This window comes from Netta rufina (genome assembly GCF_964035555.1).
Source record: "Netta rufina genome assembly, chromosome: 2".
Taxonomy (NCBI): domain Eukaryota; kingdom Metazoa; phylum Chordata; class Aves; order Anseriformes; family Anatidae; genus Netta; species Netta rufina.
Window position 1 is genome coordinate 64,600,598 of NC_140124.1, and position 72,089 is coordinate 64,672,686.

At 40.7% G+C, this 72,089-nt stretch overlaps 2 protein-coding genes across 26 annotated transcripts; both read right to left on the reverse strand.

The window, feature by feature from the left end:
- Nucleotides 1-1,109: 1,109 nt before the first annotated feature.
- LOC311206660 (transmembrane protein 170B-like) lies at nucleotides 1,110-45,008 on the reverse strand. Of its 25 annotated transcripts, none has more exons than XR_014618212.1 (7): nucleotides 44,627-45,008; nucleotides 38,671-38,771; nucleotides 37,237-37,403; nucleotides 35,191-36,050; nucleotides 34,000-34,023; nucleotides 33,780-33,890; nucleotides 10,492-10,619 (listed from the first exon to the last, which is right to left on the reverse strand). XR_014618212.1 is itself a non-coding variant. In XM_084282191.1 (5 exons), exons 2-5 carry the CDS (start codon nucleotides 40,841-40,843, stop codon nucleotides 36,048-36,050), a joined length of 300 nt encoding a protein of 99 aa, XP_084138317.1. In that variant the 5' UTR covers nucleotides 40,844-40,972; nucleotides 44,627-45,008; the 3' UTR covers nucleotides 33,186-36,047. The 25 variants fall into 25 exon arrangements, 3 of the variants coding, with proteins under 3 accessions (XP_084138316.1, XP_084138317.1, XP_084138315.1); XR_014618213.1 differs by having other exon boundaries at nucleotides 34,000-34,113; XR_014618208.1 differs by lacking the exons at nucleotides 10,492-10,619; nucleotides 34,000-34,023 and adding an exon at nucleotides 5,902-6,029.
- A 6,504-nt stretch (nucleotides 45,009-51,512) lies between these two features.
- Nucleotides 51,513-54,928, reverse strand: CCK (cholecystokinin; the record flags this gene model as incomplete). Its single annotated transcript, XM_084306629.1, has 2 exons — nucleotides 51,513-51,649; nucleotides 54,673-54,928. 2 exons carry the CDS (start codon nucleotides 54,926-54,928, stop codon nucleotides 51,513-51,515), a joined length of 393 nt encoding a protein of 130 aa, XP_084162755.1.
- Between the last annotated feature and the right edge of the window lie 17,161 nt (nucleotides 54,929-72,089).

The following is a 72,089-nucleotide window of genomic DNA, read 5'->3' on the forward strand; positions in this document are numbered from 1 at the left end:
CGTCGAACACGTGGCCCAGGATCACTGCCAGCAGTGTCCAAATCCCGTTCAGACTGGTCCCTGTTCAGGCGCCAATTTGTTGTCGACGGAAGGAAGACACAGACGCTCAGTATGAGTGAACAGTGAACTTCAACTTTAATGGATAGCTCAGTCGCCTTTTATCTAGTTCGAACATAATCAACTCATACATATTGCAAAAACTAAGCTCAGGATTGGCTAACATTTCCCGCTCTTTTCAGGTAGTTCCTCCTTCTTTTAGCCACCGTCCCGCCTTAGGGACTTTCCCCATCGCTCAAGGGCATCGTGTCCTTGAGCCTGATTGGCTCTCAGCCAGCTGCGTACGTGCCAGACTCATGTGAGTTGAGTACGGTACTTTACTAGCCCATTGCCTCTTAACTGCCCAACATCCACGTGTCTTATTTCACTTAACCATTCCTCCACAAAAGACTTGTTATTTTTAGCTCTGATAGCTTCAACACTATATGTTATAATGATGGATAATCTGGAAACAGATTATACAACAGTGATATTAAGTAACTTAATTAAATTTAAAAAGTTAGATTTCAAATTAAAAGAAATGTCATTTTTAAAGTGATCAACCATTTCCCTTCTTCACTTTGCCTTAACACTTTCTTTCCAATTCACAAGAGAAGAAACACAAACAGACATATTATACATTCCTTTTAACCACTGGTATTCATGAAGTAACTTCTTAAAGTCTTCCTTAGCTACAAGATGAACAACAAGAAGCATGGTAAAAAAGTATGCTCCTGAAGAAAACACTTCTCTACATCATTTACTGGACTTCAGAGTAAAACTGTACATCACTGCAGACTTGAGACATCTTGGTCATTACATTTAAACTTAATGAACAAACTTTTCAAGTATAACTCCAGGCACAAATCAGAGGAAACAGCTTGCTATCAGCACACAATCTTTCCTACTTTCAAGTATCAAATAATATGCACTCAGATTAAAGTCTACCTTCTATGATAACCTTTTTTTTAAAACAAACAAACAAACAAAAAAACAAAGTACATGCAGTTAAGTACACAGTGTCACCTAACCGAAGACTTCATTGCTATAACAGAGTACAATACTTCTCACTGAACTTATAGGCTACAAAAATTTACTTTTAATCCACTACATTTTTTCAGCTTCATTAAATTCATCCGTACACAAAGAACACTACCTTTCTGAAGCAACAGCTGAGGATTTAAACAGCCATTTCCATTCTGGGCTGCTCCCCAGTCTAGACATTTAAAAAGGAATTATTCAAGAGGTATTCCACCAATATGTATTTATGCATATATGTTCTGGTGACAATTCAAATAAAGTTATGTTCTAGTCTTGTGTGTGTGATTTTTCAAGAATTGTTGATTTGAATTTCAAATTTGAATTTTTCCAATTGCTGATCTTGGCAGCATACCTCATAATATGGTATATATGCTAGTAAAGTCAGCAATTTTTGATAAATATTGCTGGCACAAACAGCTTACACCCTGTCCTCTACCTATAACTGTTTATTTTGGCAACATGAACTTTTAAGTTAGGAGATTTAAAAGCATGATCTAAAAATGACTCAGCTGACTCTCGTGCAGACATCAGAATTTGATAGACCAACTTTAAAACATACAGCTAAGCCATGACCAGTAAAGAAAACAGATTTTCATAAATCTGGATTGTTGAGTTGATTTACTTAATCTGAAATGAAGAATATCTTCATAAGCCAATTATACTTAAGAATGTTTATTTCTTCTAGGTAACGCAATCAGTTATGAGAAAGGAGTTATGAGAATGAGCCAAGATTTACTTCACCTACTTAAGTGCCTCATCATTAATTTCATCTGCCAAGCTATGAGTCACACAAATAAAAGACTTCATAGCAGTAGCTGGCAAGCTGATATGAAAATTTCTATCATGCTGGCTTTATGGAAGAACTGAGACTGTTTCATGTCAGCTGTTACTTTTAGATATATCAGACTCCAACCTCTTGTGAAAGCTGGTGGAACATGCTATTTCTTTTCAACTACTAACATACTAAGAGACGTTAAAACTAAGAGACGTTAAAACACTGAAGGAACAGACAAAGTGAGCACCTTTTGCATGTTTTGGCTATTTATGTCCACCAGCTACAGTAGTTCTTATTTTTCAAAAGGCCATGTACAAAACCATGTGGCTCAATATGACAATGAAAGAAAAGCATTATTAGCATCTGCTTAGTAAATGAAATACATAAAACAAAACAATGAAAACCATTCTTACAGGTATTAGAGCTTTGACTCCACCTTCCTCTCCAATGGCATTACATATCTCTCTCCCCCAACACAATTCAAATACATATAAACTGTAATGAAAATAAATATCGGTATTCCTTCTTCAGTATTATTTCCTTCAGAATAGTAAAAACATTGTACTTTAAAAAGAGAAAGCTCCAAGTAAAATAATCAGGAGTACTGTCTTTGGTCCATATTGATTATTCAAAACTGGTTAAATTATTGGTTTCTTTAAGAAACTGAAGAGCAAACCTCAAATTACACCATTAGTCGCGGTAGAGATTATTTTCATAAACTTGTAACAACCCATAAATAAAAGAATAACTATTTGGAAGATTTTCTGAAAATAAGAATTTTTATTATATCAGTAAGTCAGAATTGTGTGGAATGTATAAGTCTTTAACAATAGCAGCTTCTAACAAAGCAACAGAGCATCTTTACATTGAACAGTATATCCAGTATTCGAATGCCTCCTCCAAAGAGGAAGTTGTCAATGTATTTGTTCTCTACTATAAATTAATAATTTACAATGCACAGAATGTGCTTAGTGATACCATGCAGAAACATGCAGAGCTATTTAAAGATAGCTCTAAAAGATTTTGGGTAGACATCTGCACAATGCTTTATTGTCCAAAGCAAAGCAGAGTACCATCCGTGCCATTCACGCACAAGGTATTTCTGTAGCTTAGTAATGATGAAAAAATCCTAGGTTATCCTAATATTTTTTTTTTCTTGGGTAAGTTATTTCAGCTGCTACTTTCTGTAAAATACAGAATACACCTCCAAAACATAATTAATACACATATTTATATAAATAGCGTATACATGTATACACACACCATGCTTTGAGTAGAGCACCTTTTACAAGTTTAACACGGCTGTTCCTAAGGACGTGGAATGAAGCCTCCAAGTTTCAGAGATGTAAGGCCACTTGTATGTTTCCTCTACTGGAATTACTATTCATTAAGTTCATGCCATGATCAAGGAACATTTCATAGATGAACTAGACATCCTCATTTATCCCTCACAAGAAGCATTTAAAAACTTCATCTGTTACACCAGGTAGGCACTACATTTACTGCCTGTTCATTGTTGCTAGACAACATCATATAAAGCAGAGACAAATAAGCACCTAACCACTTTAAATGCAATTACAGTGATCTGTACAATAAAAATTATTTGGAGGAAGGTTATTCAACATCTGCAAAGATACCTCCTTGTCAAAGGAAGAAGGTTAGAGTGACAAAAAATTCATTGGCACTACAATGAAAATGACGAATGAAGTTTTATTAGTTACATAAATTTCCTAAGTTAGCAGTGGTCTCATAAGAGTTTAAGTTAGTGAAACAAAGCAAGCCTTTGAACAGTGATAGCATAAAAAAAACCCATATAATAAGAATTGAGATGTTCAAGGTAATTTGGAGACAGGAAACAAGATTCAGGGCGAAGTAAAGACACGAGACATTTAAAATTGCTGAATGCAATGCTTTGTGAGAGGGTTGTTTTTGATTCAGACAAGCATTTCTAAGTTGTCAAACACAAACACTTTAAAGTCTGTCGGATGAGACATATCAAATAACCAAGCTTATTTATAATACCTAAAAAAGAACAATGAAGAGAGCAACTTTTAAAAATCTTCTCCCCTAAAAATATACATTACAAGGCACATTAGGAGAAATATCATTGATTTTATTATTCCATTTGAATTAAATACCTGAAACCAGTTCTCATATCATAAGACAATGGGGAGAAGTTTAAAATGCATTTTGACAGATGCACTAACTTTAATAGACAAAGTGCTATGACTTATGCCAAAAAGGATCAGCATAAAGTAAAAAAAAATAAAATAATAAAAATAACCAAGCCATGAAAAATAAGTTTTGAAATCAAAGTAAGGAAAATATAGGTATTACACAGCATTTTAAAGTGACTCAAAGCTAAAAGTATAACACTGAGAAGGTTTATAAACCTACATTTTACATTGTTCCCTTCATAGCCTGCAACTTTGTATATTTCCAAAAAAAAAAAAAGACTTCCAAAGAAAAAATATTAGCATCCTTAGTGCTTTAAAAAAAAAAAAAAGGAACGGTTTATAATGAAAGAAAATAACAGAAAGCAGGTTAATTCATTATACTGTTTTGAAGCACTAAGCAATAAACCTGGATTGTACGTTGTATTTTAACCCTATTCTTTTCTTTTAGCTGTACAGCAGATGCCAGTGATTTCAACAACTCTGCAAGTCTTTTTGACATCTTAACAGCAAAACCTTTGGGCAATTAATTATTCTTATCATTACTAACAGTCAACTGCTAAAAAGCATTCAGTTGAGTATGTAAAAGATGTCTTATTCCTCATACAGAACTTTGTGCCCTTTAAATTTTGCACTTCATAAATAACATTAAAATTTCTATTCACTCCAAATGATTCACACTTAAGACATCTCACATGCATAACAGTAGTGTTCCCTTTAAACTAGAAAAGCACAAACTCTACTGAAAGATATGTATTTGAAAGTTCCAGGTGTCTTAACCTTTCCAAGGATATAAAATGTTCAGAAACAAAGTTGTAAATACACCAGTGCCGCCCCACTTCCAAACTTCCAAAGTAAGGTAACTTTTATTTAGCAAGCTTAACATTTTTGTTGCATTGAAGACTTGTGTTGTTTTTTTTTTTTGTTTGTTTTGTTTTTAAACACTTTCCACTGGTATATTCTCAAAGTCTGTATTACATTTGTCTATTCTTTAAAGAGTATGTGTAGGGTTAATAGTACTATCAATACTTAAAAAGAGGGAGCTTACTTGCAGCAAGTAGCTTTTCTAAGGCTTTTAGAAGGGGTGGTAACCATTTCAGACAAAATAATTTAAAGGAACGCATTAGTTTAAGATTAATATGTACATCCACAACAGATTATACTTCTTTCTCACACAGTCTCCTTAAACTAAGGATGCCTAAAGAACCAAAATCATGAAAAAATGATGTGCTGATCTTCAGTAAACTGACACAATTCATTCCAAGATTGTGCTAATTACATCAGGATTGGTAAAGTTGTAGTTCTTCAATCCCACCAATATTTGTCTACCACTGAAATTGGACCTGTTGTTTTTAATGCTGAATAAGAGTAAAAAAAAAAAAAAAAAAGTCATCGTACTATTCCCCCTGAAGTTCAACAGTGTATATCCACAGCTTTCTTCTATATCTACCATTTCAAAAAAAGCTCACCCAACCAACTGTTAAGAACTAAACTCCAAGTTTGGCACATACAGCAACTTTCAGGAGCGCGCATTTATTTTTATTAAAACACTGATAAGAACAATGATCCTATCACCAAGCATTAGCCTGACTGGCAGCTACTCAAGGTGCTTTATCTCAGCTTTGCACACAGGGATTGCACTTTGCCTATGATTGAAGCACATAAGGCACAACGCAGAAGTACAAGAGTTCAGACACTAGAGGACAGTCTGTTCATTCGACTGAACCTCCAGATTTGTAGTGCACGTTCCACATCGCTTCCTTTCTCTTGCACTAGCATTCAAGTTCATAAGCTGTTGAATCCACTTCCAGGAAGCTTCTCTTCAGATCAGAGATTTCTTTAGGCTAGTTGAAATTCTTTTTTACATAAGCCTCAGAGCGTTGCAAGAATCCTTGAAAATGAGATAATTAATGTCAGTACTGTCTGTCCAACACCAAAGACAAGAGCTTCTAAGGGAGCCATATTCTTTCCTGCTACTCTGTAAATTCCAGCTACTGCAGCACCTAAGAATCACAGGAAAAACAAACAGCCATCAAATTACAGATGTAAACCCAAGGCTGAAATATATAACAAATAATTTACTGTGCTTATGCATCACCTATTTCTAGAATATTACCAAACACTGTATTACTTCACGGTATTATGCAATAATTTAGCCTTGCTTGACTTTTTCTAGTTTTATGAAGAGCCTTCAGGGATGATTTTCCCAATTGAATCAGATTAACTTTCACAACACAAGCTTGATTTGAAAAAAAAGTGAATCTTGCCATTTCTCTTTAGGTGCATTCAAATTTAATCTTTTTTTTTTTCCTTCATATTTGCCTTCTGCTAATTTGAAAAAATAGCAAAAACAACATTAAAGTTTGGTTTAATTGTGCTTGCATAAATAGGGAGAAGACAACAATAAGACTTCTGGAGTCTACAAAACAATTGAAAATTTCTATGAACTTCATTTAATATTTCAGTTAAATAACCAAGTCATACTGTGTCAGTTTAACTTCGATTTAAACTACTAATTTAACAATTGTCCAGCAAATCAAGCAGAAACATGAAAAATAATCCAGAAGTCTTACACTGTCAACCATGAAAGTGTATGGGAGGAAATCTCTACAGATATCATTAGATTTTGAGTTATATCAAATTAAGACATCACTTTGCTTGTAGATGTGTGCAATTCCCATTTGTATAACATTACATGATCAAGATAAGTCAGCAATAAAATACTGCATTGTAAACAAAGCCAGTTGCTCCTAACTCCCTCCCCTCCCATTGTCTTTTACATGCTGAATTTATCACATGCATTTAAAGAGCAAAAGTCACACAGCAAAGGAATAGTTGTGTTGACTTGAAACAAGTGCCTGAGAAACATATTCTTTGCTACCAATCAAAATACCTGGCTAATGACGAAGAACATTTTCTTCTCAAATGACGTCTGAACATAGACACCAAAATGTTCATCCAAAAAAACCATCTTGTATATGTGGGAATAGAAATGTTGTTTTTGCAGAGTTACATTGTTTAGAAGGAGGGAATGTGGTACTGAGATATGCTTACAGTGATAAGAAAGTTTAGCAGGCGACCTTGTAAAATGCAATCAGATTCCTTAGGACAATTAGGTGAAAATCATGGTGTCAAGTCAAGTCAGATAAGTGAAGAAATATTACCACTTCAAGCAGTAAAAATGTCAAAAGAAATCTGAAGTTTAACAGGCCGGCGACTGAAGGCCATGCATTGTTTGTGAAGCATCAGATAGATTGTGAACCTGGATTACCCACTCAGTGGGGAAACAGAGGAGGGTCCTGCCATCAAAAGGTATATAAACTGTGTTTTGGAACTAGTAGATGCGCTCTCTCCTGCTTGTGGGGCACCCGCCATTGCAATCGCGAATAAATTACTACTTCACTGTGATCCTCGCCTGAGCCTAAGTTATTGGCTACGGAATGTTTCTCACAGTATACATCTGTCTGTGGATAAAAATTTTACTCAATCCATACCTCAGAAGTTCACTTAGAATAAAGCTTTCTTAAAAAAAATACTTTTTTCTGAGCTAATATTTGTTGTAGAGTGCTTGTTTCCCTTACCTAAAAGGAACACTGAATTTTCTGTCCTTTGAGGTTTTGGCCTTCAGGAAAAAAAATCTTAATTGTGAAATAGTTATAGAACTTTTCGTATATAATGTCTGAGAAGCCAATTAACTACTATTAAATGATTCTAGAGAATACAAAGATGCTTCTGCAAGCTCTAAGAAAACTGAAAAGCTACCACAGTTTTTGAAATAAATACCAAGAGTTTTTTTAAAAAAAAAAAAAAAAAAACAAACACAATGGAATTTCCTCATTTTTACTCAGTCATTAATATGAATAGTTTGCTGAAGTGATCAAAAATCCATTAGTCAGTACCAACAGATTTTCTAGAAGTACAATCCATATCTGAGTATCACCTGATATCTTAAAAAAATTTATTTATCAAACATTATAGGAAAAGAATTCACTAATAATTGTTTCTTTACAAAAAAAATGTGAAGTATGTTTTGTCAGAAACCTCACAAGGCTAGCCTTATATTATTTCACTCAGCCACCTTGCATAAGCTTTTCCATTTGTTCCTCTACTATTGACCTGTCAAAAACTGAAAGAGATCCTTGAGACTGAGCCCAGTACTGACATTAAAAATATTCAGGCAATTGAACTCTCAAACTGAATTCAAATTGCTAAGGTTTATTAATTAGTAGCATCAAATTATGGTATACCAATAATAGAACTGTTTTGCTTCTTAAGAAAACATTGAGATATTTTGGAAAACATCACTAATGAAAACATTTAAAATGTTATAGCTTGATAATTATGCGTTTATATTTGTTGAATAACTGTGTGCAATACAACCTGTAATGCATAACCCAACACAATTGGTACAGAGCCAGAGTATACTACAATAAGTTGCCATTGAGGAAAGGACAACATCACCAAAAGAGTGTGTATTGAGGGAGGAGGAAGAACAGACCCTTTGGGATAAAATGCAGCTGAAATCCTTACTTCAAACTGCCTAACATATCTCTTTCTGGGGTTATTTTTGACAGTATTCACCACTATTCACTCAGTTTATTGCCTTTTGTTTGTTTGTTTGTTTTTGTTTGTTTTTTGTTTTTTTTTTTTAAACTAACCATGTTTTTACAAAGCCTAGGAATTGAGGGGTTCGCTCATGGAAATCGGTTTGGTACTTGAATTTCTTACGTACTGGATTTCGCCTATCCAAGAAACTAAATCCTTAACTTCCATTCCAGCTTGCAGCATAATAGCTATTGAAAATACTCTTTAATATTGTATTACTATAATAGCTATTGAAAATACTCTTTAATATTGTATTACTATAATTGGCCTTCAGGAGCTCCTCGCAGCATTTCTTTCAGGATGAAACAACCCATTGTCATCCAGAAACAAAAACGTTTTTAGCTAACCCAGTGACAATATTCTGTGTAAAACCACTGGGAACAACATAATAAAAGTCCACAGTGCAAGCTTGGAGAAATTCTCAGGTGAAATGCATTATTTACACATAAACAGTGCTGTTTATTTGTTAAATGTTTTGACATGTAAAACTGGATGTCCCAAAACTCAACTGTGTTACTCCTCTTCTCATGCATAAAGACGAAGAAATTTCATTTCACAAACACTGATCATTCCCCACTGCAGAATACTACTGAAAAAAATCTCGGCTTGGATACCCAGCAACACATTTCCTGTCTTTTATTCTTCAGAAACAGTCAGGCACAGTCGACCTAACAGGGCCACTGCCATTTTACACATAGGACAATTCAATGTCAGCATAACTCACAATGTGAGGTTCTCAACAGGTTCCATATATGCCTTACCTTAGGAGACAAAATAAAGTAGAATTATACTGAACTGCTGTTAAACACTGAAAATTCTAGGCTAGGAAATATACAGCAATTAAAACATTACTTTGAGTAAAACCTTAAGGAAGTATTTCTTCAGAAGCTTGTATTTTTATTTAATCTTGAAAGCTAGCAGGCAAGAATGACTTTCAGTATGAGAAACTTGAAGAAATAATCTCCTACAAAACACTCATGAGTGAAGCTTAAATGTTACCGCTACTCTGATAATCTGTACAATTCAAAGACAGAATGAAAGACAACACTGCTCACCTACAGTTTAAGGCTATATGACAGTCTCTAAATTTTCAGTTCCATACCCTCTAAGACTTTATAACTAACATCATTCCTTCCTACACCAAATAAATTGGAAATTATTATAACCACACAAGACTGGGAAGGTCTTTCAAATCTGTAAGCCAAACTGTTTGGTCTGTTCTCTGAGTGGTATGCATAGTTCAGATTGTTATACAGTCACTAAAAAAAAAAAAAAAAAAGTAAAGTTTGTTTGCTGCAAGTCAGTACCTACACGGCACCTTTCCTTCCTTTAAGAGAGCAACATCCTATCCAAATGTAATTTAAAAACCTCCAGCAGGCTTAAGGAAATGAGCAAGAAGTCAGTCCTGTAATTAATGGGATCAGAGCTTCATTTCCAAACAAAATGGCTGTCTTTTAGAGTATTGACAGGTGATCTTGATCAAAAACTTTTGGCAAAAGGTCTGCACAAGTATGATAAGACAGGACTACACTTTCTGTTCTCAAAAAGGTATTACCTATCAAGCATACATATTTGAACAGCTTGATACCTAAACTTTACAAGATGAAAGACTAGGACAACCGTCCGATGACAATTCTGGAATCATTTTTTATCTTTACTACAACAGGAAGAGAAACTCAGCTGTCATTTTCATTAGAATTGCTACATGACTGAAGCAAAATCCTTAATAAACAATCACCAAACCACTAAGAGAAGCTTTATTTGTTTTAATATTGATTTAAATTTAGCGTAAATAAAAACACAAAAGACAGACTTACTGGTTATCATTGCTCCTGTTACAGAACCCAGAAATCCAATGCTGACCACAGTGACAGAGATTAGTCTCCCCTGCCTATGCCTCTGCAGCATCACAAACATTAACACTCCCACAGCACCATGGACAAAGAGAGAGGAAAAGAGAGCCCAGAGGAAAACCCAGTACCACATCTCTGAAAGAAAGCAGTCAAAAGATTAATATTTTTCAGGCAATAAATTTAAGAGATTTAGAAACATTGCATATAATCAATAGTAAAAGAAAAGCAATACCCATTTCAGTCTTAAAAGGAGTCAATGTGAAAACACTGGCATATGCTCAAGACACTATCCCCTTTTAGCAGTTTATCAAAGAAGTAACTACTATGATCAAAAAATTGTAAAAAGAAATCTAGTACAGTTTTTTGTGATAATACACCTGATTAAAAGACCACCATATTTTCTTCAAAGGGTTCTTTAAAAATACAATAATTTTAACTTCTTACTAGGATTTTGCAAATACAGCTGCAGAACAAAAAGTTATCTGAAACCAAGTGAACCAGAAAAAAGTCAAGAACTGTCTTTTATAATAAGAGACCACATCAAGCTAACATCAAACACAAAAGACGAGATTAAAGACTTCAGTATATCTACCCAGGAGCTGTAAGTGTTCTATTGAATTAGCTTCAAAAGGAAAAAAGAGAAATAAAAAAAATATTAAACTGTAGTAATACATCCAGCTGCTTTATTCTAATTGCTTAGCACACACTTTTATAGGTACAGGTAGTCACTATTATTTGAGTCACTGAGCAAGGACAGGAGATTTTGAGAATGTGCAGAGTACAATCATTTCTAAGAATGCCAGGCATGATCATTACTTTCAAATACAAGAGCAGAGAGCATCAATAAAGCTACATAAAAATCAAAGAAACTTCCTTACTTGATGGCTATCTTCTAAAAGCATTTACTATAATTCAAAAGCGTAAGAAAAACTAAAAAAGGAAAGAAGTAAAACTCTAAATATATCCACTTTTTTTTTTTTAAAAGGTCAACTACAGTGACGATCTTGTGTGTCTCTATCATCATAAAATTCCGCAAACTGGTAGACGTTTTCCCAGCTGTCACAATCCCAAACTTAGTTTTTCCCACAGTTCACCCTAAAAAAAAATATACAGCTTCCATACAACAGTAGGACAATGTTTATCAGGCAAGCCTGTACTACTGTAGCTTGACATTCAAGCAGAAATATGACCCAATTAGCTAACTTAAAAATATATGCAAACACAGCAGATTAAGCAAAAAATACTGTAAAAGGATGCTCAGGAAGAATTGTTGCCACACAGTAACTGCAGTCCTTTGAGTCCAAGTCTGTAGAGCATACGTAACACAGAACAAAAAAAAAAAGTTCAAACTTTTTCATTTAGCAGTACATGGAGCGTAGTGTCAACCCTTCCCCTTTCACACAGGCATAAAAGGTAAATCCATGTCATAGGACTTAGAACTCCTATAAATCAGGAGAATCAAAAGACCCACTTAGGAGGGCAACAAGGAAGATAGGTGGTAAATATACACACAGTTAATACTAACCGCTGTAGTTCAAGACACAACCTCTCTGAGTGTTTGGATACACACACATATTGGGGGTAGCTCTAAGCAAGTCCATAGAAGTCCACGTGCTTTATATTTAGGGCAGAAGACAGTAGAACAGAACCATCCTCAAATGTGAGATAAAATGGAGTTCTTCACACACACTTTTCCCCTCCTGCTCCTTAAAGTGACATGCGTACTGAGTGCATTCAAAAGGCAATTAGAGAACATCCAAAAATATTTCTTGTTCTACATAAATGCAGCTGCAGTGTTTAAAGAACCCAGCTACAAACCATGACTTCACAAAGCCTTAGGTTTTCAGCTCAATAGCATCACAGTCAGCAATGCAAGAAATGAAGGTAGCATTACATGCAACTGCAATAACCCAGTACCATCTCATAATATATCATTTATACCTCTGTTTTTGCCAGACTGACTGTAGATGCTAAAATCTGCAGGTATTTACTTCAGAGCAGTTGGAGGGGAGGTGGGCAGAGGGAAGAACCCCTCATATCTTCATGATGGTAGGAACCAAACATTTGTTTAGATGTGAAAAGGGCTAAGACATATGCCTGCAACGCTCCTAGATGCAAGTCAGGCAGCCGGATGGGGGACACAGCAAGCAGTTGTGAACTGGTTAACTGTCTTTCATCCTGCAAGTAGGCAAATTGACAGAACACCAATTTGGAGTTTGTATTTGTATACCTCCAAGTACACGTTGCAGATTATCCACTCTCCAACTTGTGTGCAAATTTGTTGAATAGCTGATTAGGAAGTTACTAGACAGAGTTATGAGCAGAGAGACTAAATGTTTTTTCCCCTTACACACATTCTTGCTAGATAGCAATTCGCGTCACTTTTATCCCAACAGGTTGAAAACAGAACTTTATCCACAGTTTTTTTTTTTCCTGTGTAAGAGTTTGAGGTTCTCTACAATTCATCATTATCCAACTCCATAATTATGATGAAAGATGGCCCTTGAAAAAATACTGTGCTAGAGCTACACTGAAGGAAGCAAAGAATGGGTTGGGGATAACACAGAGACACCATGAGGGACTGGAGAAAGAGAATGCGACCTTCTGAACGCAAAGGGTCAAGGCTTTGCTTGACCAAAAAATAACCCAGTAGTTGGAAGATTTTTAATATCTATAAATGAGGCAGAAATGAGACTGCGGTGTTTTAAGAGTATGCTGATACAACAGACACTTATGCACTATATATGAGATTCATACTCTAAGGGGTATAAACACACCTTATCAATTGCTACTACCTTGACAAACAAAGCATGCTGTCAAAGAAGTTCATTATTTGTGTAACTACACTAATTAACTTGCTCTTCTGATGATATGAGCTACACAATTGGAATACTTTGCTGGTATGATAATAATGATTTTGTTTTAACTAGCGGAAAGCTCCAAACACAAACCTAGCCTCAGTTATTTAGTCACATCCACATAGAGCTACCTGAAAGAGCCCTGAACAAAATGACAAAATGAAACTACAATACAAAAACAAAAAACCATGCACTGGAAAAGATCCAGTACTTAGTGGCTTACAAACCACAACATCCAATCCATCGCACAGATCATCCTGGCTTTACGCAGGTGGAATTTTCCTCCCACCCCCCAGAAGAGCTACAGGGCTCAAGCACTTGCAATCCATGCTCTTTCTCTCCAGATTTAGGGTACTGCTCTGTTAATTTAGGTATTTATAGCTATTATATATAAATTATACATATAACACACAAATCACATTATGCTTATCTATTATACATGTACTTTGAAGATATCACTGTAGGCATATACAACCTCAAAGATTAGACTTCTATGATTAGAAAAGAAGTCTTAAAGGATGCTAAAGTTTAAAATGACATCTGTATTGACTTATCAAATTTGAAGTTGCATTCCATTAACAGCTTTATCTCGGGCAAATAAAAAATGTAAAGTCAAAGTATGTAAATGCTAACACTTTTGAACATGATTTATATACATGAACATGTTGTCCCACTGTCACTCAGCTTCAGTAAACAGGTAGTGAATACATCATTAGTCCTTCATCTTGAAGATTTTTCTTTCCCTCTAGTTCTTAGTTTATCTTGCCAGATGAATAGCGATTGCCTATAACATTTCATAAACCAAGACTGATTGCTGCAAAACCAAGCATCTGTCTTGAGACTCTGATCTATGTACCCAGTAACTATCTACCACTTACTGCAGAATTAAGTCTCTGTGCAGAATTCAAGTGTCTGCACCCCGAACACAAAGATACAAATTTCAGTCAACAAGATAGCACATGCTGAAGTTTGAATTAAGAAACTAAATAGTTATATCCTTGCAGATTTATGACCTCAACACACTCAGATTAAGAAATGCTTGTTTATTATACATGCAAACTTAACTTGGCTCTTTATACATTATGGTATTTTCTTCATTACTAGGTCCTTTCTTTAGTTACTGTATGAACTGGTACACTGGAAGTTATCAGGTCTATACAGTCAAATTGTTGTTTGTAGATGCTAACATTTTTGCTGTATTAACTGGAAGAGAAGAACTTGCTGAAGAGCACTGAAATCATTAGAGACTAGACCCCCTGAAGTTGCAGAATAGGGGACAACAACATAGTCCAGAAAATCAGGGGACAAATAATTGCAGAATGAAGCTTAGGGAGAAAAAAAATAGAAGAAGGCATCAGTCTTTGGAACACGCAATTAATGAGACAAACAAAACACCTACTTTGCTTACAGGAAGGACAGAAATATTGCAAAGTTCCCTAAACTTGAGGTAGCATATAACATGAATATTTACTACAACTGACACTCATGCAGGGACATTTTTCAGTTCAGAATCAGTCATTAGCCAAGTCATTCCATTAAAGCGTGATCTACCACTTAGCACATAACTGGTACATGCCAAGGGGCCATTTGGATTTGTTGGAGGAGCTAAAATAGGGTGAGGCAGGAGCCCCCTCTCCTCTCCCATAGGTCACAGAGCCTTATCCTCACCATTTACAGTAACATGCCCAAGCGAAGGCAGGAAGCTATGAAGCAAAAGTCAGTGGGCCTGGGTTCAGCTACAGCAAACAGCGCTTGCTATCATGGAGCGCGATGGGCACATGGCAGGAATTCAGTTGTCTGCAGTCTCCTGTGGTACTTTGTACTATATTACCCTACATAAAAGGCTGGATTTCCCTTTGTATTGAACTTGAACCAGACTTACAGTATAAAAAAATATTGGTTCAACTTCTCATTAAAACACCAAAAAACAACAACAAAACCAATCACACATCAATTAAACCACTGAGTTTTCAAACACTTCCTGGTTTAGGCTGGAGCTCGTATTTTATTTCAAAACATTGAACAAAGTTGATACATTTTTTTTTAAATAAAGAACATAACTTTGCTGATAAAATTGTATAACTTTTTCAAACATAATCAGAATTGTTAATTTAAAGACAAATTCTTGCTTGAACAACTTAACTCCCAAATCCAAACCACAACTTTAAGTCCAAAAATAAACACAAAGCAGTCTTGAGGAATATTCATGGAACACTATATATTTATTATCTTTTCAGTACTCTGAAGAAGTTTCTTCTTCACTTTCTCCTTTCTTTTCAGCACAGAAAATCAGAACATCTTTTTTGAACAATAATTACTTCTACAGTCAGTAAATATTTTAGAAAGATTTTATGCAAGTTTAACAACAGTTACTGATTAATATCAGTTACTACACTTAAAAAAAAAATCACCTTACATATAATCAGGAACACAAACTTATATAAACAACTAAATCCACTTAAAGCTATTCATTTTTGACATTCCATGAGAGCATGCCACATACCCAATCATGGCTATTAGGACAACTTGTATTTAAAACACCAATTCAGAAACTACAGTGCATCTACAACTGACAATAATACACTCTCCTACAGCATTATCACAGATGATTAACTATTTTTTTCATGTTCTTTAAATTAAAAATAATCATTTGGCATTAAAAATACCTTTTGCAACTTCTTGTTATATTGCAAAAGCACCAAGAAACATTTTTTCTTACCTAACACTCAGCATTGAATTTCACAGAAACGCCTGCATTGCATCATGTTCTAATAAGAAAAACTTTGGAGGACATCTAATACAAAGAAAAGTTACATCCATTGTTAGCTCCTTCCTTTAACGGTACAACTAGTATTTCCACAGAAAGAATGCAAGAATAACTACTCAGGAAGTGAGCTATATTCGTGTGGGGACACACTAATACCTCTAAGATTTAATCACCAGACACAGTGATACAAAGTGTATGCACTTTAAAAAGTTTAATAAAGTATAACCTATTAAAAGTTACTTTTAACTGGAAGTTAACAAGAAAGATCATAAAGCCTAAGACTCCACCTCTGTGCTACACATATGTATCTTTCACACAGATGGGAGGGAAAAGATGATATAATACTTTTTCATAAATATTAGAAACATACACCCTTTACTCAAGATCCTTCCAGGGAATTTACTCAGTAACATCCCTACTATCAACACAAAGCCTCTTCTAGTCCGGAGGTAGAAACTCACCATTCCCTTTATGCCTGGACAGGACAAGTAGCACACAAACACACTTCCCTGCTCTATACCTTCTAAGATAGGGTACGAAGGACTGCTCTAGAACTTTTTTTCCTGCCAAAGCTCCCCTCTCCTAGCAGGCTGCAACGACCTGTCTTGAGACCCCCTTCCACAGCTTGGCTTCACCTTTCCAGAGCAGAACCCCTGAAGCTTACAGTTAGGTTTACGTGCTAGCCCCGTTAACCTGTCACCCCGTTAACTCCCTCACTGCGTAGGGTGAAAAAAACAACAGAACAGTAAAAGTCTCTGCTTCTAGCACTCATTTTTCGTTTAAACAGCTTTCCCTCAGATGCCACCCATAAAAAATAAACCCGCTGACAGCGTCGCAGGAGCCCTCGCGGCCACCCCGCTCCGAGCATCCCCACAAGGAGCACCCCAATCCCAGTCCCAGTCCTAACCGGGACCCAACCGCCCCAACGCCGACCGCCCCAACGCGCCCCCGGTTACCGGTGAGGCTGCGCAGGACGGTGCCATGCGCCCAGAGGCTCAGCACCTGCTGCACCGACAGGTTGATCGCGGACAGGTCCCCCGCCTCCACCTTCATGCTGCCGGCCCGGGGGGGCCGCCCAACGGCCGTGCGTGTCCGCGTGTCCCCCCGGCCCCTCACCGGCAGGGCAGGGTCCCCCTCACCTCCCCAGCGCCAACGGTCGCCACCGCCCCGGCCGCCGCCCCGGCCACCGCCATCACCTGCGGGGGGCGGGGCGAGGCGACGAGGCCCCGCCCACGCGCGGCCCCGCCCACTCGGCCGTGACCGTCGGGCTGCGCGCCGCCTGATTGGTCCTCGCCGCGAGGGGCGGGCGTGCGGCAGCAGCCGTTGCAGCGGTTGGGGCCGTTGTCCCGGCGCAGCTGGGGCGCTGGCTCCCCACAGCGTGCCGTGGGGGTGCTCGGCGGCGGCGCGCGAAGATGTCGCTCGGGCACGGGGCAGGGCAAGCCCTCAAAAGTTAAAAAAGATGACAAACTTTGAGTCAGTCCTAATCCTGTAACTACGCTTAAGCCCCTAGTTCCTTTCCTTACATAATAAAAGAAATACAACCATTAAGTTGAATGCTGCCTCTTTGGAAGTGCAGGATGTGTGGTGATTACTGATTTAATAGCAATTTTTTTCCCCACTCTTAAATATGACGTCCTAAGTTATATTTACTGCACATTTCCCATCTTTAATAAATGGCACTTGCTACAGTACTTCGTAAGCATCATTTTCTGTCAGCACCCTTTGATGTATGGGGTTGGGGCGGTAAAGCAATTTGCACTTTATTTATTTTTTAAAGCCATGACAGATAAATCAGTTAATATCCTGCTTGATTTTTTTCAGATATACTATTGTGTGGTGTTTAGTTCAGAGGACTTTTGTTTGCAGCCAACAGTGCTTGGCATTTCTGCAAATAGGTATCAAGCCAGGCAATGAAAACACACAATGAATGACTCCTTAGATGGCTCCGGGTTTGGCTGATTGAGCACAGCATCACTGCAGCAGAGAAAGAACCCAACTGCCAGGACAGATCTGTTCCAGGATGGAGGGAATGTCCTCCCTCTCCCTGCAATCTCACCAGCAGCAACCTACCCCTGTGTGATTCAGGCAGGGTACCCACAGATACCAGCCTACTTCACTGCACACGGGCACAGTGGGAAAATAGTGTATCTTCTATGCTTAAACATAAAAAGGAGCGTCCAGAAAAAAACTTATGTTGGTTTATTCTTTTTAACTTCTGGACGCTCAACTTTCAGAAAGCAAACACTTCTCAACGAGCTTAAGAAAACCCAACCCAAAATCTGTATTTTAGACCACTGTCTCAACACCAAGTGTGCTCCACTTCATGATGGAGGTACAGAGAGATGTTGCACAGATCATTCTTTCTCTGGAGACACAAACATTGGAAACCTGTTGGGCTTAATGGTAGTGCCAGGTGCTGCTTTTCAGCTCATGCAGCACCCCTTGTCCTGTGCTTTCCATAGGTCTTTCTCCAGTTGTTCTCCAGGTAACTCAGCAAATCTCTCTTTCTGATTTTATTTATGTTAACTCTGTTCAGCTTCCAAAATGTTCTCCCTGGATTCTCTCTGTTGTGTCCTGCTCTTTCATTACCCACTGAGCAGGTGATCTGGATACAAATCTGTAATGCACTTTTTGTCATCTGAAAATTGGGCCGACTGGATCATTGAGGAAAAGATTGTCAGAACTACTGACACAAGTGCCTTGAATGCAGCAGCAGAAAGCATCAAAATTCCCTCTGTAGGAGCCATAACTTGATACAAGCAGGGACTTGTGGCCAGCATTTTGTCCTCATAAGGCACCTTCACCTGGGAGACATTGCCAAGGAGGACTTGAGAGTATTAGTTTCCTGTGCTGCCGTAGGGGTTATCGTAAACTCTGTAGATGTAAATAAAGCAGGAAGGAAAAAAAAAAAAAAAAGATAGGAACATGATCTTAGTGTTTAATCAGGTAAGGTAGTTCCTTTAAGTCTTAGAGATTACAAAAGAGAAATAGCCTGTCTGTAAGGGCCTGGTGAGCCCTCCTCTGACATGCTTCATGGTACTGTGGCACCTCATATTGAAGGAAAGGAGTCAGTCAGGGCAGGCCCAGAAGACAACACTGAAAAAGATCAGAGGAGGTCGTTGTGTGAGAGAGGGCCAAGGGAGCTGGCTGATGGGCTTAGCTTAGCTGGGCAGAAAGAAGACTGCCAAGCTGTGTGTCTAACTTGAACCTGTCAACACCCTGTAGGAGTAACCACCAGCAAAGGGAGATGATTTATAGTGTGGAGTTGGGGCAGGGGCTGAACGAGTATAAATGGCCCATTAATACAATTAGGCTAGGAATTAGGAGAAGGTTTATAACTGGAGGAAAGAGTCCTGGCCACAGTTTTCCCTAGGAAAACAACAGTGAGGGAGTCGGGAGGGAAACAACTCCCAGGATATACATTGAAATACCTGTTTGTTGAGCTCAGAAGCTGCCTGCTTTCCTGCATCTTGAGAAGAGATGCAACACCTGCAATTTATTAATGAACACTGGAGATACCTGACTCTGTGCACTTGGTGGAGCTCAAGAGAGTTGGCCATGTTTTGCATGCAGCGCTAACATTGCTGGCTTGTGATCATTAGGTCTTTGAGGCTCAGGTCTGCCTTTACATGTGTGAAGCCTTTACAAGTGTGAACACACCGAAGAAAAACTCCGCAAGGAACTCCTGAAAACCTACACATGGACTAATCTTTATTCCAGAAGACCTCACTTTCCTCCCAGTGTAACTTTAGTTCCCCCATCCTCCTTCTGCAGCTGGAAGATGTAGACGATTCCTTGAGCTGCATGAATGTGAAGCATGGCAAAAAGCTGATTGTAAAGCATGGCTTTGGGTGAAGAAGGTTAGTTTTACAGGTGGAAAAGTAGGGTCAATGTAGTTTCTCTGCCCTTTAAAAGATTAGACTACATCTACATACAATGTTTAGATACTTTTTCTGTTATTACTTTCAGAAGCTGAAGAAATAATGATAAATTTGGAAAGCCCTTGGCTGAATCATTTTCCATTTGAAACGGTAATGCTGTTCAAAATGAAACAATTTCATAAGTCATGTCTCTGTAGGGAAATGAACAACACTGAGCATCCTGTATTGTCATGCTTTGAAACAAATGCTTTTTGCATCATGAAATCAGCTTTCTGTAATAGTAAGAAGTCAAAATCCAAATGGCGTATTTTGGTTACATTGAAGAAAAAAATCCCCCTGGAGATCTTCTAGCTAGTTAGCCATGCAGATCCACAGGCACTGCAGTTAAAGATCTGTTTGAGACAACCTGCTTTTACTGGATGTATGACCTCAGCACAGTTTGGATATCCGGACTTTTTTTTCCACTTCAAAGGTTTTTTTTTAGCTTATGATTCAAACTGCTGACAAGACATGACCAAGTGCAGGTAGCAAATGACGTTAACCTCCAACATTAGCAACAGATTTTTGCATGCTTGCCCCCCTTAAGCCCACAGCTTCACACACAACAGTTACTGCTCAGCCAGAAAAGCTGGCAGCTACAGTTAGTTATGGTTTGAGCACTGGGTCACTCGGAGATACTTGGCCTTGTCACCCCAGCTCTTCAAAGGCTGAAAGGTGAGCTCAGCCCCCACACCCAAAGATGGATTAAAGTGCCTCAATGGCAATGGAGGAGAGGAAGGAAGGTGATATCACAGACTAACCACTGCAACTCTTCCCAGCACAAAAAACAGCCTCACAAGTTGATCTAAGCCACCAAAACTCATTCAGTGCTGGCTTGCAGGGCCCCAGAAAGTGTTGGTGGCAAGGGGAGGAGGTGGCGCCCAGGAGAATTCTCCCTCACGCCAGTAGATGGAGCCCAGTGTCCCCGAAGAGCTCGGCATGGCTGGCAGGCCACCGCGGGGTGAGGCCTCAGCCATAGCGAGGAGCTGCCGTGACCCTGTAATGCCACTCTTCAGGTTTTGTAGAGAAGCTCAGGTGTTATTTTGCACCACAACCTGTGGGTAGCTAAAATATCGGCAGCCAGAATGTCGTTTTTCAATTAAAGCTTTGAAAAACTAAGTCTGCTTAGTAGCATCAGAATATCCTTCTGTAAAAGCCACTGGTAGCTTATACGTATCAGGTCGTAAAGTCTTAAAGATTGGCCACATTGTAAAATACATATTAAAATCCTAATGACTACTCCAATATGACTTGTGAAGTGTTGTTGTAAATAATCCTCTGCCTACACTTGGGATCTGAAATGTTTTTTTTTAGCATTTATGTCTGCACTGCTTTAAATAGTGAGTGATGTGCTTGTTTTAAACAAGATTACCACTCAGAAAAATGTTGCTTTCTCCTACTGTTACTGGACACACACAAGTATGCACTCATACACGTTAACAGCACAGTTTTATGTCAGGCCTGCTATTAGTATCAACTACGCTGCTTCTTATAAAAGGCTTATACTCTGTGTTTACACATCTAAAGTACTCTTTTCTTGTGATTAAGAACATTACAAGGGTTCACGCTGAAGACTAAGTTAACCTTTGTATTTCCCTTTTTCAAGATCATTGAAAAAAAGGCAATTACATATAAAAATTGTCTTCAGAAAACATTTGGAATAGGCTAGAGGAAACAACCATCTTTCAAAACATGAATGAAATTAATTCCACCATTCCCTCAGGATTTAAGAATAAATACATGAGGAACAACCCTTGCTCCTTTGTTCTCTTCTGTGCCATGTTCAAAAATGTGTGTCTAAAATGCAAAAACCTTAAATCCTGCAAGATGCGTTTCTCCTGGAATAGTTCCCTCTTGTCCCACATCTCCCCCCTCCCCCTTTTTTAAAAAAAAATAATATACCAAACTCAAGAGATTCATGTCAACAAATGGTAGTCACATTGAGTTTCTTATGTGCTTAGGTCATTAGCTAGCAGGACACTGTCAAGCAATTAGTTTTGAAATATCGTCTTTTTAAATTCTTAGTTTTGAAGTTGATGGAAGTTTGGCAGAAAAATCTGTTCCTTCATTAAACTAGTTTTTAATTTAACCCTCACGTAAGTATGTTACTCTCCAGAAAGAGTAGAGGATTTTCTGCATAGTTTGTTTATACAATCCTAAGTACTGAGGCAACAGATTTGTAAAACATATTTATAATTATTTTCTGATTCAGAATTCAAGAAAACTCAGCTTCAAATACATACATTTTGTTGAAATATCTGGAACGTGAAACTGCACAATTATGCAATATTTGTGTGTGTATACACACATACACACTTATGATCTGTAGCACCCTTACACTGAACTCTGTCTCTCACCTTGTTTGCTCCTCGCTCAGTGCACTTTTGAGCAGACAGGAGCAGGCACATCAGCATCACAAACTAAGACATCCTCAAAACTCCTACTTTTCCTCCAAGGCAGCTGTGCTATGCACAAATCAAGAATAACATAATATATGCTGGGCAGCTGAGTCACAGTAGTAGTGTTTGTTTTCTGCAGAACACACCTAAATTGGGTCTTTTCTTTCATTTATGGGACTAATAAATGTTATGTAAAAGCATCATCAACTTTAAATGTAACCAGATATGGAATGCAAAAAGGTCTGCTTCAGGGAGGCATACTTGGAGAGCGTAGTCATATTCAGACTCAGTTTTCACCTGGTTGTTGCAACATGAAGTATGATAATATAAACCCAAAGGGTGAAATTCAGTGCCATCATGACTAGTCCAAAACGATACTATTCTGACAGCAGTTCCAAATAAGTCAAAGAGTTAGAGCTTAAATTGTACATAAACATTGACCAGGTTTTAGTCAGATTCTCCATATAAGGCTGAAATGTCACCCTCCATGAAAACAGAACCAAGGAAAAGCACATTTCTGAAATTGCTCTATTTATCATGTTAATTCCATGTCTTTCTGTTGCAGAGCCTACTACTGGGTTTTACATCAGTCTCGGTTTCAATAAGCTTAGGATCATGCAGATCTCTGTGGTGAGTTACAAAATTACCTACGAAAGGATGCCAGATGTGCATCAAGTATGAGTAACAAGCTCTTTGCAGAATTAACATCACAATTATTATCACTCAGATCTTCCATAGTCCGAAACATACTTCATATTATTAACAATAATTCTACAGGCCTAACAAAAGTCTGCTTTCCAATCAGTTCCTATAACCTGTAACTTTTGAAATTTAAATGCCAATTTTCAGAATTTACTCTGAATTCTTTTCTATTTCTATAGCACTGGGCACAACTATTCACTCCCTTTATTCCAGCCTCCATATCATCCAGCTGCAACTCATTTTGACTTCTCTGCTGACTCAACCACATGCCACAACTGGAAATAAAGGTCAAATTCAAGGCATGCTATATGCATCTTGAGTTGGAGGTACACAGTCAGTCCAGAAACATGTGTGGTCTGCCTTATGCATCCTATATAACTAGTCAGAAAGAGGAATGCTACATATGTAAGTGTAGACTATGGCTTAAAGACAGTTTTATTTTGCTTTTTGATGTAAGTTAGTAAAGACAGCAAGGGCATTGTGTTCAGGAGAATCTCTGAGTAAAGAAACTAAACTTTGATAGAAATGTAGTAGATAGAAATTCTGCATTGACTTTCTGGCTGGCAAAGCAAATGATACCGGAGAATTACTGCTTCATTGCCTAAGAGTCTACTAATACATGCAGCTGTAATTAACAAGCACATCCTGAAATACCTAACAATAATGATGATGGAGACATAACATGCATTTAGAGTGTGTGCAAAGTATTATTTCAGCTAGGAACATTACTAATGAGTTCCTTGGGAGCCAGCAATTCAACCTGATTTCACAGACAAGTAACACTAGATCCTAGAAACATTTGATCTACTGGATATTGCTGGCGTTGTTTACTGTTGCCTTGTCTGAACACAGACTTCTGTAATGTACCCTTCCTTAGGGCACAAATAGCTCTCTCTCTTACTCAGGAGTAGATTGTTATTCTAACTAAAACGTAAGTGTATCTCTCACTATTTCAGCAGTTATCAAAGACTCTGCATATCCTTTAAAAGTTCCCTAAGGTATGATCTGAAACTATCACCCTCCCCCAAAGATTTATACTTCAAAACAATTAGAATATTAGTAAACAACTGTCTTTTAATCAACATGGTAAGTATGAAAAGCTCATTGAAATTTTAAAGGACTACTCTTCATGTAGAAGCTAGGAATTAAGGACAGTCAGGCAGGTTTTCTTCCTGCAGGACAACTGAAATTTGTTGAATATTGCCTATATGTACGAACTTCTCTATAGAACTCAGTGCAACACAATTTCAACCTCTTGAAAAGGGGAAGAGAAGGGGCAAGCATAATTCATAGGGGATCTTATTGGGAAGGCAGGAAAAGGAGAAATGGGATACCCCAATGACTGTTTTGCACTTCTGAAAACGTGGTAGGCAAGACCAGAATAGTCTCTTGGAATGTGTTTTGGGAAGTAAAATGATCATTGTGAAATGCATAATCCAGCTATAAGCAGAAATCAGAGCTCGGTGCCCTCCTTAACACTTATTTTGGAGGCCACCTTCAAGGTGCTTTCAGTTTTTTTGAATATACTGTTATTGCCTATTTTGCATGATTGCATCCAGAAAAACCTCTCAAGCTCTTCAGCATAGCATGTGGCTGGCGCACACAGAGGTGCTCAGTGGCCTTCCATGTCCTTTGGCAGGGGAAAGCATTCAGCTTGCCTCACCACAGATGGTTGCATGGACAGAGCTTACACGTCAGCATATGGCAGCAGTAACAGGAGCAAGGGGTCAGCAGTATCTTTAGACCATTCTTGCCAATAAACAACATACTTCAGATAAACACAAGAAAGCCAAACAAGGCAGTTATAAAGAAGGGGATTACAGTTGTACATACCAAAAGAAACTTCACTGATGAAGAGAGAGAAGGGTCAGCTAACATTAAGTACAAAATGTCATTTTCTGCATATGCATTTTGTAGGAATTTCCTACCTAAGAAGTAGGAAAAAATTTTTAGGGTTACTTCATTAACAGGCTTATTCTGCTGTACCAGGATAATTTCCGGATGATGCAGAAGCTATTGGGCATTTCAGCACACATCTCTCCTATACTACAGTTGTCACAAATTGCCATACTCCTAGCAAACAATTATGCTATATTTTTTCACTGCTTTAATTCAGATGAATTTAAAGTGGTTTTGAAAAGTGGAGGGGACTTCATTATGTGCTTAGAAGAGACAGACTTTGACAGTTTACTGCCTTGTATTCCAATCCCCCTTCCTCCCCTTCAACATTTTGACTATGTCACTCTTACTGCTGAAATACCAACAAGATGCACATTAACACAGGTACTCCAGATGCAGATGACCTTGCTTCTGTCATACACATTTGTTCCAAGCAGTTTCTTACTATGTCGTTAACTGACAATGTTGGCATAACTGCACTGCAGCTACTTTCAAAACAGGATTTAGGAGGAACCCGTAATATCTGCTCCAGAGGAATTGAAGTACATCTAAAACATCCAGCCAAAACATAAGTTTATTTGAGGATAAAGAATAAAAGCATCACATTACCATTTTTAGTTTTTCTGTGCTTAGTTTCTGGTTAATGGATATTATTAACTGCAGTTTTCAACTACTTTTAGGTTGATGCAAAAGGGAATGCACTTTGCTAATCTAAGAAATAGCTAGAAGAACTAAGTCATGTTTAAAACTACATCACACTGTTATTCTAGGCCATCAGCACCTGCCACCCATTACATTAAAAGAGGCAAAACAGCCTGACCTAAAGTTACCATAAACCATGGGTGGAGGCAGGAGGGAGGGGGTGTTAAACCAAACTCCATCTGCAATTTCCATCATGGAAAGCATGACTCAACACTTAAAGGGAATAGAGGGAAGGAGGTAACAAGGCCACCATGAAGCGGTTCATGAAGGCCACCTTAGAAGTAGTTCAGAATGCAGCAGACTGTCTTCCCTAACGCTCTTCGTTCCCTGTTCTTACTCCTACAACCAAAGTAGAATTGCACAGTGAAAAACATTCACTTAAGAGGATACTGGTGGGAGAGATGGGGCACTATAAAATAGCGCAAGCAAATACAAAGCCCATTTGATAGTAGAGGTGGCACATCGCACATATACTTTTCTGGAGAAGGAAAAATGAAGGAGAACCTATCATCTTTGCTTCTGTATACCTAACCCTTCCTAACCCTCCCTCAGGTGTTTACCTTGAAAGTGTCCTTTGCAGTCACCTATGGTCTTACAAGTCCTGTGTAGATCATTTGGATGGCAAAAGCCAGCCTAGTAAACATAAGCTTTCGCCACTTTCTTAGAGCAGTCTAAAATCGCTTCTGCTGCCCTGTCCTCAACTCCTTAATACCAAGAGAATTAGTCATCATTCTTACCATGCCAAGCGCTAAGTAATACCTGTTCTTGGCTATCTAATACCCCTTCTGTTTTGCTTGTTTGATGATTGGAATGCATTGTGTTCTTTTAAATTAGCTCTGTTAGGAGGATTTTAAACATAGAACTAAGCATTTTCTTCACTATAACCAGACTGTACAGAGTAAGTAAGATCATGGTGCATGGCACAATGGACTCAAGTCAAAACGTAAAACAAGCTGCTGAGTAACTACAGAGAGGGGAAGCAGGTTAACTTAGCTCTGCTTCTTTACTATTCTGCTGCCTGTGTACTCCTTGATCATGAGCTAGCCCCACTGGTAGCAGATGTTAGCAGAGACCCGCTCACCAAGAACTGGTAAAAGAGATTACTTCTCAAAAGCATATCGTGAGAACTAATTAAGTCTAGTTTGCAGATGTCAATGTATTACTTGAGATCTTCTCTTGCATCACTTAAGCAATAAGGATGGGGGCATGTGGGGGAGTTATGCTAGCTCTGAAAAACTGGGAAAAAAAAATCTTTTTTTAAATGACATTCTAATTATGAGAAGTTCAAATCTAGCCAGAAGGCTTTGTTCAAACAGTGACAGTTGCGCGTGATGCTATGCATGTAGGTGTCACAGTTCACACCAACAGAGCATAACGCTACTAGGAACGTGACTTCAGAAGATTATAGCTTTGAAATGCAAATCCCTAACCAAGGTCGCTTCTGCAAACATAACCTTTAAGAACTGGCAGAAAGCATTTTTCTTCTTTATAAGTAGTGACTGTTATTACACACTGTGCTATTTAAAATCTTCTATGAAAAATAAAATCAAACAGGTTCTGAATTTTGTAACTTTACTGCCTTATAATTACATAAGAGATGCTGATATAGGGTAACATTGTAATCCATCTTTCCCGTTTTTTTTTAAAGTACTTGGAAACATGTAGAGAAGCTTACGACGTTTTTCAGATTGTCCCAACATAGCGAAGAAATTCACTGCTTCTAGCATAGCTTTTCTAGCTTTGAAAGAAGTCTGCTTTGAGTGGCAGTTTCTCAGACTCCTTTTGACACTCTTAGTAATTGATATTCCCGCTACTTTTTTTTGTTCCCCACAATCCCAATTGCTGAAAACAAAACATTGTTAAAACCACTACAGGAATACCTATTCCTGACTGTACACCTTTAAAAATATGCTGGACCTGGATAGATTTAACGAGTTAAACTTCCACCTGGCAGGTACAGCATTTTCATGGTTAAGTGCCCCTATTTTAGTTTAATAGGACTACCATGGAGAAGTCTTCCATGGTAGTGTTTTGCAAATGGAAGGCTTCCCTTCCTCAAGGGAGGATCAACACAGGAGAGCTAACCCAGTTAAAAAAAAAATAAAAAAAAATTAACATGAGCATCTCATAGAGCACAGCTGCCCAAAGTTCTGCCACTTCATGATTCTTTTTTTTTCTTTCCATACTGAACTAGAGATACAGTCTCTATCAAGTGTACTGGGATTTCTACTATAGGCTTTGGCGCCTTCTGCAGCATCTAACACTGGATATGCAGGGGCATTACCAGAAGTAAAACAATTAACTCATCAGTGCCTCAGTATACAGAGTGACAAGAGTAACTTGCCACTTCACTTTATTGTCTGTGTTCAATACCTAACCACTAGGAGCCAGACAGAATTGCTTTGCAAACAAGAATTTCCATGAACCCCCCGTTCCCCCAACCTACAAAAACCCTGTCAGTTGTAGCAGCTCATGAACTTTGCTGGAAAGGAAGCTGCAGGCTGTCCCTCAAAGATGTTCTGTAGGTGCCCTTAGGGCGTCACCAATGTTATGTTTCCAAGAGAAAACAGACTAGGCATTGGGCAGCTCTAACAGAACACCTATAGCACAAAAGGATACAAATCCAAATGTTGTCATTTCCCCAGGGCCAAACAGGGGGTGCACATTTCCCCTGTCTCCTAGTCAGGGTAGCTGGTTGCTTACCTACAGGACTCTCCCTCACCACCTGTGGCACGGCACAATCTGACTTGAAGCCAAGTACCCCCTCCTAAGAGAAGGTAGCACCACAATGCTGGGATTGTAACCTGCTTCCCCTACAAAGCTATGAAGCCTTTCTTCTGTTCAGCTGCAGTGGAGTCATTCAACTGATTTGATCTGGAAAGCCTTCAGGCTTACCATAGCCTCAGAGGGCCTCCTGTTTCCAGTAGAGTTCACACTGGCCAAGCACATGAAAAGCAAACTTGATGGTGGGTGACTTTAAGCTGTGCAGTGTGACACCAACCTCCACCTTCCTCTGGCACTCACACCTGCTCCATATAATTCACATCATGCTCCTAAAACGAGTTCTGAAAGTCCTTTGATACAAGTTCATCAAGGTCTTACTCAGCGAGAGGCATATCATTTACTCACAATGAACCTGCCAAGAGACCAGTCTGCTTAATACAATGGGCTGCAGTTTTGCACCAGTGGTTTTCACGTGAGAAACAAACAGGTGTAACAAATCAGGCACAATGTGCCCACCACATCAAACATAGACACCTCCTGAATATTAAAAGGCCTTGGGAACTTTATGATGTTTTCTATTTGTGTCTTGCTGAATGCAATAGGTTCATGTACACAGCATGTGGTTGTACTTTGGCCAAAAAAAAAAAAAAAAAGAGAGAAAGAGAAAGACTGCAGATTGATCTTTCTTCCACTGCAGTCAACAGGAGTTTTGCTGTGCAAAACTGACACAGAGAAGTTTCCTTCCTCCCACATTAGCTGCTTAAATACAGCAGGTCAGTTCGGATAGGGAGGGGAAGGAAGACTGGCCAAAATAGAGAGAAGGTATTAAAATGCAGTCATTTCAGGTGTATCAACCCAACATTAACTTACAACCAATAGCAAAGCAGGATGATAGGAGTCTGCCTGTATGTTCTGTGAATGTAGAATAAAACAAATACATACACATACCCTGTGAGCAATAAATTAGGAATCATACCATGATTATGGTTCTCCTCCTAGATTTCCATCACAGATTACCTCTAGACTTGTAACTTGTTTCCCCTCATAAAAGACGCTTTCCTCATTCAGTTAGCAGAAGTTGTTCATTGCATTATCACACCTAGTGTACAATTAAGAACTATTTCAGGTTATTTATATCCAAAAAGACTCAAATTAAAACAAGCATCTCAACCTTGGAGTTCTTAGCTTTCAAGCTTCTGCCATTTCTTTAATGAACAGATTGTGATTTCTTGGGTGAAGGAAGAGAAATACAAACTTCTTTCCCACACTCCATTCCTTAAATGCTTGTTGACTCTTTTTGCCACTTTTCTGCCTTTCTTCTCACATGCTCTCTATATCTCAGTCCAATACCTTTGCTCAATGAACTTAAGCATCTCTCCATGAATTCCAAGTCCCGCTTTCCTTCTGATCTTCCCCAGCAGCTTCCAATCTCACATTTCAACAGGGTGCTCGCAGCCCAGAAAGCAACCCATGTCCCAGGCTGCATCAAAAGCAGTGTGGTTAGCAGGGCAAGGGAGGTGATTCTCCCCCTCTGCTCTGCTCTCATGAGACCCCACCTGGAGCCTTGCTTTCAGCTCTGGGACCTCCAGCACAGAGACAAGGAGCTGTTAGAGCAAGTCCAGAGGAGGGCCACAAGGATGATCAGGGTGACCAAGGACAGGCTGAGGGATTTGGGGTTGCTCAACCTGGAGAAGAGAAGGCCCCAGGGAGACCTTAAAGTGGCTTTCCAGTACCTAAAAGGGGTCTACAGGAAAGCTAGGGAGGGACCCTTTGTCAGGGAGCGCAGTGATAGGACAAGGAAGTATGGCTCTAGACTGAAAGAGAGCAGATATAGATTAGATATTAGAGAGCAATTCTTCACTCAGAGGGTGGTGAGGCGCTGGAACAGGTTGCCTGGGGAAGCCATGGATGCCTCATCCCTAGAAGTGTTCAAGGCCAGGCTGGATGGGGCTTTGAGCAGCATGGGCTGGTTGGAGGTGTCCCTGCCTGTGGCAGGGGCGTTGGAAATGGATGGTCTTTAAGGTTCCTTCCAAACCAAGCCATGCGGCAATTCTATGATTTTCTCCTCATGAAAGCAAAATTCTCTTTTGCCTCTACCTCCCCTGCATTCACAGTGTCTCAGCACTTCTGGCTGGCATTTTTCTAAATAAATGAGTATTTTTCTAAAACCAGGCATGAGGCTTGTGAACCCCAGGGGTAATGTTAGGGCAAAAAATGGATCTGATTAAATATCATTTCTCAACAGGCCTGGCAAAACACAGATGACAGAATCAGGGTACTTACTGAGAAAGATAGAACATTTGGGGATAGACTCTGCAGTAACTGGTGCTGTTTATTAACCCTGCCTATAATTACACAAGTCAATAAGAAACAAATTAGCTGTGCCTAGGCAGTGTCCCACTGACATAAGGGAGCACACACAGCCAGCTGAAACAAGTCCTTTCTCTTTGACAAGCATTCAGTAATGGGTTTGCTACACCTGAAGCAAAGCTTTATTTCAACACTTATTTCAAAAAAGCAGCAACTAGGACAACATGCCCCAGTGATCTGTGTAATTGAGTTCATGATACATGTATATCACAATGTTTACTAAGGAAAGCAGCAGATGGTAGTTACTGTTGTTTTGGGTTTTGTGTGTTTTTTGTTGTTGTTGTTTTGTTGTTTTTTTTTTTTTTTTGAACAAGGCCATGTATGTATATCATGATTATACTCAGGGTATTCCTGTTGAAAACATCACTTTAATTCAGTAGAGGATATTAAAGTTTGTTTACAAAACATACACTCCATGCAAAGAGCAGCAGATGGAGTTAACAAGCTCACCTGCTGTTTTACTTATAAACATTCTTGTAAGAGGCTGCGTGTTTTAAATGCATATGAGACATGATTAGTAATCGTTTCCTGGGGAGGGGACGTAAACACTCTGAGGAAGGTGGCATAGCTCTGGGAGAGGGTAAAACTCCAAGGCAGAAATAAAGGCAGCCCTATCACACAAGCTTATTTCCAGCTTCATAAAATAATAGACACTGGAAGCAGATCTCAGGTGCCCCCAAAAGAAATTTTGAGTGTGTGTTTGGATATTCAAAAGAACAGATTCCTTGCAGGGAATTAACAGTCTCCAGCTTGAAATTACACTGGGCTGAAACTACACAATTTACCACATGCTTGTTCTGTCTCTTCAGGATACAGCAACGTCTGAAGGACATTCCTTAGGAGGTCCAACATTCCTAAGGACATTCCTTAGGAGGTCCAATGAGAAATGCAAAAGCCACCCTTCTAGGAGCTAAGTGTAGCCTTAAGCAAATTTTCTAGGATTTAACACTATTGTCCTGGTGACCGTAAGTTTCATCAGCTGCTTTCAGTGACTGTATTTCTACATACATGCAAGAATGGCACAAGTTCACAGTAATGATTTGTAACACTGGTCAAAGTGATATAGACAAACAGTGGGGAAAAACATATTAAACAATACCAGTTTGAGAAATATTTGAAGATAGTGGTAAAGTTAATTAGCATCACCCTTTAGGTGGCAAAAAGTTCAGAGAGTGTGTTTTCTATCTTGAATACTTGGGATACAGTTCCCATTCCGGTCTGGGCTATATGTTCAACACAGATCAGAATTTCCCGCCCTGAAATTACGGAAAATAATTCAGAAGGATAACATTCTCTGCTTCATGTTTTCTATTTGTCTTTAAGAAACACAGATTTAACACACTAGCATGATACTTCATTTATGAAGAACATCCTAGTCTGATGCAACACCTGCTATGGACAGGCAAAAAGGAGTGTTTCCTTTCCATTAAGCACTGGCAATAGCAACAGCCTGCTTGCTTTGCAATGGAACAGTGCTGCCTGCAACATGTTTTTCTCAGTTAAAAGTATTTGGAGCTTGGCCTTTAGAGTGTGTTTGTGTACACGTAATGGTCCCAAACATTGGAGCTGAATTAATACAAGCTTTTGTGAAGGCTCAATATGCTGCCTTTGTTCCTTTCCGAATTCACCAAATACTAACTTTACATAAATAAATGTATAAATAAACCTTAACATCCTGGCATAAGAACTGGGGCCTAGAATGACAATATAACCACCCCACAGAGTCAGGCTTTCTAGTGTGCAAGTGCGTGTACCTTCATGATTATGTAATTGATTACTTTAAGCCAGGAAGACTTGTAATAGTGTGTACTTCAGGGCAGATTCCAGTTAGCTGCTTAGGGCATTCTCCACAGAAGGGAGAGAGAGCAATTGAAGTGTCCTTGGGCAGTAAAGAGATGTGAACGTCAATAAATAGATGTGATCTTCCCTTTGGAAAATGAGCGAATAAGAAGCAGCCACCACTGTTTTATGAAGAGCTCTGACATCATACAGATGCTTGTATCACAACCCACAGGTGAGAAATCAAAAAGAGGTGGAGGAATTTGTGACTCCTGAAAACAGCACATTGCTGAGGCTGAGTTAGATTTTCATGTCCCCTACAACAGCAGAAAGGTTTTAAGGATCTGCATTTAGACAGAAATATCTGAAGCATGCATTAGGTTCCTGAATCTTTTTGGAAGAGTCCTCTGTCCATCACCTTATTCATACCAATTTCCCCAGGGTAGCAGATGCTTGCTAAGTCAGGGTCTGAATGAAATCCGAAACATTATGATTTCCTTAATTTGATTTTTACAGAACAAAGATGGAGAACATCTGTACCACTTTAATAAAAGTTTGTTTTATTTTAATAAGAAGCAGCTCTACATTCAGCAGCACTCTGTGCTCCATTCAATGAACTTCTATTTTTCAGACATTTAATTGCTTGAAAGAAAAAGGAAAAAAAAAAAAAGAAAGCTTTACTCTGATGGAGTAAACCCAGTCAAAGGCTGTGCTGTACTCACTGGGATTGCTTGTAAGCAGCTAGAGGATACAAGCATACAACAGGAGCAGTGTCTTTGCTAGCAGAATTTTAAACCCAGACAGGCAAAACACTGCATGCTGGGCTACTCTCTGATACTAGAACAAGATACAAGGACTTTTAATATTGTTTTTAGGGGAAAAAAGTAACAGTGGGAGTTGACAGAGAACAGACTGGCTGCCCAAGCACTTCAGAAGCAAAGAAGAAAACCAGAAACGGGAAAAACATCCAGCCTACCTCCAGCATAGCTAATTTCAGCTTTCATCAGAAACCAAGCATTTAGGTTCTTGCTGTCTATACACCAGGTTATTGCTGCTTCATGCTAAGCTTCAGTGGCTTACCATGGCAGGAGGAGCAGGGAGTGAGGACAAAGGTGCCACCCTCACTGCAGACCTTGCTGTTTGGCGAGCATGGGGGTCTGCATGTGTTTACTCACCTGGCTTTTATTCCAAGACTGGCCACTGTCCATTCCTGGAAGGCACTGCCTTGGCGTTTTCCGCTGGAGGACTTGGGGGAAGAGGTGATGGGTGGCAGCGAGGCTTAGGAACTTGAAAGTAACCAAAAAAAGAAAAAGGGAAAAAGGCTCACTCCATCTGAGTTCATATAACATATTTCTCAATTTATATAAATAGAAATAATAAAATCCAAGTACTTACAAGTGTAGTGCAATCAATTCACTGCTACAAAAATCAATTATTTTAGACATCACCGTATAACAATAGCCAACGACATCAGTTCTGTTTTTCCTCAGCTCCAGAAAAAGCTGTGGGCTATGAGGGATATGCGTTGGTTTTGAGTTTAAGTTGAGTATCAAGGACTGTTGGGAATAAAACTGATACCAAGCCTGACTCATTCATCTGGGGAATAAAATTACTGCAGGGGAAGGCAGAAAAGAAAGAAGATGCAGCTTCTCTCTACCACCGTGCTTGATACACATCCATCTAGACTTTTTCTGCATTGCCAAATGGGGAGAGAGACACTGCACCTTCCTCTGGAGGAGACAATTCCTGTTTTCTCCCAGCTGACCTTTAAGAGGGCCCGGAGTGACTAAACAAGGATGAAGGAATCCATGCTCTGGGGCTAAACAGAGGGTACAGCTTTCCAGAGCACCCCAAGAGCCACAGGCTGCCAACACTACACCGACAGTAGCATTAGCTGCAAACATCCCATGTCAGCTTTTAATCTCTTCCTCTGCTCCTCTCTCACAGAGAGGAACGACTTGTGACCTTTGGGAAACTATTTTCTGCCATGTTCCTGAGCTTTGAGAGATTTGGATTGTCTTCTTTATCGACAGTTGCAGTAACTAGGAATGGGGACCAAGAAAAAATTCTGAAGTCTTAAAGTAACCAGATTGCAGGAGGTGTAGCTCTAATTTGTATTTTAATAAATAAATAAATAAATAAATAAAAAACCTAGTCATTACATTGCATAGTTTGTAATGAAATTTTGATAGCATATAGTGCAAATCTGTTTCATTAGTAAGGTGACAACAACAAGAAGTCATCTTATTGAATCACTAATCTCCAAGTGACAGCTATGTGTTTTCATGGAAGACTACAGTCTGAGTACCAGTTAGAGTGTGTCCACATACAAGGTTTCGAACCATGTCATTAGAAAGCATGAGCAGGACATAACTGGTTTTGTTTCCAGCAAAAGGTTTTGCTGTTACCAGCAAAAGGTTTCAAAATAACACATTTTTATCAGGACATAGGATAAGAATATTCATACAATAGGAGCTGTGGGAGAAAAGAAAAGTTGCTAAGGGAAAGAGTTTTCACAGTTTACAGGTTGTTTTATCAAGGAAGTAACCATGAACGAAGTGATCTGTGTGCTTCCATTGCAGTTACCTTTCACGTGAAGTGCTTAGCTCAGGTCTTGTATGCCAAATAGTGACTGTAGTGGGAGCGCTTCCATATGCACACCAGATGACACCTCATCTTTGTTCCTGGCTGTTATCAAGCCTCTGACCTGCCACAAGTCCCTCAGGGAAGCGGAGATGCCACCTCAACACACTTTGCCAATTGAGTCAATATCATTTTATACCCTTTTTAAGTGGAGAAAAGGGAGGCTGCCTGAAGAAGTTCAGCCTGCCAGCCAGAAGCACAACCAAGAGCAGAACAAGGGCCTCATTAGCCCCAGACAGTCACCTTCCAGTTTAAGTATGCAGATACTCTGTTTGGTTGGGGCAGGGAAGGGCATCATTCCAAATTAAAATCTGTGCTATGAATTTATTTCTTTTAAAATCTAATTTTTTTCCCCCCTTATCAAGTATGCTTATGTAAGTTCATAAGAGAATGTTTGTTTAGACAAAAACACCCTGCCATAATTACCCCTTATGCCCATCACACAACAGTTAATGTTTAAATGGTCCCACCACCCCTGTTATTGGGATTATGAGGACATAATTTCAACCACAAGCAAGTTTACACAGTCATACTGCTGAGTCCCATAACAGAATTGGCACAGGACCTTAGGGAGACAGGAGGAGACACTGGGAGAGTCCCTTCATTCCCTAGTAAAAGGCGTTGTTGTGAGCTTACAGGGTGATGGGAGTACAACAGCATGCAACAGGGCTGTGGGGAAGAAGGCAGGAGCAGGGACAGGACAAATTACCACAACCTCAGCTGCAGAAAATAAAATATCCCAGGCGGTGCATCATGACCAGTCAGCAGCTTCTCTGGGGCAGTGTCCTCTAAGATGCCTGTCACTGAGGAAGAGGGATAAAAGTGTGACCAGGCAAAATGCTAGAGAGGTGAAGGTCCCACAAATTTACTTGGTACTGTAACAGGTGCTACTTCAGGTAATTTTCACCACATTATCCCAAGAGTTATCTGTTTTAGTTTACTGTTTCCATCCGTTCCAGCACAGACTCATGCCACAGAAAACAAGTTGCCTGTCAAGCACTGGTTATACAAGTGGAAGAGGTCCACTGTCCTGCTCTAGCAGAAGTCCTGGGTTGGCCACAAGTCTTATAATGGTTTTAATGTGACTTTCCTGAGAAGCAGTATCAGGCAATACAACAGCTAGCTCAGCGTTAGGTACATTATGTAGTTCCTTCCACTATAAGAATAGAAACAGTTTTTCTTGGAATGAAAAACAAGGGCCGTGAGCCCCTCTCAATTAAGCACCATCAAAAGGAGCAAAATAAACTTGTTTTCCTAAGCCTTGGTGATGTAGCTGCATCACAGCTAGTTTACATTGTAAAAACCTGTCTTTCACAACACAAAGTCCACGCTCCTCACAAGCAAGGGAGGAGAGCAGAAGTCTTATGGACTCCATAAATTTTGTGTACCCAGAACTACCTAAGCATTGTCAGAAAAAATAACAAGCAAAATCCTTCTCATCACAACCCAGCTGCAAGGGGTTAGTATGTTTGTTTGGCATCCAAATGAGTGGTCTTTTATATTCTGTTTGTTGCACGAAGTAGGAGACACACTGGTTTTACACAGTGACAGACACATTTCTCCAGTGATGAAGACTGGCTGTCCTGCCACGAAAAGTTGTTAGCATCAGGAAAGAGACAACACTTCCTCCTCCAGAAGAGGGGTACTATCCTAGCAACAAAATTCTGATACTCTTCCCTATGACCATTATCACATGATTCAGTAGTCTCAGCACCACTTGTCTAATTTCTGTCCTTACAGATATTAATTATAATCTATCAGAGATTAGACTAATTATAAACTGTAGCACACCAATGCAAGCAGATTCAATAGTTGGATCTTAGCCAATTTAGAGTTCAAGGACTTCACCTTCAACCACTGCTTTTATTGATAGTTACAAAAAGCTACATCCATCAGAAGCTGAAACTTTAACCTCCTACTATGAAAGTAAAATCCACAGCATGGGAACACTTGCATTAACAATCATCAAACATTGGGGTAAGTACATACCAAAAGAGTGCGAAACAGCCCAAGGAAGAGACACTCCTGCTTTTCTCTGATACTTTCTCTGCTCTCCAAGCCCTGTAAGAGGGAGTTCTCTGGGTCTACAGCCTCGCTTTCTCTCCACCTGGCTCCATTTTGGCTGGGGAAGGGCATGAACACAGCAGCCGGAGGCTCTGGACAGAACGAAGAGGTTAAACAAGGAGTGGTTGGACTTCTTACAGCTTGAAGCAATCCCTTGCTAGGGGCCTGAAACCAGGGCCTGTAAAACCAGGCCTCCTTTTGTAGGTCTTCCAGCCCAGAATATTTATTCCCTGTCTTTGTCACAGAGCGCACGAGGGAAATGATTTTGCTGCTGGATTAACAAGGAACCTTATTAAAGGTTCCTACTAAATTCCAAAACTTCTGCTGCAACTGGGACAAGTTTTTCCTTTAGGCCATCCTGTGGCCATGCAATTCATGACATCTGCGGGTAACAGGCAACACAGCTTCATTGCCTGTGCTGCTGCAAGTAAAGTTGTACCCTACTGCTGGCCCACAAAACCATGCCCCTCTCTTCAGTGCTTAGTGAGAGTTTTCTTTGCAAAACCACAGGCATAATTTTTACTTGGTGGTTTCAAAAAGGCACGCTACATATTCCCCTGAAAAAACACAGAGTTCCTTATTTACTTTCTCAAAAATACCTGTCAACCATTAAAAGCTGTTTTGCAACAACCCAAGGTAAGGAAGCAGCATTTCCCAGTCCTTGAGAGCTTCAAAGTACAGCTCAGCCCAACTCAACACCAAGCAAACTGAGTATCTTGCACTTGCTGGAGGGGCTAATGATGCATGTGTTCCTCACAGGCCTCCTCCTGCTGCTCTGCAAGATGGGAGCTGTCATAAACAAAGCACAGATGCAGCATGACAGAGCTTTGAGGTGTTCATGAGGTAGCCTCACATTGAAGGCTACCCCAGGAGAGCTGAGGTGGCTGCACAGCACATGAGGTATGGGCAGCAAGATATAGGGCTCCCAGGGCCCCCTTCCCAGCACCTTAAAAACCTGGGAGCAAACCACTGGATTCCAGCATTCAGTGCATCACCCAAGGACATTCCTGGGAGCATAACCTAGTGTATTTCTGTCATTTTGACAAGAAAATTGGATTGTTATTGTTTTTGTTTGTTTGTTTTGTTTTGTTTCTGAGCCTCACACCTCCTCCAAACTCCTACTTGCCCCTGTATCACTGAACTCCGGAGAGCAGCAAGTAACGCTGGGCTTTAGAACTATCTCAGAGGTCTTGACTGTGAGAGTCCACAAAATGCCAATCCAAAACAAAGCCAGCTAACAAAAGAAAAGAAAAAAGAAAAATCCCTGAGCACATTAAAGCAAGATAAAAAGAATAGCATTTGCCTGGCAAGCTTGTGCCAAGTTGTGTATGAAGTCAAAAGCAGAGAGCAAAGACTCACTGTAAACAAAGCGAATGATTCGTCTCCTGGGGATTTGTCTCAGGGGCAGAGTCAAAAGAGCTGATTTCCTTCCCTGTGTGGTGGTGAATCTGTTGAACGACCTAGAAATAGAATAACTTTATACGTTATCAGAAATATCTTCTCTTTCATCTGCCTGTGTAACATGGAAGGTGCTGATAAGAATCCCTTTGTGTGAAATCTGATTTGGTTGGTGCTTTTGTGCAAGTAACTCAAAAGGGACAACAGCAGGAGGAGGAAATCAAAATCTCATGCACTTGCTTAGACTTGACCTAATAACTGCTACAATTCCATGGACTGCACACCACAAGCGTGTTCTCCTACTGTTTGTAGCTTTGTCTGTGAACAGCTGAAAGATGATCTATTTAAGCAAGTTCTTCTTTCAGAATGATTTCCCTAAAAAATTTATAACAGGAATCCCTGAGCTGTGTATCCTTTGCAGCCATGTTACTAGGAATAGTCTGTATTCAAAATGCTAGCCAGACTGGTTAAGTTTGAATGGCCTGAGTAATCACGTGAAATTATATGAATAACTTCTATTTTTTTCAGTCTCAGCTGCACAGCAGAAACAAGTACTCATGAGCTTATAATTCATTATTTCTACATACTCTTTACACTATGTCTACAGAGATCTCTGCCATTACCAGGGAAAGGAGCAGTAGTGGCAGCAGAGTATGCAGCAGGTATAGCAGGGGTTAATAACTCCAGTATATGAAATGCATCTGAATCTTAAGTCTCTTTCCATGCGGAGAAGAAAAACTGTATCTGTTTAATTGATAAATCTCATCTGAGCAACATGTAATAACCAGTGGTATCAGCATTTGGTGGCATTTCATTACATGCTCAAATGCAAATCCATGCTAACAGGACATTATTTAGTTTACCAAGCTGAGGACTCTTGGACTGAGAAATGCTGAAAGCAAGATTACTTTATAGTTTGAGGGCACTCCTTTCATGCATGAAAACATAAATGCACATTCATGAGTTCTCTGAGGTTTATCAGACGTATTTCATATGTTGCATCTGTCCTCCAACACACAAGGGCAGCAGTGGGAACAGCACTTCAGCGTCTGCTGGGAAAGCAATAAAGTTAATCTGAGCGGAGATAAAGCTAACACATAAAAGAAATATTTTTTCATTATTATTTATTTCATGAAAACGTTCATGTGTGTTGTGACAAAATGCATTATCACATATTTTCTGGCATATGGTGACAACACATGTTCATGTGTGTTCAGGCATGTTGTGAAAAAACATGTTTTCAGGCGTGTTGTGACAAAACGTGAATAGACGTGTTTTCAGGCATTTGGTTACAACACCTGTTTATGATTTCAGGGCTTTGATGACAACGCACGTGTTCACGTGTGTTGCAACAAGATGCATTTTCACATGTTTTCAGGTGTTTGGAGAAAACGCGCCAGGCGTGGACACCTCTGAACACCTGTGTTGTGACAATACACAATTTCATGTTTTCAGGGGGTTGGCAACAACACACATGCTCACTCATGTTCACACGTTCAGCCTATGGAAGCAGCACGTGGTCACGCGTATGGAGGTGTGTGGCTGCAACATGCCTGTTCACTTCTGAAGTGGCAACACATGCTCACGCATGTCCAGGCATGTGGTGGCAACACGTGTTCACACATGTGGAACCATTCAGTGGCAAGACATGTTTACACGTGTTGAAATGTGTATTGGGAACACTCATGTTCTCATGTGTTCTGCTGTGTGACGGCCACATGCCTGTTCATGGATGCGTCAGCAACACATGATTCTGCCTGTGGCAGTAACACAAGCATTCACGTCTGTGGAAGCCTGTTGCAGTAACATGTGTTCACACATGTGGTGGCTACACCCATGTTCATGTGTGTGGCAGCTACCCCCATGCTGACGCCTGTTCAGGCATGTGGCAGCTACATGCATGTTCAGGTGTGTGGTGGCTACACGTGTTCAGGCATGAGGCCTGAACACGTTCAGGCGTCCAGGAGCAATAGCCTTGTCCACACATGTGGTGGTAAGAGACGTTTTCCATGTATGGTTGAAATGTGTGTGGTTCAGGCACATGGCAGCGACTCCCGTGTGGCATTCATTTATGTACCCTGAGACATTTTTTCTCATATTCTGACCTGGTCCTCTGTCTGTCTCCACTCTGCATCACTGCTGCTCACTCCTTTTTGTTCAAATGCCTTTCAACTTCAGCTCCCACCTCACTCACCGGTGGTTCTGGCTGTTACATAGCCTTTTTGCTTAATTGCCATTCCAATTTCTCCTTCATTACTGAAACCTGCTTTGCAAAAAAACACATGGAAAAAATAATATACTGCTCTGACACAAGACCAGTGATGTTTTATTCTCATATATTCATCAAGAAGAACATCCAGGTTAGTCCCATAAAGCCAGTGATTATATATGTCAGTAATAAAAGGATGGGACACTCAAGAAGTCATCAGTTCACTGCTTCAAGATACCCAGAAGTATTATCACAAATATTATCACTGCTCCGGTTTTCTGAGTCTGACAGGTATTTCTAAGTCTGAGGAAAATGAATACCAGTGAAGTAATGCCATAAGCCAACTCTCAATACTCTGCATCCAACTCCTCTTTAAAAAAATAAAATAACCAGAATTCATTAATTCATTCCCCTTCATTTTTCCCCCACTATTGTTGGCACTGTTGGGAAAACGGCCATTTAAAAAACACAAAATCATGAAAAACTTTCAGGTTGCAGCAACAAATCAAAGTCACAGCCACTGTATATTAAAACAAATCATAGCACCAGAATGCTAGGCAAACGATTTCCAGTTCAGTGGGCAACTCTGTGATTGTAATGAGGTCCAAAATGAAAAGGTTTAATTGTGCACCTCTTCTGGGTATTCCCTGGTGTTGACAAGTTTCCGAGCATCTTTGGAAGCTGCTACATCGCTGGTTGCACAGTGGACACCCCAATTCAAGTCCCCAGGACACCCCTTACAGACAGCCTGGGATGACAGCTCATCTCCCTCTCTAGGAGGCTTGCAGTGTTCTGCAACAAACGTTCACTCCATGCCATTCATAGCTGAATCAATGCATGTTCTTAATCCCACCTTACTGATTTGTCAGCAGCTCCAACTGGTAACTGCTCTCCTCTCCAATGAGAAAGATGAACGCAGACATTTTCCTGATCAGCTTTAATAGTTTGGAACTACCGGTTGAGTTTTGCTTACTAAACTGCTATAAATAGCTGCAAATTTCCAAAAAGCAAAAGCACTATTAAACTTGTAGCAAAAAGATTTCAACCTCTTAATTCAACCCTGCTGATAACAAGTCCACACTTTCTTACTGAACCCCTCATCTCTTTTCATTCGTTACCAAGTCTGCCAAATCAGCCCTTCTGTTCCTATTTCCTCCTGTTCCTCTCCTTGTGGTTACTTGAGGCAGAAACTCTCATAGGATGTCGTGTCTTCTCAGACATTGCACAGAGAAGAACCAAGAGCTGCCAGATCTCTCTTCTTTTTCAGGATGTTCAGATGGAGCACTTCATGTAGAAGAATTGAAGTTTCCCACTCGGTAGAGTGGGAAAAAATATAGCCCGTCCAGGGCAAGTTATGTTAGTTACTGCCTCATTATCCATACCTGTCACCTCCAAGAAAATAATGCACCTTCTTGTAACTTTCTCTAAATATCCCCTGCTTGTAACTCCGGTTCATCTAGCTCAGCAGTTCTGACAAATAAGCGAATTGCCAGCCATAACCATCACCCAATTAAACTGCCATGCAAACTGGGAGGGATTAATTACTTCAGGACTTTGAAGACCTCCAAGACAACACAGGAAGAAAGATGGTAAGTAGGATTTTCTAGGAATACTTATTCCTCAGCAGACAAAAAGGCATCCAACAAATCAACAGAAATACCATAATTAAAAACAAAGTCTACTGAAATACTTGTCTCGAGAATACATACAAGCCTGTGACACTCATTATCTTCTATCATCATTCAGGCCCTGAGCTTACCAACAAACTAAGACCTAGCAGTTAAACATCGGACAGGATACTTCACTTGGAAGGGAGCTACGAAGATCAAGTCCCACTGCATGCAACATCCACGCTTGTTTAAGATGAAATATGAATTTTAGATGTTCCCCAGAATATTCCTTATTTTCATTTGGAAACATCAGATGCCAAACAACACCATCATAGACAGGGACACCGGAACTGATTGCAAACAAAACATCCAACACCTCGTGCTGTTGCCATTAATACTGCATGTACAATACGCTTTAAAATGCAGTTTTGTATGCATAAATAGCCACCAACAGGTGACACACAGAAAAGGAGACTGTAAGAATATAATAAGAATTATGATAATCATCATAATTTATAGAAATCTACTTATAGAATTATAATTGTTATATAATAAGAATTACAATTATAAATTATAAGATTTTATAATAACCTTCCCAAGCCTCAGTCAAAATATGAGGTTATCTGGCTTACTGTACATTCCTTCTTTGTTGTGCAGTCCTAATAGCCAACATCACTATTACCTTGCATCAACAGCAAGCAGAATGACTTGCTTTACAAAGATAAAAAGAAACGACCACTGCAACATCTTGACATTTCCTTTTCAATTCCCAATTTCATTAATTTAAAGTGCAGGAAACAACTTTTATGTTATCCTACTGAGAGAAGTGACTAAACAGTTCCTCTTTACACCTAAGGATGTTTTAAAATAACTTGCCTAGCTTTGACATTTATCAACTGCCAACAACTATCCTCAGATTAAGAATTCAAAAGCAAGTAAATCATCTTTATCCAACCCACATTACTCCCTGTAACTACTGTAACTAACCTGACCTTTAGGAACAAATTTGCTCAAAAAAAAAAAAAAAAAAAAAAAAAGTGAGATACATGCAAATACAGCTGAGCCTGATCATTTTCAGGCCTCAAACTTAGAAGTGCTATGTGCAAACACTGCCAAGTACACAGCATTGTCAAATCTAAGGAGTAAAAATAAATATTTCATGAACACACTGCCTTTGCAAGGTGTTCCTATGCTTTCCTCCAGAGATTACAGAAATAGGAAAAAAAAATACCATAAACGCCATGCACTAAGTCCAGAGGTCTTAAGGACAACTGTCTTAGGAGACAAGACAGCAACTCTGGGACTCTGCGCAGCAGGAAGGGCGGCTCTTGCCCTGCTGCCAGACCTGAGCTCAGCACTACAGATCAACACCGCCACCAGATGACGGGAGTGCAGACCAGCGACAGTTACACACAGCAGCAAATGTTAAAAAAAAAAAAAAAGCACTAAGACGAATGCGATCGTCCCTGGTAATAAAGCTACATTGTCTATCGTTATCGGCTGACCAACAGCAGAAAAATTGACAAATATTACTCCCCCACGTGTCCACCGTAAATACTGTTTTCCTGTATGTCAGCCAAAAGCGCACCAGGAAAAAAAGCCAAACATGAGTCATCATCGGGTAGCTATAAAAATACCGTGTAACTTCTCGTCTACGACAAAGTCACCTAAAGGCGATAGAAAAACTTTAAATTTACAACTGGAACCCGAAGAAGCAATTCAGTCATTAAGCAGAGAGAAATACCAACACAGTGAAACAGCACTCTTTAGGGCCTGCAGGAAATCCTGGGAATCCCAGGAAACGTTACACCAAGCAGAGAGCCCAGCACGGGAAGGGAATGGGAGGGGTAGCAAAAAAAGAATTACTAGCTATGTTATAGCTATGCTATTTCAGGCGAAGGGAACAGTTGGGGGGGTGTCCCCCAAGAGGGAATGTGCTGCCATGTGCAGGCAACGATAAAAGGAACAGAAAGCGAGAAGTGTTAGCCAAAGCCAGGCCAGATTCCCGAGTCTCCGGGGGAGGAAGGGCTGGAGGCCGGGCCAGACGCCGGCCTGTCCGTGTGGCCAAGGAGCGCCCCGGCCCCTCCCCGCCCCGCACCTTGAAGTTGCTGGAGTTGACCCACGCCGCCAGCTCGTCGATCACTTTGTCGAGCCGCTGCGGGTCCTGCTCCACGTCCGGGGACGCCGCGGGGTCGCGCAGGTACTCGAGCAGCTCCTGCCCGACCTGCAGCCTGCGGCCCACGTCCTTCTGCTGCACCTGCTGACAGAAATGATCCATCCCGGGCGGCTCCGGGCCGGCGGGACGGGACGGGGCGGGACGGGACGGGACGGGACGGGACGGGACGGGGCTCCAGCTCCTCAGCGCCGCAGGGCCCGGCCCGACCTCCCCCGCGCCACGCCGCGGCGGGGCCGGCCCGCAGCTCGCATCCCCTCGGACCCCGGCAGCCCCCGGTCCCCTCCGCGGGGGAGCTCCGTGCCAACGGCCGTCCCCCCCTCCCCGCGGGCCGGGCTGGGCCGGGCCGAACCGAGCCCCGCAGAGCCGCCACCGCCGCCGTCCCGGGCAACTTGCGGCCCCGCCGCGGGCCGGCGCCGGACTGACGGGGCGGGGCCCGGCACGGGGCGGGGCCCGGCACGGGGCGGGGCCCGGCACGGGGCGGGGCCCGGCACGGGGCGGGGCCCGGCACGGGGCGGGGCCCGGCACGGGGCGGGGCCCGGCACGGGGCGGGGCCCGGCACGGGGCGGGGCCCGGCACGGGGCGGGGCCCGGCACGGGGCGGGGCCCGGCACGGGGCGGGGGCTCCTCATAGTCCCGCCCCTTCAGGGAGCCCGCCCTCTCCCGCCCCGCCCACCGCCTCCACGCGGGTGGTGGCCCGCCGGAGGAGGCGCATGCGCAGCCCGCCCGCCCTGCTGTCCCCGAGGCGCTGAGGGGAGGGGCCGGGGGCTCTGAGGGGGTTTGGCGGCCGCAAGGGGGGCGGGGGCCTCAGGGAGGGTGCGCGGAGCACGCCTGTGGGTTGGGTGCCATAAGCTCCGTAGCGGCTGGAATTGCTGTTTCGGTATCAGTTTTAAATCACAGACCCACAGAACCATAAAGCTTGGAAAAGACCTCCAAGATTGCCTAGTCCAACCATCACCCTCCCACCACTGTCACGTACTAAACCATGTCCCTAATGTGATATCACAGAATCACACAGAATCACAGAATTTCTAGGTTGGAAGAGACCTCAAGGTCATCGAGTCCAACCTCCAACCTAACGCTAACAGCCCTCCACTAAACCATATCCCTAAGCTCTACATCTAAACGTCTTTTGAAGACTTCCATATATGGCATAATAATTCGTGTCGAGAAAATGGGTGATATTAGAAAGAAGGGGGAGATGTGGGAGTGTGGCCATGGGGATCGGCAAGCCCCATGGTTGATGAAAACATCAGACTCATAACGATGAGGCCATCAGGAATGTAAAAATGTTTAGAGGGAACAAAGAAGGGTGATTCAGGAGACTCCATGCAGTCTCGGGTTGGAGGGTTGCTTGTTCTCCAGCCGTTAAGGCATGGAAGTTTCTGGGTGTTTGCTGTTGCTGGGCGAAGTCGTTTGAACAATGAGAAATTGTTTTTGAAAAGGACTGCTGTGGGGAGAAGGGTATAAGAGGGGAGCCTGCCCTCAAGATGAAAAAAGGCAACGCAATGTAATGAAGTTATGTCATCAATAAATAAGCAGGAAAAAGGAATGAATAGGGATAGGCTAGCAGAACAGGGACCAGGATGGGAACAGGCACATTGATCGCCTCATGAAGATAGGTTTGGCCAAACTCACCAAACTGCTCAGAGAAGCTCATACAGAAAGTCACTGGAAATAGGCACACCAGAGCAGGAAAGAAGCTCAAGCTGAGAGAAGTGGACCCGCGCACACAACTGCCCCTCACTGGTAAGCAGCTGCACATTATGAGGAATCACGTCCTTAGAAACAAAGACTGTCCTGGTAGCCTTACAGCTTATTCCTGAAATATGGGACCAAACTGAGGTCAAGGTGTGGGACTCTGCAACTAGAAATGACAAGGTTGCAGTGGGATTGCTCGGCACCTGGCGAGCAATCTCTGAGGCCTTAAAGAGCCATGTGGGGCCACAGTCAGAAACGTGTGGTTTGCCAGATAGTGAGGGAGCTTCGGGCTTCTTTACTGATCCGACTGCTACACCATCGGCTCCTTTGCTGCTACAGCCATCGAAGGCTTTTGCTGTTCTGCTCCCTGCTGACCTGGACGTGCCTCTTGATCCAGGTCCTATTGGCCTTGAAAAGGAGATGGATATGCTTTTCTTCGATCCGGGAAGAATAGGATACATAAAGCCTGAAGACTGAGTTGCTTAAAAACCTAAAGCAAGACATATTGTTCCCACGACTAGCCCTGGAATTCTCTGGTGTTTGTAATCAAGAAAAGGAATGGAAAATGGAGACTGTTATAAGTCATAGAAGATACGGGAGCATTCCAACCAGGCCAACTATGCTCCCCTGGTGTCCTGGTTTCAGTTAGAACAGAGTTAATTTTCTTCCTAGTAGCTGGTGGAATGCTGTGTTTTGGCTTAGGATGAGAAGAGTGCTGATAACACTCCGATGTTTTAATTGTTGCAGAGCAGTGCTTATACTAAACCAAGGACATCTCAGCTTCTTGCTCTGTCCTGCCAACAGGCAGGCTGGGGGTGCAGTAAGAGCTGGGAGGGGACAGACCCAGGACAGGTGACCCAAACTAGCCAAAGGGGTATTCCATGCCATCTGACGTCATGCTAAACAATATATAGGGGTGGCTAGCCGGGGGAGGGGGCTGGACTGCTTGGGGTTAGGCTGGGCATCGGTCAGCGGGTGGTGAGCAATTGCATTGTGCATCACTTGTTTGTACATATTATTAGTAGTAGTACTATTATCATCATTGTATTATTATTATTATTATTATTATTATTATTATTATTATTATTATTATTCCTGTCTTATTAAACTGTCTTTATCTCAACTCACGGGCTTCACTTTCCATTTCTCTCCCCCGTCCCAGAGAGGGAGGGGGGAGGGTGAGCGAACGGCTGCGTGGTGTTTAGCTGCCGGCCGGATTAAACCACGACACCTGGTTATGGACATTGATAGTAATAGACTTAAAGGATTGTTTGTTGCCTTTTCTGATTGTACATATGTATAGGCATACTTGGGTTTAGTATGTAAAAGCAATGTACTGTATATTTAGAAGGTTCGATGTTCATGTGTGCGTGTTGGTAGAGCACAGACTCCCCACGCTCCCAGCGCTGTTTACTTGTCTTTTATAAATATTACTAAATTCAGATTGAGTTGAGACTTCATTTATAACAGTGGAAGCAGTCTTGATACGTGGAGTCAATTGCTTTGACCTAGACAACCTTCTGGGTGGACCTTCCACCACATCCTCACTTACCCATCCCTCAAGTTCCAGAATCGCAAACCTATTGTTTTAGGGCACCTGCAAAGGCGAGGTAGGGAGAGAGAGAGCTTGCCTGCAATGCTAAGCAGGGACCTGTTTCATTCCTCCCCATCTCTTAGCCACCCCTTCCCCCTCCCGCTCCACCTTACAGTGACAGGGCAGAGGGTCCACTGCTATTTGGAGTGTATCACCCCTGGTGCCTTTCAGTTGCTTTCAGTTTCAATCTGACAAATCTACCAATCTAACACTTTTTACTAGTAGGTCCAGAATGATTTCTTCTTTTTGCTTATGAAATAAATGACTTCAGCAGGATGACTCATAGAATAAATTTCAACTTATTACAGTAATGGTAATGTTTATACCTTAGAAAATCTAATGTCCAAAGAAGTCATTAGCATCCAATGCATAAGAAATTAAACAGCATGAAGAAGAGTCTAAGATGACAATAACAATCCCCAGACAGCAGAACTAATGGATAAAAAAGGCCTGGAACATTTAAACAGATTTCTCCTTGGTCCATTTTTTACCTGTAAAATAAGTATATCTGTCTTCTAATGAATAAAATGGGCATACTGGCAAGATGAGCAGCCGTTTTAGCTTCTCTGTAGCTTGGAATGTACTAATGTACTAGGATTATCCAGAACCGTAATGTAATATAAATCATAAGTAAAGGGGAAGTACATTGTCTCAAACTTGCCAACCCTGTTCTGTGGAATATTGTAATTCTCACTTTGATATTTATCTGTGAATTCAATTACAATTTATTTTTGTATTTATCTTACATTTGTTATAAGGTATTGGGTAGTTTTCTGTGTTTTGTTGTATATGGAGTAGATTTTCTGTGAACTTTTCTGAACAGGGCATTGTTTTCATGGGTGCTTATAACTGTGGACACCTGCTAATTTTCTTTGGTTGTGTTTGTATTGCCAAATGATTTAGGGCCAGAGGTTGCTTTCTGCTCCTAGTGGCAAGCTGTTCATATCCAGGAACCATATGATGCCCTGGCAGCTCTGAGACAAAACTTCAATTTTCTTTGACTTTTTTTTTTTTTTTCCTAAATCTATACTGAACTGCAATACATCTCTCAGACTATATTAGAGTGGGGATTTAATAAAATAGAACAAAAATTAGAACAGAAATTAGAACAAAAATTAGGTATGTGTTTTATGACTGTATGGTGTCACGAAGGCCTGTTGATGGCTATGTAGTGGAGAAGGGGAACAGACATAACGGAATTTTATCTGGAGTGGCTGTTGGTACATGCTATCTCTTGAACTGTATTCTGGCATTATGTAGGAGAGTGCAGGTTGGTACAGGTGAAAATGGTACCAGGAAACGTGCTAGACTTTATCTCTCTCCTTGGCTCTGATATACTTAGCAATGTGAGTAATATGATGCACTGTCATCTTTTATCATTTAATATTGTAGTAATTTCATAAGCTTTGTGCAAACACCGTAACTGTCTTTATATACACATTTTAGCTGTTAACAATGATAGTTAAGTGTACTAGATCTGGCTGGGATGGAATTAACTTTCCCTGCAGTGGCCCATAGAGTACTGTGCTCTGCGCTTGTAGCTAGAATAGCACTGAGATCACACCAATGCTTTGTCTACTGCTGAGCAGCACTGGTACAGCATCAAGATTCTCATCTTGAGAATCTTTTTGTCATTCTTGAGAATCTTTTATCATTTGTAAGAAGTTACACCCAAGAGTCATGTAGACTTGAGGAGAGTCGAGGAGAGTCGAGGAGAGTCGAGGAGAGGAGAGTCGAGGAGAGGAGAGTCGAGGAGAGTCGAGGAGAGTCGAGGAGAGTCGAGGAGAGTCGAGGAGAGTCGAGGAGAGGAGAGGAGAGGAGAGGAGAGGAGAGGAGAGGAGAGGAGAGGAGAGGAGAGAGCAAAGTAAATGCTACTTGTAAAGAAACAGCACTCCAGTGGGAAATGCTTCAATCTACTCATTTTTAGATTAATTTGTATTTTCCTCATTTTAAGCAATAGTCGATTAACTGCTTTTAATCTCTTGTAAAATTTTGAGAAAAAAATGGTACTTTGGACAGTTTTCCCATGGGCAATGATCAACACTGAGGAGAAAATTCAGGTATTTAGAGACTCATTACGTTTGGAAAGGAAGTAAGGAGAAAAGGCAGACTGGAAGGAGTTTGTCTAAAGGGGCCCTGAGAGGAAGAAAAGTTTGTATGGCAAAGTACTTTCATTTTCTCAAGTTGAGATCCACAGAATGGGAGATTTGGGGTTACTGAGAAAGAAAATTTTGTTACCACTTGTTGAAGTCTCTTTTGCATTGCACATTTCTACAATAGTGTCTGGTCTCTTGGCTTCTGTTAGGAACAGCTCCTCAAAAATGTTTTTATTTTTGCTGTGTTCAGTAGTTGGCATAACTGCTTGTTTCCCCCAACCTTTGTAGAGTTTTATTTTGGTAGAGTTTTATTTTAGTATAAATGTTTTCTGTAGTGTCTATTATCTGCTACAGAACACACTACTGAGGTGTTTTCCTGCCTTCTTTCTTTGGCAAACACCCGATGTTCAAAATGTAAAACATGCACTCATGTTATAATTAACGCATGCACTTGGTGGAAATTCTGCGTTATGCCGTTCAAAGCCCCCTCCTTTTGCAGCAAAGGGAATTCCTGGGCTGTGTGAACCTGCTGCTGCAGCAGAGCCTGTAGCTGCTGGAGGTGTTACTTGGGGTGGAGGTGCACACACCTGAAACACCTTTTGCAGCCTGCAGGCTGCCTCTGGGTTCAGTAACTGGGATCACCCCATTTCTCTTTAACATGGTGATTTGCTGTCTCCAGTACCTCACCCTTCCCTCAGAAGCCTCCTCTGCTCCCTTGGCACAGCTCTCCTTGCCATCCCCAAATGAAGGCTTAGCTCACCACACAGCAGGGAATGGTCTGTTTATTCCATGATTCGCAGCCATCAGCAGAACTTTCACATTTAGTTCACAACATAAAATAAATAAGCCAAGAAGGTGAAGCATTTTGGTGTCATTCCTCTTTTTCTTCTAGTTTTTAGCACTGTTGACTGTTTGCCACAAACACATAGGTTGGGTATATAACTCAGTCCTTTACAGATGGGGTTACCATGAAGACAGCTGGCCTTTTCTGGTAGCATTGTGCTGTTGTGTTTGGTTTTGGACAGGTTCTCCTCAGAGAGCTCACCACTACTGTGACAAGATTTTTCTATAAAGTGGTTCATTTGTCTGACTACTTAACACACGGAATATGTACAATGAATGAAGGCATTTTCCTGCCTCTATAGTAAGACACCCAGCAACATGCGGTGACAGAACAAGACGGAATAAGTGAAATCATTTTAATATAATATTGGTGTATGAGAAACCACAAAAGAAAGAAAACATTTTCTGGAAAATTCTGCATATGTATATATTGCATTGTATAATCTTACAGACAAATTTACATCAAATACATGATATAATTTAAAACACTAATTTAAAGAGGACAACAAATTATTTTTTCTTTCTGTACAGACATAGGAGTGTGATTTTTTTTTCCTGTTGCTATAGTCTGCTGTTCTTTAGGAGGAGTACTCATATTCTTCAGCACTGCGGCGTCCAAAATCCATCCAGCCCATGTAGTCTCTGTCATTTATCCTGTGCGTAGGATCGATACTCTGTACCCTGTTTCCCATAACTGAGAGCCTTCCAGTGGGACCTAATGAAAAAGTGTGGGAGTGGAGAGAGTAAGTAGACATACTTTCATCCATTTCTGAGTGTTTTGTATTTGTTAGCAGATGTCTGCATGAAATAACTGAAACTGCTTGACTTTATACAGATCACGTAACACTGCTGTTATATCACTGGGGAAAATATCACAGAATGTTATGGGTAATGTTCTGACATTCTTTTTTTTTTTTTTTTTCAAAAAAACAAAACGGATTATTTTCATCTCTTTCTGCTCCTGGCTGCTGCAAAGGAATAGGAAATTTCCTATTTCACTAGAGAAGGAAAGTCCAGGACCTCCCTATAGTCCTGTACTACTTGAAGAGCCATATATGTAAGTATAGGAGCTCCTATAGTGCAAATTAAGTAACAAGAGTTGTAGATTTATGAATTCCAGGTTTCATAAAGAAGTGGGGATAGTCCTGAAATTCAGAACGTTGTGCCTGGAATTCACAGCTAGAGGTGTTTAATGCTGAAATTACACAGGGCTTATTACTATTTCAGTGATATTTTCACTGCCTTTATAAAGTTTTCATAACTCTTTTCACAGCAGGGTGGGATGCTGATCTTTGATCTTGCCATAGCCTTTCTATCACCCTTGTTCAGGGCATCAAAGAAATGCAAAGTTTTTGTTAGTAGTAGAGGGATAGGAGAGGTAAATGGACCACAAAAAGAAAACAAACATGCTAAAGACATTTACCTAAAACAAAATGACAAAACAATTCTATGAAAGTATGTTTGTCTACCCTTAAAGCCTCAAAACCCATTATATTCACAAGCATCATTCAGAACACAAAGTTGATGAGAATGGTTTCTTGGCACCAGAAAGGGCTAGGATACTGCAGGACCATCACTCAGAAACTGCTATTAAAGAGATGTCTGAGCCTGCAGTGACCTGCAGGTTGTAAGCACTCCCCTGGTGCCATTATGGTCTGGCCTGAAAAGGGCTCTGCAGAGGACAGATCAGCGATGCACCTGTCTCAGCTACACAGCGCTGGATTCATGCTGAAAGCCTGCACATGAAGTGAATTGAAAGCTAGGGGTCATAAACAGTCAAATGAATTCCTTAAGAGTACCTTACTTACTTTTCCTTAAATCACCAGAGATGTCCCATGGATACTGTAGAATCAACATAGAGCAAACAGCTTCAAAATTGTAGCAGTTTGACTACAGGGCTGCCATCTAGCTGCAGCCTCTTGGGAGAATTTAACTCTCCCTGTTTTAACTGGAAATATTGACCCAAATTAGCCTATTAATCACAAGGACAGATGCTATCACTGGTAATAGCTAACCCCAGAAAATGCAGACTCCCTTTTCCCCAGGATGGAATTTTCTAGTGAGTGTTATGGCTTGTACAGGTTAAAAGTGACTAGTGCAGGAGATGCGAGTGTTCTTCAGAGATTTTTGAAGTGTTGCCCTGAACCTTTATGTTAAATGAGAACATAACATAATGTGTTGACGGGAAAGCAGTTGATTGGCAACTGTATGCATTGTTATAAGTTTTTTCGTATTTTTCTTCTGCTTTGTCCCTGTGAATCTTCTCTCTTCTGTACTAGGAAGGCGTCCACCCCTCGCCATACACTTCATGTGGTTGAGCTATTTGGAAATGTCAGCCAAATATTTAAGAGAATATAATGGCTACATAAACTAGAATGAGAAGTTCAGTTTCCTTGCAGGAAGGTGCCAAGGAATATACAGGAGAAATGTAAGGAGGGTTCTGCTGTGCTGACTCCTGCTGCAAGATTCTTATTCAGTAACAGCTTTAACTGTAGCACAGAGTTTTGTATCTGAATTGTCTTTCCACTAGATCATGTGAAATGCTAAAATTAATTTCTTTAATAGATATTGTGAAAATTGGTAACATGAGATGAAGTCTCTCAGAATATATTAGAAGTGGTTATTTTTCTGTTGTTTCTGATTTGGCCCTCTTAGGTACATGGATGAATGCATATGGCAGCCTATGTAATGCATAAAATGCATGTGACATCTCTTAATTGTAAACCACCACCAAAAATAAGAATGGGATTCTGCCTATAACAGAGGTCAGCAGCGAGGCTATCAGGAAGAGCGGATTAAATTATCTACATAGGGTTGTATAGAGAGACAAGGGAAAAGAAAACTGTTGCTTGTATAAATAAAGTGAATTTCATCCTAAACACAGCCTGGGACTGGAACTGAGTTAAATTCTCAGTGTCTATATGCACAGGTTATCCTAATTACTGCTTCCCAAGTTTAAGCTCTATTTCTGTATCTTACTTCCCTGCAGTACAAGGGGATAGATGGGAGTGAAGCTATTGCAAGTAAACAAGATGTTTAACCCTTTAAGTTGCACAGTGGCTTTTCCTGGGGTTTGTAGTCATTCTTGGAGGACACAGCAGTTAGGTTGCCCATGGTGCTACTGTATTCCGGTACAAAGCAGTACAGAGATGAGAGAGTTCAAAAGTTCTTTCTTGTGAGGAGTTGCAGTGGGCAATGGTTTTGATCTATCATGTTCTGTATACATATACATGGCATGTGTTTTTGCCTATGTAAAACATGCACTGTAAGACATCAGAAACTGCTTCACCTGCTCTTGTTAGCTCACATTAGTAATACAATTGTTTCCTCAAGTGACTAATGAATCTCAAAATAATTCAAATCCTTTAATTCCAATACTGTACCATTGTACAAGGACCTCATGTCCTTGTTACAGAATCAGCACCATAGAGGTTTTAAGTAATTGCCAGATTCTGTCCAAAGGCTACCTGGGACTGAAAATCTAATAGGAAATGGTACTAATTATATATGTATATACATACATACACACATTGTATGTGTGTGTATATTTTTTTTTTCTTTTGAGGAATTTTATAGTAGGTGAGAAAAAGAATGGTCTCTAGTTCTGGAATAACCAGGCAAAATCTACTTCCTATCTTCTATAGCAATTTAGTAATTCATGTTAGATGATGACAGAGTTAACATCTAGGTATCTTTGAAGGAAATTCCACGGATACAGAAGTAGCACATAACCAGTACCTTTTCTGGCCTGCTGAAGGTACTTGGCCAACAAAGCTCCAATGCTAGCCCTTTGGTCAAGGCTTCCATCCAGCCGTGGCGCAGATTTCAGGGGGCCAGTAGACAAAGGGGCGCGGGCATGTCGGTGATGTTCTGTCAAGCTCTGCTCAAGCTCAGCAGCCAGAAGGTTGTCATTGTGTGAGCCCCCAGTTTGCTGTCCAAAAGAACTCACGGAGAGCACAGCAAGGAACACACAGATGCATATACCACTGTACATTGCTGGAGGAAAAAGGAATGACAGGCTGTTAGAATGACCAGACTTATTACATCATGTGTTATTCTCACCCCCAAATTTCTTTGGAGGTGCTGGTTTCCGAGAAAACTTTTTTTTAATTGCAGGTAACTGTGGGATCTGTCTGAAGTTGGACAAAATGCACAGGAGTAGTTAAATATCTATTGGTAAGAGGAAGGTACCACAGTGAATTGGTTTTATCCCTTCCAGTGTATGTATTCTGTCTCCCTGACTCACTCAGTTATTACTTGCTTTTCTTTTTTCAAAGCTGCATTTCGGTAAAACACAAGGGAGCTATACCTAGCTTTAAAAAAAAAAAGTCTCAGGATTCAAACATTCTTGTACTTTCCCACTGTACTAAAATCCACTATTACAAATACTTAATTTTGACAAGTTCTGCAAAGAGCCTAAACTCTCTAACCCTTAATTGGTTTGAACTTTAGTGTTCAAGAGGTTTTGTCTCGTTGTACAAGGAAAGAAGAAACAAAACCTTGTTACAGTAGAAAAAAACAAAACACAAATCTAACACCACCCCAATCATTTGATCTAACAGCTGCGGTAGGAAAAGCTGTGTAAGAAATAACATGCAATATAACCATATTTTTTCATATAAAACAGAGAATTCAAGTATAAGACAATTTTGTTGCTTCCTTAAAGAAAAAGACTGCCATTTTACCAGATCATTTGATCACACAAGCTGAAATTGTATTTTTGAAACACCCAAGTTAGTCTGCTAAGAGGAGAAACGAGGTACCTAGTACTTAACACTATGAGGGTAATTTCTATTTATAAATATCCATGAAAACATCTATATGGGGTTTTTTGATAGTTTACATTTTTGAACAGCATATCGAGTATACTCCTCATTTTAGTGGAGGGGAAAACGAAGTTTGATTGCCCACCACATACCGGCATGAAAACAATCACAACCCATGAGCTACCCCTGATCAGCATCCCCAGGCACTGAACAAAAAGCACCCCTCCAGCGAGCAGCAATTACAGGTCCTGTACGCAGGCAGGGTTTGGTACTTACGCACCACGGCTGCTCTGCACCCTTTTCCGCGGGGACCTCGTTTTACCCCGACTCCCGCGTATGTTCCACCCTGTCCCCCCATTTCCGTGCGTGCGTGTGTGCGTGCCGCCCCTTACCTGTCCCGAGGACGGAACGAGGCAGAGCACCGAGTACCCACCCAGGCAGGGACAAGAAGAAGTTGGGGGACGACTCGGCGGCGGCCCCTTAAATAGGGGCGGTGGTGTTTGCACAGCGCTGACGCAGGGCTCCCTGCCCGCCCCCTGCCCGCCGCCCTCGCCCCCCCGGGACTACTAGCCCACGCCGGCTACTGAGTCGCCGAGAGCTGTCCCCCCGCCCAGACACCACGAGAATGGGCTTCCCCACCCTCTGAAGCAGCAGCCGCCCCGAGCAGGGAGCTCTTCTCCCTCCCCAAATCCCACCTTGTCCCCCACTGCCCCGGCCCCGAGGGGGCTGCCGATGGTCGTCCCGCGGCGGCCGCCAGGGGGCGACGGGGCCCCGCGAGGGGCGCCCCTCCTGGGGCCACCCAGCCCGGCCCCTAGTCACTTGACGGCAGCAAGAAAATACAAATAATAACAGTAAAAGTAATAATAAAAAATTGAACGAAGGCGGCACAGCCCTCAGGATTACCGGTCTGGAAAGGGGGTCTCCTGGTGGCGTGCTGTGGATGGCGTTGGCGTCGGAGGTGGTGAGGATGGGGTTGGGATTGTGGAAGCGCTCTCACCATGCCCCAGCCTGTCGGCAAGACGCATGTCCCCAGAACGGTGTTCTGGCAGCTTTTCGTCTCCCACATAGCTGAGCACCGATGCCGGGTGAAGTTGCTGTCCCAAGCTGGTTACGAAAGAGCAAACCCGCAACGTGCTTTGAGGACAGGAAAGTAAGTGGAAGCACGTTGCTGGAGGAAAGAACAATGCTGAAGCTGTTCCAGCAATACCCATCCGAGTGCCAGTTTAATGTCTCTGTCTCTCCCTGGGGAAAAACAACAACAACAACCACAAAACAGTAGTGTTTCTGATAACTCAATTTCACTACTTTGTCTTAGAGGAAAAGATGCTCGCTGCTGTTAGACAATGAAAGAGTCATCAGTGAATTGAACTGTAGGTGCCTGGGAAAAGTATCACAATCTTTCTGGGAAGGTACAATTTAATAACAATTCTGGGAGAGTCGCATCAAGCCCTTGTGAAACTCATTAGATAATGAGTTCCCAAGGGGGCAGTCCAGAGCTTAATAGAAGGGAAAGACAGAGAGCTTACTAATATGTGCATATGCATAATTCATAGCACAAAGGGATAAATATAAAAGCAGCCATTTAAGCTGACATATTTGTCTGATTGAACAAATACACACTATAGGAATTCATTTACATTGAACTGATTTTGAATATCAGTTCAATTACAGGACTGCACAAATGGAGTGAGAATTAATGTGTCTATATGTGCGTGCATGTGTACGCACATATGGCAGCCAATTCACTGTATTTGTTCCCATGTGTATACAGAAGAGGAACGCATACAGAATCAAGTAGAAAATGCAGAAAGGTCTGCTGGACAGTTATGTACATATATCACTGTGATCTTTGATACTTTACAAGACCATATCTTATCTTTTCCACTGTAGCTCTGAAGTGGTCGAATCACTGTGGTTGCAGTGACAGGGTCAGGAGCTCAAGAGTGTCAGCACAACACAAAATTTTCTGCATTATTCTACCCACATGATCAATTACACTGACTGCAAATGCCTCTTTCTTTTCCCTAGTTAGACCTCATAGTGAATTTAAAAAAAAAAAAGTGAGGCTACAGCATGATGTCAAGTTATTAAAGTCAGCAGCACTGCTCTGTCTATAACTGTGGCTGCAGATTTTTGAACACTGATTTTTTCTCACTGAATTCCTCACTCCTAGTATGTATAATCCTTGGAGATCACTTTCTGATTTACTGGCATTTTCTTTGGTGAAAGTTTGAAGTTGTGTTCAACTTCCAGTCCTTGGTAAATATATGTTAATTATTGGCATTTTAGTATTGTTTTGGGCAGAGAAGAGAAATGAAAGCCTGTTCATCTTGAATAATTTGATAGGATTCTGAGGCAAGTTTCCTGTGGAAACTTAGGCTGTGTATTACAGTCTGATGTGACACAAAGAGGAAAGAATTGGGGTTTGATTAACCGTGACCTGTTAGGTTTCAGGACCAAAGTGTTCACGTAACTACCGGGCTTGTACCTTGTATGTGCAGAGTGCTAACTGCAGGAGGACCTGGTGCCACCACCACAGGTGGGGTAAGAAAAATGCTAACCTTTTCCTGTGTTCGACCTTTGTTCCAATAGGAAGGAAAATACTTCAACTGCAGCAGATCTTGAGTAATACAGCAAGCCTCCAAGTATGGATGCAAAATAAATTTAAACCTAAAATGAACCCTGCAATGCAGTAAATGCTAACATAAATGCATCCCTGAGGTAGCAGCTGGAGGATAATGCCGTTTAAAGGCTATAAGCTTTTTAAATTTATTATTATTCTTTCTTTATTTATTTAATGGCAAATATCTGCTAAAAGTTTTGATTTTCTCTCTTTTTTTTTTTTTCCCCATCACAATCAAGATATCTCTGTCCTCAACTGTTTTCTCTAGTTTTCTGCCAAATGTTTTCTCCTGTGTAGCAGAGGTGGCAAAAGGGATCATACAGCTGACCATATATTTTGTTCTGGTCCAACACAAAGCTCTGAGTTGGGCTTGAAGCAAGAAGACAGCATGGATGGATGGAGACAGGAGGGATACACACATTGTTTATGTCTGCTGTGCAACCGAAATGGCCAGTGCCATTAGTAGAGTGCAGCAGGGCACGGTGAGCACTGGCATCTCAATCTTTCTCTGCTGTGAGATGGAGCAGATTTTGTCTGTGAGTGTCAGAGCGAGCAGAAGCTTGGAAGCGCTCTGCTCTTTCCTATAGCTGTAAGCATGCACGGGCTGTGCAATACTTCATTTCTGTCAATGTCCATGTGACTTATGTCTCTATGATATACATGTATATTTTTCTTCACAATATCACACGTAGTTTGCAACAGCACAGTTGTCATGTGGACAGCATAGCAAATTAGGATGCCTATGTTTGATGCCTTTTCTTTTTACCCTAAAATGAAACGTGGCTATTATTCACTTTGCATCATTCCATGGCTTTGGATTCCAAGACATTTAGGCTGCCTATTAAATGAGGAGCAGTATATGCTGCCAAGTATAAGTACATTGGGAATTTAGACCTGGAAGGATAGAGGCAGGTCGCTGTCTATGTTGGGGCAAATTCATTTCATTTTGATGTGCAACTAATGGAGTGGCAGTCTGAAGGATTCCTAAGAAGTAGGAAGAATTGGTAGAGGATAGCAGGGAACAGAACAATATAGTTTTCCAGAACTAATGGACAAATTAGTGAGTATAGTGTTTTGACCAATTGCATGCCTTGTAGATGTATAGAGAGTCTTGAATATAGTTTGAGATAGTATGTTTTTCTGCTACTATTTTGTATATGTTGATTCAGCCATTACCTTTTTGGTCTTTCATTTTTTCTAGTCTTTGAATTTTAATCTCTATCAAATGACCTCAGGCTTTCTCTTTTCTCTGAATTTGCATCCCACTTGATAAGAAGATAAACTTTGCTTGGAGTCAACACAGAAACTGAGGGAGAAATTTTGGTTTTGGCGAAGTGAACAGGAATGTTGTCTTGAATTATAAGGAACCTGGGACCTCAGCCTGAAGAGTGCTGACTTCCTTTCACAGAACTATGCCTCAAATTAATAAATTAGTCTGAAATGTATCAGACTAATACATTAGACTAATATCAGACTAACTTAAGAAGGGTCCAGTAGAAGCAGATTAGCAGAGCTGGGGCTGATGACCAAACACACACCTTAACCGTGTTTCAGGTGTTTTATTTAGGGCTAGCATACTTAGGTTCCAGGGACTGAAAATTAATTAGTAGTTGAAATGCACCAGGTATGCTGCTGGGTGGCAGCTTTCACTTTGGTTTCATCTGAAAGGAATCACTTGGTCTTCTGTGCAATGGAAACCAAAGAGCAATGTGTGGGAATGATCAGGGAGTCTTTTTCAAAAGTGTGCTCCTGACGTGAACTAAGTGCAGTAATGTTAACTCACTTGTTGAAAATAAGAGGAAAATCCTATTTCCAGGAGTAGAGTTGTATTGTTTAGGAAGTGAGATTTCAACCTGTATCCCATGAAATTCAGACACTTGTATGGAAGCTCAGCTTCCATACATCAACTGGAAAAGAGGTTTGTTTGTCATTTCCAAATTTGGTTTCCCTGTGGTTTCAAGAATATATGGTGAAGTGAAGCAGAGGAAAGAGTTACTTTCTAGGAGACAACCCAATCCCAAATCACTAGTTCGTCCTTCCTTCCTTCCTTCCTTCCTTCCTTCCTTCCTTCCTTCCTTCCTTCCTTCCTTCCTTCCTTCCTTCCTTCCTTCCTTCCTTCCTTCCTTCCTTCCTTCCTTCCTTCCTTCCTTCTTTCCTTCTTTCCTTCTTTCCTTCTTTCCTTCTTTCCTTCTTTCCTTCTTTCTTTTTCTTTCTTTCTGAAATATCAAATTGATCTTATGTGGAAATTGGTTCTCCATATACTGTAAATCCAATGACAGGATGGAGGCTTTTATGCAAGTAGAAGACTAGAAAAGGAAATAAAAGTACTCAAAAACAAACAAACAAACAAAAACAAACAAACAAACAAACAAAAAACCACAAAGATATGTAAAGAGTTTGTTCCTAACAAATTCTCTGATTGCAGCAATACTTTGAGAGGTATGGTAGAGCTTGAAAGGTAGGAAGTTGAAGGCTAACATTGACAAGCACAAAGTGAAAATATAGTAATTAGACTCATTCATGAAGAACAAGAAGTCTGTTCAATGCCTATCTTGTGGAATAGTTTGGTGTTTAGTTCTCATCTTCCCTTTTCTTTATCATCTAAGATATACCTTTGTTATTTTGCCATGTACAATTCAGGTAAAAATGGTGAAAAAAATAATAAATAATACATTGCATATCATCACAGAAGGAAGAAAGTGATAACCTGTGCCAGCTGTGCTTAAAGCATGTGAATTTATTCACAGCAGTGTGTTTCTAATTCCTGCTCCTGTGAAGTACTTAAGCATATGCTTAAGTCCCTGAAAAGACAGAGGTTATATTATGCAAATGTGGTTTGTTAGTCAGAGAGGGATGACACACCTTTAAATACCGTCCTAAATGTTCTGCTGTGACACTCATTAAAAGTTCAACTTCTTTGAACTTGTTTTTTTGGTCTTTTGAAATTTTAGGGCTCTGATCTCCCTGATTTTGTTGCATTTTAATGTCTAAACTTCAAAATTTCATTTAGCTTCCTTCACTTATTGTTACCTTAGATACGTATAATGCACCTCAGGAGAATCCTTGCCCTTCAGTGGAGAGGTTTTGAACAGACCTTGTGTTGTCTGTCATTCAGACTTGAAGTACCTGCTTTATAATTTACTCTGAGAAAGCAGCTGTGATAGCCCTCTTGTCTATTAAACTAGAACATGTATTCACAAGTATTGGAATCTGCTATACGTTGATGGGATCATTTATCATTTTAAATAATTGTATTTTATTTCATAATAAATATTTCTTTTTATGCAGGAGAAACTAGTCAAACACACTTCAAAGGTTATGTTAATTAACATATTATAAGAGTAGCCTAGTACAGTATAGAAATAAACTGTTCCTTTCAAAATACTTTGTATTTTTTGGATGTGCTCTCCATCTTGCCACCTGGACCCAGAGGAAAACATCTTTTTCTCTGTGTGATAATAACAATGACTGTGGGAGATACTGTTTTCCTCTCCTGTGAAAGGAGAATGTCTGACTAATCAACATTTGTGAAACAATTTAAATCCCCTTGAAGAGAATTCTATAAATGACAGGTATGATGTATTAGATTCTTGTCTTCCAAATATCTGCATGTTTTCATCTTTGCTAAAACCAGCATCAGAATTTAGAAGTAGTAAACTGATTTTGACACCAGACAGACTGGACAGCCAATAGTTTTATTTTTCACTGTCCTTCAGAAGAAATAGGGGCTATCTGTTTGAGGCATAAGTGCATAGGACAGCTAGAGTCTTGTTATTTCACTTCTACTGTTAAATTCACAGAATCACAGAACCATCTAGGTTGGAAGATACCTCCAAGATCATCGAGTCCAACTGCTGACCTAACACTATCAAGTCCTCCACTAAACCATATCACAAAGTGCTACATCTAAATATCTTTTAAAGACCTCCAGGGATGGTGACTCAACCACCTCCCTGGGCAGCCCATTTCAATGCCTAACAACCTTCTCGATAAAGAAGTTCTTCCTAATATCCAACCTAAACCTCCCCTGGTGCAACTCTAGCCCATTCCCCCTCGTCCTGTCACCAGGCACGTGGGAGAATAGACCAACCCCCACCTTGCTACAGCCTTCTTTACTGTACTTATAAGGAGTGATAAGGCCGCCCCTGAGCCTCGTCTTCTCCAGGCTGAACAACCCCATTTCCCTCATCTGCTCCTCATAAGACTTGTCCTCCAGACCCCTCACCAGCTTTGTTGCCCCTCTTTGGACTCTCTCGTGCACCTCAATGTCCTTCTTGCAGCAAGGGGCCCAAAACTGAACACAGTACTCAAAGTGCAGCCTCACCAGAGCCGAGTACAGGGGGACAATCACTTCCCTAGCCCTGCTGGCCACACTGCTTCTTATACAAGCCAGGATGCTCTTGGCCTTCTTGGCCACCTGAGCACACTGCTGGCTCATATTCAGCCGACTATCAACCATCACTCCCAGGTCCTTCTCTGCCTGGCAGCTCTCCAACCACTCATCTCCCAACCTGTAGCTCTGCTTGGGTTTATTGCGCCCCAGGTGCAGGACCCGGCACTTGGCCTTGTTAAACTTCATGCAGTTGGCCTCAGCCCATTGGTCCAGCCTATCCAGATCCTCCTGCAGAGCCTTCCTACCCTCGAGCAGATCAACACACACACCTAACTTGGTGTTATCTGCAAACTTACTGAGGGTGCACTCGATCCCCTCATCCAGATCATCGATAAAGATATTAAAGAGAACTGGCCCTAGTACTGAGCCCTGGGGGACGCCACTAGTGACCGGCCTCCAACTGGATTTAACTCCATTCACCACAACTCTTTGGGCCCAGCTACCCAGCCAGTTTCTAACCCAACGAAGCGTATGCCAGTCCAAGCCAAGAGCAGCCAGTTTCTTGAGGAGAATGCTGTGGGAAATGGTATCAAAAGCCTTACTGAAGTCAAGGTAGACCACATCCACAGCCTTTCCCTCATCCACTAAGCGAGATCAGGTTCGTCAAGCAGGACCTGCCTTTCATAAACCCATGCTGACTGGGCCTGATCGCCTGGTTGCCCTGCAAGTGCTGCATGATGGCACTCAAGATAATCTGTTCCATGAGCTTCACCGGCACTGAGGTCAAACTAACAGGCCTAGAGTTTCCCAGATCTACCTTCCATCCCTTCTTGTAGATGGCATCACATTTGCTATCCTCCAGCTGACTGGGACATCCCTTGCTAGCCAGGACTGCTGATAAATGATGGAAAGTGGCTTGGCCAGTTCTTCCACCGGTTCTCTCAGTACCCTCGGGTGGATCCCATCCAGCCCCATTGACCTGCATACATCTAAGTGCTGTAGCAGGTTGCCAACCATTTCCTCGAGGATTGTGAGGGCCACATTCTGCTCCCCATTCCCTTTCAGCAGCTCAGGATACTGGGTATCTAGAGAACAACTGGTCTTGCCATGAAATTATACAAAATTATAATTTTGTAAATCATAGTTTTGTAAAATTGAAAGAAATTGAATTAACCTGGGTGCAAAATATGAATTGTGGTTCTGACAAGTTGCATTTGAATGGAAGTACCAGAAATGTCCACAGAAGTCATACAAGCTACATAGCTGTTTTCAGTAGCTCAGGTAGAGTGACAAAAATAACGATGGTCTTTAATCAACAACGCTGACTGCATTACAGTGAACCCACTGAAGGAACTTGTTTTAAGAGTGTTATAAAGAAGGTACCTGGTGGTCCTAGGGATTGCTCAGTGGATGGAGTCAAAACTCCCTGCTGTTGACAAGGCTTCTCCTTTACTGATTGCTCTCCTATATGTACCAGAGGAGGGTCACCTTCCATATGGCAAAAATCAGGACAGAAAAAATATTACCCAGGTGCATTCATAGTCTAATATTTAACTTCTTGTGGCCTGATATTTCCATTGTCAGCAATGACTATGCTATGACCATGGCAACTGAATTACAGACTCCAGGAAGTTAAATTAATTCAACCTCCTCAGCGTGTTAAACAGCCGAGGAAAAAGAAATAGTTAACTGAAAACTCTATTTTAAATGTGTCTCAGCCGCCCCTTAGTGGGTGAGATTTCCTTTACAAGTGTAGAAGAGTTTGTAAATTAAGAGAGTTTACTGAATTGTTAGGTATAAATGCATTTTGAAAGCACTGGGAACTAAGAACACACATAATAGAAACAAATTATAACCCAGACAGTATAGCTAAATCTAAGAGGAATAATTATCTGGAAGCAAACAATCTTGCTATATGCTGCTTTCTTTACTTTTTTAGACACAGCTGTCTGTCTAAACTAGGATTTCCTAAATTAAAAAAATATTTATTGTATTCAGAGTAGAGTCTGGAGTTACTTTAAATCCACTGTTCTGCACGGTGCTGTGTGTCATGAAAGACAGGTTTATGAGACATTTAAATAAGTATGTTTTCAGATTGACTTCCTAAGATTAACAAGACTAATTAGTGTAATTGTCCTGTATGGTAACAATATCTTAGACTCACTGTTTGATAGTACATGCTATGTGCTATATAATTATTTACTGATGTTATATTTTATGTAGCATGTTCTTAGGGTGAATAAGTAAGCTCTATCAAAAGACTAAGAGCTAACCCAAGTTCCTGACTGTACTTACCTATTACCATTTACTTGGGGGAACAGAAATAAAAACTGTTCAAATGGGATGGCTCTGAGGTTTCTGGCTCAAAATTTTCCTTTTGAAATGGAAGAGCAAGATTACTGATGACTTCACTGATGGGGCTTGTTTTTTTAGTCTACTGAGGACCAATAGTGAAAATGTGCTGTGAGGTGTGTACATATATAAAATGGAGGGGATTACAGTGACTGCATTTTCTTTTCTCTATGTATTTCATCTCAAAGTAGTATTATGGAAATGTACACTGTTTCTTTTTGCTTTCTATTATTTTCCTCCTCTGTTTACTTCACCTGGGTCTGAAATAAGCCATCCAAGCTGAAAGGTGGTATCTACCACTTGCATACAGTCAGTAAAATAGCTCTGCCATTCTGTCATTGAGCCAATATTTTATACTTTTAGCATAACCTAGTTCAGGGATGAGGCCAAGGTAAGTGTGGGCTGGTGTGGCCTGGCCAGCGTGGGTAGGAACTTCCAGCTCAAAGCCTAAGCATAGCATGGTGGTGAAAGAGTGATGAGACTGGAGAGGTAGCCCCAGGGAAAAGGTAAGTTCTGTGGGGAACAGGCTGCTGGGTTTGGACCAAGATAAGCAAGATAACCTGCTGATTTGTTTCAAAGAAGTAGACTGAGTGTCCTGTAGCCTGTACACACCACCTGTGTTCCACCCTTTCCCCAGCTGAATGAGAGTGGTGGTGGCTGACTGCATGGTGATGTATGTATGTTCAACAGTTGTTTTTTGGGATTCAGTGATGTGCCCCTTGTATTGCTATTCACAAGGGTGCTGGGGTTCCCAATTTGTCCTTTGTGGGGACACTGTTGTACAAGCACGTTCTTCAGGCGATAAGAGCGGTGGGAGGACAACAAAACGCATATATTTTTGCTGTCAACTTTATGAGCTGTACACGTTGTCCTTGTTCTGGCACTATAATAGTGCATCCACTGTTTGAATGTGCATGGGCTTTGCTAAATAGTTGTTGGCTACTTGATCAGAATAATCCTTACCTGAAATATTCATCTGTGTCCAGTTAGTACTGGATCTGATGATGCTCTTGTTGAACATACCATTGATTGCAATAAATGGATTGGCATTCTGTTATGTTCTCCTAATAGAAAAGTTGAGATCTTCAACAAGACATTCTCAAATTGTTATGTATGTCCAGTAAAATTGTGTTAAATCTCGTTAGGTTTGGTGGAGGGCAAAGATTTCAAATTTGTTACTACTGTATCACAAAACATGCCATTGTCTCTAACCATAAATAATATGACAATACACTGTTTGATCAAAATATTTTTAAGAGGAATTGGCCACCCAGTCCTAGGACACTACTGAAATTAGGGTCCATACTTCACATTAATCAAAATCTAGTACTTCAAGCATATTTAAATGTAATGAATTTGGGGTAGTTGTTTTTGTCTTAAAAGCTCTTCCCTCTTATGAATTTAAATCACTGTCTTGAAATTACTCAAAGCCAATCCTTTCTTTTTGAACTAATAGTTAATTACTATTAAGTGGACAATTAATTGAAACATAGATCTTTGTCAATTTATGTTTTGGATTTCTGAGAGAGAATAACTCCTGCATATTCATTTATCTGGTGAATAATCACCTTTTTATATTTTCAGCACCAACTGAAACAAAACCCAGAATCCTTCAGAAGACTAGGAGAATTCAAATGACCAAGTTTCAGTAGAATCATGTTACCTTGCTACAAATACAAAATTAAGTTTCTTTGTACAACTTAATTACTTTTTACCTTGATATTTGTTATTTTTTTTCTATTGCTTTCCTTCATTACGATAGTCCTGATTCTTTTACGCTCACCCACAGTGAACAGTTTAAGCCCAACCTCCCAACCATGAATCAAACATGTAACAATACTTCAGCAAAATTATAGTTGAGTTCTTTGTACTTCTACATTTCTCCATGGAATATGTCACTTTTTGTACTCCCTTTGATCACCTGTCTCCATAAAGAGAAGAAGTGGTCCATCATGTGTATCCCAGCTGAGTTTAGTCCTCGGTAAGGACTCTGAAGATCACATGGAATGTGCAAGCATAAGACAACTGAAGTACAGATGTAGTGAAATTATTATTTGTTCATTATATTTCCTATTTAAATATGAATATTCCTAAATTGAAAGACCTTCACTTTTGGCTGAACTAAATCAGTTTTCAGACATTTGTGTGTTTGGTCAGATTCACACATTTAAGCAGTTTAGGAGCTTTTTTATTCCCTCTGATGTTAGCCAGAACACAGTTAGCCAAAGCACACATGACATGCCAGTGGGTAGTATCCAAGAGTGACTTTGAAAATGGAAACAGTGCCTGAGTGCAGAAAGCCAAGATTTGCATGTGAAGACAGAAGCAGACTGCAATTATCTGATTTTAGAGGTGCAAGGATCAGCCTTCCACCAAGACAGGACAGAGGGACGGGCAACAGTTCATGTGATGCTCCTCAGTGGAGTTAATAACTAAACAGTGTGTCTGATACCTTCTGTACTACCCGGCTTGTCAGGATAGCAGCAGACACAGTCTTAAAGTCTTTCCAAACTTTTGTGTGGGTAGCCATCTATGTATCATTTTATGTTTGCTTCTTTTCACATTTCTAACATAAGAGGGCCGGTCCTCTTTAATATCTTCATCGATGATCTGGACAAGGGCATTGAGTGCACCCTCAGTAAGTTTGCGGATGACACCAAGCTATGCGCATGTGTCGATCTGCTTGAGGGTAGGAAAGCTCTGCAGGAGGATCTGGATAGGCTGCACCGATGGGCTGAGGTCAACTGCATGAAGTTTAACAAGGCCAAGTGCCGGGTCCTGCACCTGGGGCGCAATAACCCCAAGCAGAGCTATAGGCTGGGAGAGGAATGGTTGGAGAGCTGCCAGGCAGAGAAGGACCTGGGAGTGATGGTTGATAGTCGGCTGAATATGAGCCAGCAGTGTGCTCAGGTGGCCAAGAAGGCCAACGGCATCCTGGCTTGTATCAGGAACAGTGTGACCAGCAGGGCTAGGGAGGTGATCGTCCCCCTGTACTCAGCTCTGGTGAGGCCGCACCTCGAGTACTGTGTTCAATTTTGGGCCCCTTGCTACAAGAAGGACATCGAGGTGCTTGAGCGGGTGCAGAGAAGGGCGACGAAGCTGGTGAGGGGCCTGGAGAACAAGTGCTACGAGGAGCGGCTGAGGGAGCTGGGCTTGTTCAGCCTGGAGAAGAGGAGGCTCAGGGGCAACCTTATCGCTCTCTATGGGTACCTCAAGGGAGGCTGTAGCGAGGTGGGGGTTGGTCTGTTCTCCCACGTGCCTGGTGACAGGACGAGGGGGAATGGGCTTAAGTTGAGCCAGGGGAGTTTTAGGTTAGATGTTAGGAAGAACTTCTTCACTGAAAGGGTTGTGAGGCATTGGAACAGGCTGCCCAGGGAAGTGGTGGAGTCACCATCCCTGGAAGTCTTCAAAAGACGTTTAGATGTAGAGCTTAGGAATATGGTTTAGTGGGGACTGCTAGCGTTAGGTCAGAGGTTGGACTCAATGATCTTGCGGTCTCTTCCAACCTAGAAATTCTGTGATTCTGTGATAATTTACAATTTAACCATGATTTTGTTAAGGGACAACTCCTGTATTTAGAATACTGACAAACAGAAATTTTCATTAAGGCTAAGGAATGGTGTTCATATATATGTGGGGGTGTGCAGGAGGGTTGCAACTGAAATTTTCTGGGCACCAAATTTTCTTTCCAGTCCATGAGAGTACTCATAGGGCTGATTCTCTCCTCATCCTTTTCTTTTTTCATCTCAAGCAGAACATTGGTATATTTTTTCTATTCCAAAATTGATTTTCTTTTTTTTGCAGAGAGTACATGATATTTCACATTAAAATGCACTGGAAAGGCTTATGGAAATAAGAGCTTTGCAAGCAGGTTGCAGTTTTACGGACTGCAGTCTTTAGTATTAAGTATTTTATTCAAAACAAAAGGAAAAGACAAATCATAACTGAACTTTACTGCTATGATCATTTTGCCCTGTTGAGGCCTGCTACTGTGTGGCTAGAGAAAGTTTTTAAGAACACTCCAGCAGATTAGGGGCCTGCAAACCATTTGCTCCAATGATGTAGATGTTGGAGATTTGATGCTGATGGTTAAGTAAAAATGTATCCAAGGCTCCTGAACGTTCAGGTTCTTGAACATTTTTGTCTGATATGCTTTATCATACTGTTAAAGATTACAAATAGATCTAATCTAAAACCCTGTGTCTGCAGGCATTATTTAACTTGGAGTTGTTTTAAATGCTGACAAGGTTCCAGCATGTTTTACAAGAGGCTGCACTCAACCCTTGAGTATGAATAACAGATATTCCAAAAGGGAATAAGATTTTTGCAGCATGACCACTTTGTCACTGAAGTAGTTTACACAATGGAATAACAGTTGCAGTGTTGCAAATAGTGGAAAAGAGATGTTGGCTCTGCTTTATGCCTTACCCAGGAATACACTATAGAAAACTGTAATACCAAAAGTATAGGGCAGTATTAAACCTGTTTTATATTGATGTTAGAGATAATATCGCAGTTCATCATTGTTTGCTATTGTAAAAGTTTTGCGGGGTTTTATCTGTATCTGTTATTCCATATCTCTGAGGACATTCATGGTTCAGGTGGGATTTAGGATATTTTCTCCCAAGTACAAGAAAAATAAACATTCAGTATTTGAGAGACAGGCTTATAGACACAAATAACTGAAAAACTTTATTCTAAAAGTAGTAATTCCTTGGTAAGATAGATACAGTATACATACTATCATACATTATGCATTTACTATACTGCTCAGTAACAATATGCAAAATCAATAGGGTACTTTATTACATTTGAGGTACAAACTAAAGCATATATTCTAGTCAACTAGTTATCTGTAAGACCTATGCATTCCTTATAAGGTCATTAAAATCTGTAGATGTTGCAGATATCCCTGGAAAGATTTGAACACCTCTGAATATGGGGGTCATGAGTCACAGGAGAAAACCTCTCTGTCTCATCATGAGTACAGAGTCAAACAGAAACCTCTTCTAAAATAAATTTTCACCTTTCTCTTTGTTGTCTCACTTGCTAGTTAGCTTTATTAAAACCAGGCTAATTAGAGATAAAATGACAAAAATAATGATGAAATAGTTTGACATCATTACGTAACACTGTGAAATGTACTATGTGGGAGAGAAATGGAAGGAAGATCTTCATAGATCAGCTCGGTTTTGCTTGCTAGCCCAAGGATTATGAAGCCAGCTAGGGCTCATCTTTTTCTCCTGGAAAAGCAATAAAGTGCATCCTTTTAGTTTTGTATAGTTACTTCTCTAATTACTAGCATTTTGCTTTGTCCTTGTCATGGGCTACAAAACACAATGCTTGACTGTGTTCTCTATCCTTAGCTCAAGGAATCTAGAATTATTTGCTAATAAAAGTTTAAGAAGAATGGGTATTACTTGCACATCCAGACATATACAACCTCTGCACATAAAATTTTGCACAATGTCTTGCTGTAGGCATTTCCCCCACTAGCTGTGCTTCAAAACATGAACATTGCTTCATGGTCTTGAGAGAAAATTTGTAAGTAGCTACTTAAAGAGCAAGGGTGAGGACTCTAGATGACAAACTACAGCAGACATCTGTCTGCTGATTCAGAAGGATGTAAAGGATTAGCTGCAAAAAAATTAATAAAAGTTTCAAGGAGCTTTCAGAGGCCATGCATGAATGCCAGCTGGTGAGTAAATGTGCAGGAAAGTGTAAGGAATTTCTCAGTGTAGACATAGTTTGAGAGTGAGAGATGAGCCATTCGCTAGTATTAGGTATGTTTTAAAACTAAACATGGTAAAAATATTTTCTTCAACACTTACTTGTTGAGTAATTGGAAATTAACACAATATATCAAAGATATGGGTTTATCACAAAATGACAGTATTTCTTGACCTGTAGGAAGGGACAAAGAGGAAAGAGGAAACAGGAAAATCAAAACGATGGTGAGAATGTGGATTTCAACAAACTTTGAGAGTTCTTAGGATGTTTTGTGAGAGCCAGGCCTGAAGAATGAAAAAAAAAAAAAAAAAAAAAAAAAAGATGAAGATTAGATCGCAATTCCCTGATGAAATAATATTAAGAGTACAGCATTACAACATTCTACTGCAGTGGAAAGTCAACTGTAGAAAGAAACCATCCTGGCTAAATCCTTAGTTCTTCACTGGCTTTTAAAACAGGAAAGAATACAGAAGTTGGAGTGCAGATCAGGTTCTTGGGACGAGTCTAAAAGTGTAATATAGGTAGGCAGAAGAAAAATTGGAAGGGTCATTGATCAAAATGAGATGAAGTTAGTGAGGGATATCAAAGGTAACTGAAAAGTACATTAGTACTAAGATAGTAATAAGAAGTTTGTCCACTACTGACACTGTTAAAAATTGTTTATTTTGTGTCAGTCTTCACTAAAAACTCAATGGCAGTCTAATGTCTTTCACAATTAATGCTAAAGAAAAGTGAAGAAAATCTCAGCCTTTAGGGAGGTACAGCACAGCAAACAGTACACAGATGAGTCTGATATTTTAAAATTGATGAGGGCTTCTGTATCTGTTGAGCAACTGACCACCAAAGCTATTCCAGTTATCTTGAAAATTCGTGAATGACAGACAGCATACCACAAGATTAAAATAAAACCAAATGTAGTCCTTCTCTTGATGAAGGGCATGAAGAGTTGGAAATTATGTAGCATAATCTTAACTTCCAGAAAAATTACTGGTTCTGATACATTTTTGTAAAAACCTAGACAGTAATGAGATGAGTAAAATTCTCTGTCCTCCCCGTGCTTGCTTGCCTTGCCAAACAAGAAAATGCAGAAAAAAATAGCGTAACATAAAATGGTGAGACAGGATCTGAATCTGTGCAAGTCAATACTTACTTCTGTATAGTATCCATATAGTTCTGATTTCTAGCACTATGCTCCACAAGTGTCAAGAAAAGTTCCTGTAGTTACAGATGCTGAGATTACTGGCATGTTAACCAACAAGAATATACAGCTGGCACTTCAGTTAAGCTTCCTCGACTGTCTTTTGTAGTTGGACAAAGGTGTTTATTGCTCACCAGATAATTTCTTCATTCT

Coding starts and splice junctions, on each gene's coding strand:
- LOC311206660 (XM_084282189.1), bottom strand. CDS start 44,806: ATGGATCATTTCTGTCAGCAGGTGCAGCAGAAGGACGTGGGCCGCAGG. Junction 37,404..38,670: donor AATCATTCGCTTTGTTTACA/GTGAGTCTTTGC, acceptor CGTTCTGTCCAG/AGCCTCCGGCTGCTGTGTTC. Junction 36,051..37,236: donor GGCTGTTTCGCACTCTTTTG/GTATGTACTTAC, acceptor CCTCTTCCTCAG/TGACAGGCATCTTAGAGGAC.